The sequence below is a fragment of the Ictidomys tridecemlineatus genome, chromosome 3 (assembly GCF_052094955.1).
Source record: "Ictidomys tridecemlineatus isolate mIctTri1 chromosome 3, mIctTri1.hap1, whole genome shotgun sequence".
NCBI lineage: Eukaryota > Metazoa > Chordata > Mammalia > Rodentia > Sciuridae > Ictidomys > Ictidomys tridecemlineatus.
The window spans coordinates 203,146,405-203,218,493 of NC_135479.1; the positions used below are offsets into that span (position 1 = coordinate 203,146,405).

The 72,089-nt window shown below is 36.8% G+C and overlaps 1 protein-coding gene across 1 annotated transcript; it reads right to left on the bottom strand.

The window, feature by feature from the left end:
* Positions 1 to 26,431: 26,431 nt before the first annotated feature.
* Positions 26,432 to 28,542, bottom strand: Cldn8 (claudin 8). Its single transcript, XM_005323551.5, has one exon. It carries the CDS (start codon positions 28,352 to 28,354, stop codon positions 27,677 to 27,679), a length of 678 nt encoding a protein of 225 aa, XP_005323608.1. The 5' UTR covers positions 28,355 to 28,542; the 3' UTR covers positions 26,432 to 27,676.
* Between the last annotated feature and the right edge of the window lie 43,547 nt (positions 28,543 to 72,089).

Below are 72,089 nucleotides of genomic sequence, written 5' to 3' on the forward strand. Positions count from 1 at the left end.
TTGGGAAATAAGCCTGGCCTCAGGTTAGAGATAACAGAACAAAGTTAAGATTCTCAAGGAACAATGACTTAAGGAGTTAGTTTACACTAGAAAACAGTTACATGTATAAGTCAGACAAAAGAGGAAATATGTTTGTATCAGCCTAGAATTTCAAGGGTAACCTGAGAAATCATGTCTGAGTAGAGATTTGGACCGAGATTAACAACAACTGCATAAAAATCATCCATAAAATTGTAGGCTTGAAATTTTTAGCTAACATAAATCTTGGTTGGAAAATGCTCAAAAAAAGAAAAAAAAATGAAGCTCTTCTTTGGAAAGCTCAGTGAATTCCCGTAGACATATTGTCAGTGACTAGGACTCAATCCAAAACTCTAAAACATACAGGAAGTATCACAATAAGCAATAACTACAGAAAGAATCAGATCTCAAAAAACATGATGTTGAAATTATTGGAACAGAAAATAAAATTGAAATCTATGTAATGAAATGAAAGCTAGACTCAAATAGTCAAGGTTTATTAAAAGTAATTAGACATTTGACAAAAGCAAAGCAAATAAAAATTAAACCAAATCAAAATTTTTTAAAATGAAAAATAGATTTTCTGAGAGATAAAAGGAATTAAGTTCTTTAGAGGTCATACTTGAAGAATTGTTCACATGTAACAAAGAAAAACAGGGGATAAAATAGTTAAAGTGCTAAGGAGGACTGATATTGTTCCACCCAAGTCTAATTGGGGTTATATTTAACTGATAATGGAACAGAATAAGGAAAGCTGTCCCAAATTCTAAGAATTAGGAAGCTCATTTAATTTCAAGCAGATACAAAGATATCTTTCACAAGAGGTGATAAACTGCAGGACAGGAAAGAAAATGTTTATCTAGGAAAAATGTTTATAGAGGAAAAACAGAGAAAGCTTATTTATAAAGGAACAACCATTAGGATGTCAGCTACGTTTTCTACAGGAAAAGTAAAACCAGGAGACAGAATAGTACTAACACTGGGTGAGTACTTTTCTTCTAAGGGAGATGCAGGAGTGCAAGATCAGGAAGGGCAGATAGAAAGGGCTTCTTCTCTAGAAGAGAAATATCTCCTTGCCTTGTTAACTCCTACCTCTTCAAACCACAAATACACACAAGTATAAATTAAAAGGCCATTATTCATCCAGCAGGGTGCTATTTGTTCTTATTTCAAAAGTCAATGAATCATAGCCCCATCCTTCAGGGTAAGATAGGTGAAGCAATGCTCTCCCACTCCAAGGAGGTCTGCATCCTAATTCTCAGAAGCTGTAAAAATGTTAACTTGGGCAGTGAAAGACACTTTGCAGGTGAGACTAGATTAAGGATCTTGAGATGGGACAATTAGTCTGGATTATTTGAATGGGTCTGATGTGATCACAGGGATTCATACAAGCGGTAGGCAAGAAGGTCTGAGTTAGAAGGAGGATGTGACACTGGCGACAGAGGTCGCACTGATAGGACTTGAAGATGGAGGAAGAAACTACATGTGAAGGAACACAGGTATCCTGGAAGAAGTAAGAAAACAGATGTTTTCTTATTGCAGTTTCCAGAAATGCAGCCCTGCAGAAACACCGTACCTTGTTGTGGCCCTACAGTGTTCACTTTGGACTTCTGATATTCAGAAGTATAGTTGAATTTGTTAGTGTTTGCTAAAGCCATGAATTTTTTTGTAACATATTATAGCATCAATAAGAAATAAATTCATAGTCATTAACCTTCTCTTATAAGAAAAGTCTAGTAGGACCATTATGAGTGATAGAAAGTCAGCATTATTATAATATAAATGTACGCACAGGGGATGGCATAGAGAATTCTACCAGATAGTGAAGAGATAGAGATTTTATTTTAGAGAAATGAAACTGGAACCAAATTGGAAACTTGTGTGCTTGCCAGGCAAATAAGCCCACAGGTAGCCTCCTCAATGTACCTTTGTTGCCTCCTGAAGTCTGAGGTTTAAAGAAGTTGCTCCTAATGCAGGCTTTGAGACCATACTGGGATCATCAGACTTAGGGTCACTTATTATCTCTTACAATGCAGATATCCTACAGCCCTGTAGGCTCTTACTTAGGAAAGAAGAAGACTTTACAGTAAACAGTGTTTGCTAAGTGAATCAATAAATTCTAGGAGAAGAGGCAGAGCTATCAACAGCACAAGTTTGTGGGCCCACCATTGTGGCAAAGTTTTCTTAGGACTCAGGATGCAATTCAAAGGGAACCAAGACTAAGAAGCTAGATCTCCATTCTTGCTGGATACTGTTAGCTTGGACCAGCTCTGAACACATGATCCCCATGATGGAAAGACCTTGATGTTACTCTCATAGTTTAGTGATGTAGCTTTGCTTGACATTCTTGGTTCTGGACCTATATTTTGAAACCACCTTTATTTTTTAAATTTTTAATTTAATTGTTTTTTAGTTGTTGATAGAACTTAATTTATTTATATGTAGTGCCGGAAATAAAACCCAGTGCCTCACACATGCTAGGCAAGTGCTGTACCACTGAGCTATAACCCCAGCCTGGAAACCACTTTTTTGATCTCATTTGCTTTACTTTTCTTCATGCAGCCTCACCAAAATTAAAGAACTCACCCCAGTTCTTTTCTGGCAGCGTGTTTTTGTCTAAGCTCTCCTATCATTCAGCTTTACCTGAACATTGCTAATTCTTGCCCATCTGGCTGAATCTCCATTTGTTTATCCTCCAAATTTTATCTCAATTTCCTACTGATTCATGAAATTGTTACTGTTTTCCATTAAAAATATGTGATTTTTTTCCTCTTCGTTATAAACCTATAACATTTAATTTTTCTCATACAATACCTTGCTACTTTTGAGTAAAACTCATGTGCCAGTTTGTATCACCTTTTCCCCCTGGATTTTCATTCCTGAATTTAACTCAAAAGGATTTCTTAATCATCCCATTGATGTTTCTTTCCACGCACTTAACTTGATTCAAAGCACTATATGCTCAATAAGAATATATTGAATTAATTTTATTTTAGAACCAGCATCAATAAGTATGATGACTGGTTTAATAGAAATCCAATGTGTTAATTTAGTTATTCCTCTGCTGTGATATCTAAAGCATATTATATAATGTTTCCAAAAGATGATGCATACATACCAATCATAAGTAATTATATCCATAGATGAAGGTAGGTTTTGTCATTTGTAAGACATGTAAGAGACAGTAGATTCTATTCTTAAGGCATTTTTCATTTTGTTCTTTAAAAAATAAATCTTCCCACAGGAGATTTTGTGTTATGCCCAGAAAATAGCAAAATAAATCAGCTGTTCATTTTCATATAATTATTAGATAAATGTAGAAACAAAGAACTACATAGAAAAATAAAGAATCCCTTAAAGCCTACGATGATCATTGAACATGAGAGTTTATCTTTCTTAGTGTTTTAGATGTGACCCCTAGATAGGATAGGGAGAAGTGGCTTTTATGCTTTAGGTTGTGCTTAAAGTGTCTGATTCATGTCTAAGGAAACAAAATGTCAAAGCTTCATTCACCTCAGTGGAAAAACCTGTGAAATGTGATCAAGTAGTGACCTCTAGAGTATGGCATTGTCTAAAGAGTATCCCAAAGCTTCCAGTCATAAAAACAAAACAACAGCAACAACAAAACAAAACAAAACAATCTACACATGTACCTATCTCTTCCCTGAATTTGGGTTAGGGTTAGGGTTAGGGTTACTAATTACTAATTAGGGTTACTAATTACTAATCAGCAATTTGGGGAGAACATATGTACACATGGGATATGTGCTGACATTAGTCACAACTTGTGACCAAATGAAGAAAAGAGTTCTAAAATAAGCCATGTCAGCTTCCCCAGCACTTGTGAGTTAAGTGTGTTCAGAGTCTTCATTGAACCTTGTTGAACTCTCTGCCCTGGGTCCTTGGCTAGTATTAGTGTGTGTCTGGAAAAAATGATTATTAGTTTGGCCATTGTCCCTATTGTCATGGATTTAGGGTAGTTTTTAATTTTTTTCCTCATAATTAAATGTTAAGCAATTAAAGAACATTCTAAAAACATGCTAACAGTGTTCTATGTAGCATATCCCATATAAATTTAGAAGCCAGATTACAAAATGATATTCGCCTTCAATAAAAGAGTTCAACATTAATAAACAGTATTTGAAAACTCATCTTCTGAGTCATAAAGCATTACCTCTCAAAATTCTGAAACATTATTAGATAAGCTTAAGTACTATCAGCATAATATCTATGGACAATTGATTTCCTCAAATCACATTTTTTTTCAATAATTGCTGTACCATGATAAATATTAGGTAATAAATAAGTAGGAAAAGTGTTCATTTAATTTAAAAAAAAAAACCCTTCCTTAAAGTTAGCTTTGTGAGAGGTTTATAGAAGTCACAACTAAACATAAAGTCACAGATAAACATATGTATGTGATTCTTTGCAGTGATGTTGGAGCTGCCCACAGCAAGATTTGAGTAGACTTGTCTTTTTGGTGTTCTCATAGGCTAGTTCCTAGGACACATCTCTTCAGCTCTACTGTGACCCTGATTCACTGCAAACAGATCTGGGAGGAAAAAAAAAAGATTTAAATGAAAATAAATCCAGTCAAGGTATAGTTGACATTCTGTTAGCTGCCCGAATTCTTCTATCTAATCCTCTGTCATGAGCTTTTTATCTACTTTATATTTATTAGGGATTTTTTTATTATATAAATATGGCAGTTTTAACATTTTCTCTGACCAAAATTGTATTTGCTAGAAATTATACTTGACTTTATGTAATTCGTCTTTAGTGCTGATCATTCTTCTGTCTTTGGAAAAGAGTGTGTCGTTTGGCAGCTCAGGGCTGGAACAGTTGCCCTGTGAAGTCCTGGAGGACACAGTTTCTGCCTAGCATCTTGCTCCTGGCGTTTGCCATTTTGTCCTCAGTGCCTCAGAAAGGATGAGCAGTCTCCACGCAGAGGGAAGTAAATGTGCAAAGAGGCAAAGACCGTGACCCTGAGATTGTCAACAACAGAGGAAACAAAACCTCCTCTAAATCCTGATAGAGGAGATTTCCACTTGGATCTCCCAGGCCAAACAGGGATCATGTGGAAACCCCTAGATCAAAAATTGTTAATCGGTGCATAATTTTAACAAAGTGTGTGTGTGTGTGTATATCTATCTATCTATCTATCTATCTATATATATATATATATATATATTTTTTACTCTGAACAAGATTGGAGTTCTCTTAGAAAATAAGAAGGAATAATAGATACTGGGAATGTAACTATCAGTGTTTATCATAAAAATACATGAATAATACATGCATAAGAGTTTCATCTTAATCATTTGATTAAGTGCCCAAGAAATCTTGGATTTGATTTTGGAACATAGCTTTAGGTTTTTAACCAAAATTATCAACATTGACTAATATCAATGTTGATATTATAGAATATCAACATTATTTTTAAGCAAGAATATTTTATTGTTGTATATTCTTTCAGCTTACTGTGTGTATTTGTAAAATATTTTGGATTAAAAATTCCACAAATATTTTCCCATATGTAATGGAAGAGGTGGGTGGAGAGGTAGTCATCTATTTCTTTCTCATTCCTTTAACAACAACTATGCAAAAACCAGTCCAAAATTCCTTAGGAAAATAATTAATTCAACTGTCCTTGTGGCAAAAAGGACAAAAGCCCAATTTATGGAGATCATGAGAGTTTCCATACCCAACAGCATAAAACATCTGTGATTTCCTTATTGCTTTCCTTGAAAGAGGTCAATTTCAGCAGGCGTGTTATCTCATTCATCTTTATGATATGTATAGTATCTCCCATAACTTCTGGATCATACTGTTCCCAATCAGTTAAGTCACTCTTCCAGTTTCCATCCTGAATGTTCCCTTCACCTTCCTTAGGAGATCCCTAAGCACATGCCATCATCTGCTAAAGCTTAGGTAGGAGAAGGCTGCTTACTGCTCAGACCCTTCTAGTCAACTGATTTCAATCTTGGAACCAAGGATTCTTCTTTATTTCTCATCAATGCAAACTTCAAACAAATGCCTCTCCCATTTACCTAAAACCTCCACATCTGAAATTCTTGCCATCCGATTTTACATACTTCTACATTAGTCTCCATTTATGTCCAGGGGTACATCCAAGACCCCAGATAGTACCATATCTATCCCTCCTCCTTCCCTCCTCCTTCCTTCCATCCTTCCTCTCCTCCTCCTCCTCCTCCTCCTTCTCTTCTTCTTCTTCTTTTCCTTCTCTCTCCCTCTCTCTCTCTCTCTCTCTCTCTCTCTCTCTCTCTCTCTCTCTCTCCTTCTCTAATAAATGAGATGGATATTAAGTGACTAAGGTGCAGTTAGTATAAATAGAAAACAGCATGAATATTCTGGACAAACATATGATTTATGAAATTCCATCATGTTATTCAGAAAAGTGCACTATTTTAAATTTATTGTTTATTTCTGAATTTTTCCATTTAATATTTTTGGACTATTGTTGACCACAGGTAACTGAAACCATCAAAGGTAAATCTGCAGAAGGCAAGGACTACTGCCCTTCCATCCTCCACATACTCACTGTGGTCATGTTTTCAAGATATGTCATGAAATGAAATGCTTCTGACATCCTGGTCTCTCAGGTCCCTAACACTATCTCCAGTGATCCTGTTTCCCACTTGGTATGGTTTGAGTGTATCTTATCCAAAATTAAAATATTGAAAATATTGAAACTTAATGGCCAATGTGATTGTACTAAGGTGTGCAGCCTTTGAGAGGTAACTACACTGTGAGGGTTGCCCCCTTACAAATGAGATTAAGGCCCTACCGAAGAGTTTCCACGGAGCACTTGGCTCACTTGCTCTTCTACCTTTGGTTGTGTGAGAATACAGCATCCCTGCCTTCCAGAGGTTTCAGCAGCAAGGCACCATCCTGAATCAGAGAACCACCCTCATCAGACAATAAAGACTTACACTAGAATTAAGAGAACCATGAGTAATAACTTTCTTTTTTTTATAAGTTCCCCAGTCTCGGGCAATCTGTTATAGTAGCAAGAACAAGCCAAAGCCCTCCTCCAGCTCTGCTGTCTATTTGCAAGAATCTTAAACCTTACTTCCATAGTAGAATTATATAGGAGAAATTTAAGGAAATGCTAATGTCTGTGCTGCGTCCTCAGAGATGTTGATTTAATTCTGTTTCGGTTTCAATTCCCTGACTAGTGCTAACATGCAGCCCCAAAGAACAACTTCCTAGAGAGTTTCATTCCCAAAACCTTCCCCTGCTTGGTACATCATTCCCGAACATCTCATCCTCGGACTTTCACTGTTGCCCTCCACTCTTCCTAGTAACTCCTTTACCCCACGGAAACCCCTCATTCCTTGATTCATCATAATATTCAATGTCCTCAGTTTATGTCACATTTTCAGATCCTCCTCAAACTGCCTAGACTCTCTATCAAATATCCTACTTCTAACCTCACTTTTCTGTTTTACTACTCTGGCAAAACCTCAGTCTTAGTTATTCCAGCTCTCCATACATTCTGAAGTAAACCCAAGGGGCTAAATATAACTGACCAGAAAAAAAAAAAAGTGCAGGTAATTCACTCCACTAATTCACTCCACTCAAGTGGGCCCTTATTTTTGCAAACAATAATATTCCTCTCTCCTTGTCTACTATGTGTCCATATTTCTAAAAGACTATTGTGTATCTTCTCAACATCTCTTCCCCTTCCTTAGTTTTAGCTGGTGGTGTTGAGAGTTCTTCTTCCATGGTATCTATCAGTTGCGTATCTGCTTCTCTGTTCTCTCCTGTTACTGTGAGTAAGATCCCATCATGTCTGCCTCATATCTCAAGGGAGGAGTTGAAATACATCACTCTAGGTTTTGACCCTCTACTGCATTATCACTTTGGGACTAGATCATTCTCAATTGTAAACAGACTTTTATTAGTTTTCTGCTGGTGCTGTAACAAATTATAACAAACCTAGTGACGCAAAAGAACAGCAGTTGGGCTGTAGATGAAGCTCAGTGGCATATGTGAGGCCATAGGTCCCCCCACCCCCCCCCACACACACACGTATACACACACACTCACAAGGTGAACACCACTGTACTATCTGATACCTGTCAAAGGGAGCAGAACAAAACTGGTTCACAGGGAAAAAATCCTTATGGAGGCTTTACAGCTTCTAGTGACTGTCTTTATCCTTGAGTCAGGAATCTTCCATTTTCATATCAATTGCTGCAGCATCCTGAAATCAATTTCTCTTTCTCATTCCTTTTCACTACTTCTGGTAAATCTCCTTTTTTAATCTTTCTGCCTCACTCCCTTAAATGGACTCAGAATTTCATTTAACTCACCTTATAATCTCTCCATTCCAGAACCCTAACTTTATCACATCTGCAAAATCCTTTTTTTTTTTTTTTTTTTTTGCCATGTAAGGCAGTAGAGTCACAAGGCCTGGAGACTGGAACATGTACATCTTATGAAGACCACTATCCCACCAATCCCAAGGATTACACCTATGGAAATATGGTCAGTTTTTCACAACAAACAAACAAAAACATTTTCTCCACCCACAATACCTTCCTACTATTTTTTTTCAGTTCTTTTGTAAAGTAAAAATTGCTATCTTTGATTTATTGCCCCCCACCCCCATTTTCTTTTCAATTGTTTTCAAAAAAGACTTTATTCATTATGAATATGGTAAAAACTCTTTAAAAGTCACTGATGAACTACATGTTGTTAAATTCCATCTTCAATTCTTGGTTTTTATTTTACTTAACCTTCCAGAGAGAAGAATGTGGCCAGTCGACAACTCCCTTTCAGTGCTAAGGGTCAGGAATGCTACTCTTTTGGTTCTTTTCCAACCTCTCAGCTCACTGATTATTTTTTGTGAGCTCTTTCTCATTTTCTCAGCCTCCACATAGAGTATTCCAGTTTGACCATATGGATTGACAGCTCCCAAATATTTATCACTAACCTAGAGCTTTCCCTTAAAATCAACTTCCCTTGAACATCTCAAGATTAGATGGATTAAGTTACCAAAATTTACCACCACCCCATACTCTTTATCCACTTCTCAGTAGCAGACTTCTCAGGTTGAATCTTCCCCTTGAGACCTGAACTCTCCTCCCTCTGTATGCACTTAGTTTTCCTTAGGTCTCCACAAGACTCAATTCCTTACCTCTTTTAGGCCTTTGCTTTGCTTAAAAATTTTTAAAGCAAAAACCTAAATAAAATAATGTCTACATAAAATAAAGTAAAACAAAATAAGTAAAAGAAACCTACTTAAAATAAAATCTCTCCTTCACAGGTACTGTCTTCCTTGATTCTGATATATTTTTCTCAATAGTATTTCATCCAATCTGTTAGGTATATAGAAATAAACACAAGAGAACCAAAAAAAAAAAAAAAAAAAAAGGTGGCCTATTCCCCACTAGCCCCAGCTCGTGATTCAGCTAACTTGCACTTTTACTCAGAGGCAGTCAGAGGAGTGGGAAAGATGTGCAGTGGGAAAGGGAAGGCTCAGGGGGGCCTTGATTGGAGGCTCTTGGAATGGAAAAGATGATAATGGCCAAACTGGAAGCCAAGCACCCAGTGGGATTGGCTATGGATACCTATTTGACTCATGCTTCTTGGTCCTAAATTGGCACTAGGGACAATAATTTTGGAAGCTGTCAGTTATTAATCAGGCACTAGCCATTTGGGGCTGATTTTCACAGACTCTATTGTTCAGCTTACTGGGTTCATCCTAGAGATAGCAATCTGACTTCCTACAGTTCTGACATAAAGCTGGTTGGATTCCTGGCCTGTTTATGGTAGATAAGGATTTGGCTTTCAGAGCAGGTTACTGTAGGCTGTGGGTCAGAGTTCTAATTTTATGCATGATTTCACCATTGGTGTATATTGAGTTTCCCATATATTTGCTATTTAGATATCTATTATCTGTCTCTCCCACTGACAAGTAAACATGTAAGGCTTTGGGACAAAGACAGTGTCGGGTGACTTATTACACTAGGGAACAAGTTTGACTTTATAATTCTTTATTCTGGAGGACTTGCACATAGTTCATGCTAGATAAATATTTGAATAAAAGTGATACTGATGTGATCCTACCTACTTCTATGAGTGATTAACTGAAAGATAAGCCACTGCAAGGAGACTGAATTATTTAAAGTAACTGGAGAAGCTAAGATTCAGGAAATACTTCTATATTTTTGTTTTGGTAAATAAAATGTCTGTTGAACACAAATGACCTATAGATGAACTTTTATACTATTGTATCTATAAAAAATATTTTAAAATTCACATGGTACCCATCATACTCTCCAATGTGGGCTTTAATAAGAAATAGCATTACATTCCCCCCCAAATTATGATTAACTTTTGAAAGTCAAAGTAATAGGGAAAATGAAATTGTAATGGATTCTAAGTATAAATTGCAATGGAAAGTTTTTTCAAGGCCTCTGTGCTATTATATACTGTGTATTGACAAAAGTTTTTTCATATTGTGCATTTACAAGTTACTCAAGGCTCATTTCTTCTACATAGTAAGCTAGAGCGCCTCCTGGTGTTTGGACAACATCATTACTCTCCAGTTGGGGTTTTATATTTTCATGAAGTGTGCCTAGGAGCAAAGCTTCCTAAGTGTAAGCAGGAGAGATGTTTAGAGCTTGTAATCTCTAACATTTAGTGTCGAATGCTAAGCCTATCAGTTGTTTTATTGATTATCTTGATCTTAGGTCAAAATTGATTTACTAACTTCCATCTGAATTCAGAATTACAAATAACTCTCCACAAATCTGACCATCTTTGTACAAAACATCATTGTATTGTCTTTCAGTGGCATACAGTCAATCACTTACTTTTTAAGAAGGTATATTTTTGCAGGAATCCTGATATTGAGTCTGCACAATTTAGGAGAGCCTGTTATTCTTTCAGTTTTTCAAATTTTGAAATTTATACTCTAAGAATATTAATAATTAGTTAAGATTTTTACAATTAATGGGTCACAAAGGTGAGCTTTTCATTTGGGTCTAGGTAACTTTAATGATCCAATTTACCTAGTCTATATGAACTCATTATTATTTGTTCTATTTTTATTTATCCAGATCTTTGTCTTCTTCATAAATATTGCTGCCTTCCTCAACAGCAACATAGCTAGAGATCCCCTGTTTTCTGAGAATCACAGTGTGGTCCTCAAACACGAAGGGGCATATCTATTCCTAATATTAGAAGACAGATGGTTTATGAGGTTCCTATGTCATTCATTGTCTTCTTTCAGCTTTTTCTCATATGCTTCAGGCCTGATGTTCTTATGAGGATCATAGAATTCAAAAATGACCTGTCTTAAAATTAATTAAATAAAAACTTTTATAAGTCCTTTTAAGATAACTTAAGCCTCCTTAAAAGTCAAGATCTAGATTGGTATAGCCAGTAAATGCATATTAATTATTTGTTGAATGAACAAATTATGAAAGAATGCAATCATTTTAGGGTAGTCTGGAAAATCCCAGCAATGATGGATGAGTGTGCATATCTGCGTAGAAGTCCCAACTTCTGATGATTTCACTTCTGATTTTCTTTATTTTATGATAATATACAAGTGATACACATTCAGTAGCAGCCATATTTCAAATTTTGAATTTTGATCTTTTTCCAGATTAGTGTACTAGTGCTCTCTCGTGATTCTGGGCAGTAGCTTCAGTCAGCCTCACAATTTGAGTCTAAACAAATACTAAAAATACTGTGATGCTAAGCTATTGTATTTGGCAGGTTAGGTATATTAAATGCAGTTTTAACTTGAAATATTTCCAACTTATTCCAGGTTTACAGAGATGTACCTCCATTGGATATTCAGGAGCATCTGCTTATACTTAGAATGAAATTTTGAAGCCAAAATTAGACAGGCAGTCAATATAGATAGGCAAATCAAGTCAAGCCAGATGAAGGAGGCCAATTTTGAGTGAGTCTGGTCAGTTGGAGACTGTCCCCTGAGGGATTGAAATGTTAATTCCTTCAGAGCCCTTCCTCCACCCTTATCAAGAACCTGCCCCTGCTCCAACCCGTTGCCAAGATAACTTGTCCCTACTGACAGCTAAAAGGTCTTAATGTGTCCTTGGCTGCTCCATCCTGCCCTTCCCCCTTCAGCCCACCGGTTTCCCGCATCTTGGCCATCCCAGGGAACATTCCTGGGCCTAGTCACTGTACACAGGAAGGAGAAAGATGAGTGGGAAAAGGCAGGAGAACAAAGGAAGCCTAGGACATATAAAAAGGGCAGAACACCTCGCTTCTGGGGATACCAGGAAACCAGCTATGGCTCCCTTCTCTCTCCCAGGAGAAGTCTTTGTTATTCCTTTTTAAATAAACCCTGCTTTCTATGCTTGCCTCGGTGTGCTTCTCTAATGTTCAAACTTCAACATGTGGGGAAGCAGGACTCGGTATCAATTTCATTATTTCCATCAGATTCTAAAATAGCTCTGATACCCCAAAAGATTAAAAACCATTCTTCTCTTTGCCTGAATCCTGGATGACTCAGTTGAGTTCCTTCATCCAGTTTATTCAGAACTTAGATTTTATTATTTCCTAGTTTGTTTGGCAATTGTATGTTAACCTCTAATATTTAGATTTGCGTACTGCCTCACTGAAGACTGTTTCCCAGAGCTGCCCCTTGGAGTGGTGCTGGGGCCTGTATCCAGGCCCAGGAGGGCTGAGAGATCCCTGGTCTGAATTTAGAGCAAAACAACCAGAAATAGTTTCTAAATAAAGAACTAGGTTTTCTGGATTTCCAAGACAGGTACTTTTTGAAGGAAGGGACATTTAGGAGATTGATCTTAAGGTAGAGAGGCCATCAGAACCAGGATTTGAGAAATGGTAGAGAATTGGAAGGATCTCTCAGATTTAAATAAATTGTAGCTGCTTGGAGGGAAGCTTCCAACACTGCTTAGAAAGTGTGTACCTCAGAATTCCATCCTCCTATCTGATACTTTGCTTTCTTTTCAACAGTCGTGTATAGCATTACTCTCCCGTTCCAAATATGGAAAGTCTGTAGAGACCATCTTTCTCATCCCCAATCTAGAATAAACTTGAGACTGGGGGTATTGCTCAGTGGAGGAATGCTTGCTGAGCATTTGTGAGGCTCTGAGTTCAAAAAATAAAAATACAAAGGAAATAAAAATAAAAATAAGATAACTTACAAAACCAATTTTTACTTATTTTAAATTCAAAAAGAGGGATTTAATTTATTTTCTGTGGTCTTTGTATGGGGAAATTCACAAACTTAAATGTTAGACCCTTAAATATAAAAATGAAGCAAACTATTGAATAACAGAATCTGAGTTCTATATGAAATGGATTAAGGAACCCAACCTGAGCTATCCAGAATTTAGGCAAATAGAGATATTTTTAGGCTTTTTGGATTTCAGAGATATTATAAAATCTGATGAAAGTCATGAGAAATGAATATGCACAATATTGGGCTCATTCCTCAGAAATAAAAATGATCTTAGATTGGAAAGGTGCAGAAACACTTTTCACTAGCAAATAACCATCTCTGCTCCATATTTTCCTATTTTGGCATGTAGTAAAATTTGCCTGAAATTCTGAAACACGTTAATGCAGTCAGAGATGCTTTTACAGGGAAAAAGTAATGATTTTCACATTTCTAGTTAAAACCCTTTAATGTGCCTCCTAAGAAGCAGTGTTGGTTGGAAAAAAAAGGCCAACAAAAGCATCCAAAGAGAGGAAGAAAATATTGAGAGGTATTGAGAGCTCCTCTTAAATTAAAAATAAAACAAGTTACATTTTTCCTTCAAGTTAATCAGTGAGTGAATTTGTTTCTATACAGGCCTTAAGTTAACCAAAAGTAAATCAGTCTGTACAGATTCTACTATGTAATAATTCTATGTAATAATTCTACTATATAATATGAGAGGATATTTAAAGTACATTAATTTGAGGTACTTAAAATACCAGTGGGCGCAGGATACCAACCAGCTCTGTCTTCCCTGAAGAGACCCTAAGGGGTGGCTGAGAAGCACAGGATGGTAAGTCATGGGCTTCAGGTTCCCATATACTGCACCTGCATTTGGTGACTGCTCCATTCTTCATTGCTCTTGTGATTCTGCACATGTTCTTTAACCTGTCTGAACGTCATTTTCTTTAGGCAAAGAGCTTCTTTTCAGTGATTATGTGGTGACTGTCATCTTCGTAAACTCCAAGATGAATAGATGCCTCAGAGGAAGGTTAAGCATCCAGATTTTTAAAGTGTTCACATTTCCCTTTCTAAATACTGATTATATTTGGGAAGAGTGATAATTTATAATTAAATACAAAACTGCCACAGTTGTATGCACCTGTAATTCCAGCAACTTGGGAGGCTGAAGCAGCAGGAGGATTGCAAGTGTAAGGCCAGCCTCAGCAACTTGGTGAGACTCTGTCTTGAAGTAAAAGAACTGGTGATGTAGCTGAGTACTATAACACCCCAATCCCCAGTGCCAAATAATAATGATGATGATGGATGATGACAGTAATGATAATCATAATAAATCAAATATAAAATGTGAATATTACTTATATATTTGAGATAGGATTTTATATGACTTTCAGTTTGGGTATATTATCTAATTTTTAGGGTATTTTTCTTTTTTTGAGTGGGGTCTTTTTTTCAGTCTTGTCTTTTTTGGAACTGGGGATTGAACATAGGGCTTTATGCCACTGAGCTAATCCCAGCCCTCTAACTGTTAAACGTATTACATAAATTTTTGTGTTATGTATACATACATAATCAGAAACAGAACAATTAACAAATTGATTTCAACAAAACAAAATAAAATTGGATGGGTAACAGGAGTAGATCAAAGATGCCTTGACCCTGAATTATTTTCCAATACCACTTGGTAGCCCCTAAATCTTCCATCATTAATACATGTGTTATGTCTTCTGTTTTTCCATATTTTTCAAGATGGAATTGATATGCCAATTCCATACCATTCCCAGGAACTCAGACTTGACAGTATTGTCGGGTGTGTTGAAAAACAGCACAAGTTGATGCTTCTTGATAAGTTCATCCGATTCTCAAAAATTTTACTGTTAATAGACTATTGCTTTGTAAAATGCTTTCAATAAATACTGGTTGTTTATTGGGCTTACCACTTAAATGCTTGACCTGTATGAATGAAATCCAGAAATTTCTAATATCATCTGTGAACTTATATAAATATTCTCAACATACCTGAAAGCATTCTCCAAGTACCTGCACAAGAAGAATAATCAGAAAAGTTCCTTACTGGTTGACAGAGGACCACTTGTGTAGTGAGGCTACAGTAGCACTTACCTGGCCGCCAATCTTGGGGAATCTAGAGCAAACTGGTCTTGGGCTACCTCTCCAGATTGTCATTGTGGGGATGCACAAATGAGAGCAAACAACATAGAAAAACTCTGATCTTAAACAGTATTAATGACCTTCTGTTTAGAGCAGTTGGCAAAAATAAAGTGGGATCGTTGCTTTTTATTTCATACCTCTACACTCCATTCATAATTTTCTAGGTTGATTGGGTTCTAATGTATCATCCAGCTCACCTTATGAATCTCCATTTTAGCATTGAGGGAACTGATTCAGGAATTAGTTACATTCATTGCTCATCGTTGCACAGTGAGTTGAGGAAAGTATTGGAATGAGCCTTCCTGAATGGAATTTGCCTTCTTTAATCAAATCTGACCTTGATAGATTTGGAGAGGGAAGGTTTCTGATTAAACCTTGATTTCTAAAAGTTCTCTCCACCTGAATTATGTCTGTGTTCTAAATGCCAAAAGACTGCCTTTGTGTCACAGCTGATTTTGAATTTTCTAGCTGTAGATGGACACAATACTGTTATTTATTTATCTTTATGTGATACTGAGGATAGAATCCAGGGCCTCATACATGCTAGGTGAGCACTCTACCACTAAGTCACAACCCCACTCCTGATTTTGGAAATTTTTAAGAATAGATAGTACTGGAGTGAGTTTGGGCAAATATATTCTATGAAAATATTTTTATTTCAGTCAGTGAAAAACAAATAGGAAGTGTATTCAAGACAAGAACCCAAAGACTTGAGAAAACCACCAGCCTTTACATCAATTAGTGATAATCTTCTTTTAAAAAGATCCAGAAATCAATGAAGCAGAATAAATAGACCAGAACAGACAGTGAGCTATGTGTGCATTTACTATTTGATAAATAATGCATAAGCAAACAACAGGAAATGGATTATTTAACAAATGGAGCTAAAAATTTGTTATTTTAGGAAACAGTCATTTATATCCCATTATTATCATGTTAAAAAAGTGAATACTCTGTATGAAATAAGATGACTTTACACGTTAAATCCAAAAACAAAAAGCAAAATGAAAAACTACATAGTCCATTGTGTCATTGAGGACAGAAATAAAAGTAAAATATACATTTGTTTATTTTATCTGACAGCATTTCCCCCACTTAGATATTTCTCGAATCCTTTAGTTCAACATAAAGAATGAAGTTTTTTTTTAAAAAAAAACCACAATTCTTAGTCTCCTCTTAAATCATTAGTTTTACTCAAAACCAACTGTCTTTCAAACACATATCCTTATTTCTACAGACCTGAATGGTATTCCTTAATTCTTCCTTCTGTTTTCTTAATTCATCTGCCATTTGCTGTCCTTCTGTATCATTTCTTGACACATTTCCCATAGTTTCATTACTTCCATCACAATTTAATGATCTTTCTTCACTGTTTTCCTCTATGGCTCTATTTTGAGTTTCTGCCAAGTCAACAGTCTACTGTTCTCACATACATATATCCTTAAAATACATCCATTTATGCGTTTAGGGATTTTTATCATTATGAAAGTATTTATGCATTAAAAATGACAATACGTACAATTTTTAAAACAAAATGATAATCACACAGATTTTATTTTCTTTCTATTAATTTATCTGAGATGATGTGCATGGATGAGTCAGAACAAGAAAAAGAGAGAGAGGGAGAGAAAGAGAGAGAGAAGGAGAATGCACACAGAGAAGGGGGAATTTTAATCATGATCATGTTGATTTATTCAGTTGTAAACTGTTTGTATTCTACTTTCATAATGTTATATCAGAAACGATTTTAATGTCAATTAAGATATCTCAATAGCAGAATGATATATGAATAAATGGATAGACATGCCATCATTTACTTACTATCTCTCTCTGAGATTTAGGTTGTTTCCAACTTTACATTACTACAAGCAGTGCTCAGGTGAACACTTACACAACATTTACTGAACATGTCAGAGTTTACGAAGATAAGCACAATGTTTAGATAATGGAAATTTTTCTTCCCTTTCCTTATCCATTGGTTTGTGTAGTGCAACTATTACTTAAAACAAAATTTTCTCACAATCCAGACAAACACAAGACAGTAGAAGAAAGCAATTGGAAAGGCAGAACTCTAACCTTTTTGGATCACCAACAGATACAAAAGTATTACATCCGTGTTTTTGAGATAAGCCATTGTTCTCAAGTGAGAGGATGTGACACCACTATTTATAACACAGAGTTGATCTCAAATTTACCTGAGATTTGGAGTGAACATCTGTTGGCTAATTGTCTTTTTCAAAGGAGAAACATGCCCCCCATGTCTTTATAAAGGAGGTTCTTCTGAAACACACAGCAAATGCCCACTGAAGTCTCACTTTTATCCCAGGTCAGAAACTGGGATTTAGGGCTGATATCTCCTTCAGTGTTTACATCAGAAGAGAATGACTTCCAGTTCCTTGAGAAAGACAGTCCTAGCTCAGAATGCTGGCAAAAGACCTCCCTAGATTTTAAAATGACTTATATTCATTTCAAAGAGAAGATGAAGCATTTGTAATTTAAGTTTTCTAAAATACATACTCTAAAAAAAGGACAACAGGAGAGATGTACTCACCTAGCATGTGTGTAGACCAGGGTACCATCCATCCCCAGAAAAGGAAGAGGAAGGAAAAAAAATGAGAGAGAGAAGGAAACCTTTGTATGTTTTATATGTAGAATTAAAACTCTTTTTTAAATTTGCACTTGTCCTTTCACATGCCTTGATTTAATAGAAAATTCATGTCCTCTTTTATTTAATTTTAAATGAAAAACACTCCTCTTAAACTGGATTTTATGAAGCAAGTGTATTCAAGAGAAAAATTTATCTTTGAGTTCTTAAGAATTTACTTTGGGTCTGGGGCGGATTGAAGATGGCTTTGAATTCTTTAGCTGTCTTCCCATTGAGAAGTGGTGTTTATTTTTCTTTTATTTACTCTGTAAATGGGTTTATCTATTTGCATATAGCAAAAGTTAAAGCAGGATTGGTTGTTTTACTTGGGACTTGGAGTCCTAAGCTACCATGCTAGATGTGTAACTTGAAAAAAGGGCAGGATGTGAGCAGTACCCATTAGGGACTACATCTTCAGCACAGTCCAGATCCATACTCTAACAAGCATGTAATAAAATATAGTTCTATCTTAGAAGGTGATCTCCATGTAGTATTTTGTTTTAATCAGCTTTTTTTTTGCTGCATTTGACTAAAAGGACCCACCAGGAAGAGTTTATTTAGAGGCTCACGGTTTCAAAAGTTTCAGTCCATAAGTGGCAGGCTCCATTCCTAGGGCTCAAGGTGAGGCATAGTATCATGGCAGAAGAATGTGGCAGAGGGAAGCAGCTCACATCATGATCTGGGAGCAGAGAGAGACTCCAGTGGCCAGACACAAATACCTATCCAAAGCCACGCCCAAATTCCCTTCTCCTATAGCCTCACCTTCTCACTTCAGTTACCACTCAGCTAATCTTTCTCAGAGGATTAAATCACTGATTGGGTTTGGACTCTCACAACCCAATCATTTCTATTCTGAACCTTCATGCATTATCTCACATGTGAGCTTTTGGTGGACACCCTCACATCCAAACCATAATAGTTTTGAAGAAATATTTACCTGTGCCGCTACTTTGAAAACGTGTTTAAACAGCAGCAGAGGAAAGGAAGCCCAATTCAGAAAAAAAGTTTGGGGCAGAGGTAGAGCTTCATTTGAGGCTTTTACTAGGTGGCAGACAAGAATGAAGAACAAATATACAAAAATGATCTCTCTTCTCTCAACTTTGGATTCCACACCTCAACTGCCAAATGCAGAGTTTGACAAAGGTAGAAACAACTCTAGGCAGCACAACGAATGACCATAGGATCTGTTGGGTAAGGAGAAGGGTGCCTTATGAGGAGAAAAACCACCCAGGATAGGAGATGAGTGTATGGTAGGGATAGATTGTTGCTTGAGAAATATGTCAATAAAGTTTACTCCACCTTTAAAAAAAAAAAAAACAGAACAATTTGAGTTGATGAAAGAATTTACCATAAAGGATGATTTAAAAAACAAAAAAAAAAGTGACCCATAGAACAATTTTATAGTCCTAGTTTCCTTCCAGAATGGAAAGGAGGGGTGATTGGCACATCTGTCTCATAGCAGGGTGGGGCTCAACCTTGGTGTGGTCCAGGGAGGGTGAGTGGCCGTGCTCAGGATGACTGAGGATGAGAGAGGATACAGAGTCAGGGGCTCAACTGCACCTGATAAGGGGAAGGGGGAGGCTTCTGCAGGTGATTAAAGACCCAGAGGAGAGAATTTCTGTATGAAAAAGATGTGACTGAGATCTGACCAGGCTAGAATATGGGCACTGGGAAACCTTTGGCCGATAGAGGATAAGAATTCAAACAAATATTAAAGGCTAGACGATGAGATGTTACGTTTCTTTGTTTTGTTTTGAGATGGAGTCTTGCTGTATTGCACACTGGTCTCAGGTCTCCTGGGCTCACGTGATTGTCCTTTCTCAGCTTCCCAAGTAGCTAGGACTACAGGCCTGCTCCCCCAAGCCCAGCTTGATTTTCTTTAATTTTTCATTATTTGGGAGTTTTATCATGTTCAAGGTGTCAAACTTTTCCATAGGACTGAGAAAGTAGTGGTTCTGAACTTTGACCTCTCTTTAATAGTTTCCTGGAGGTGATGTTCAGATGGGTTTCAGAAGATGGAAGTCTGAACCCTGTAAACATTTCTTCAGGGCAAACTCTGGTCAAGGATTGTTAGGTTAATTGCAAGAGTCATGGATTACCACAGTTTCTCTTCTTCTCCTAATGTGCAGTCTCAATACTGATTCATTCTTTTAGTATTTTCTACTGATGAGATGTGTAAGTGACATGGTTCCTAGAATAGCCACAAAATACCTTTTTCACTAATGGGTTGATGCAGTTTCTCCCTGGGAATAGATTTTGTTGGTCAGGACTTGGCTATTTCATGGACCCTACATATTAATCTGTGACCTAGATTCCAGGTTTCTGATTCAAGTATTTGATGAAAAGTATGAAAATGTGATTTTGTTAGTCTAACTTTATTTTTACATTTTGAATACATATTTATTAAAATCTTTTGTTTGTTTGTTTTTATTTCCTTGAGATACCATGAGCACTTTCACCTGCAAATTTGAGTCTTTTAAAAATAGTTCCGTTTTTAAGTGATTTTTCCCTACTTCATCTGTGGGTTTTCTCTCTCTCAGAATTTGTCTCCCAGACTCTTGGATCTGTACATAAAGTTTTTTATTTTTCTTTACCAATTATATTTTTTAATATTTGTTTGTTTTCTGAGATTTTCTTTTCTTGATATTCCAAACACCCATTTTTTTTTTGTTACCTCTAAAGTAACTTCCCTCAACTCTCAGTCCTCTCAAGACTATTTAAAGGTGAAAATCAATTTATTTTTAGTTTTAATTATTTTTTCCCTTGGAATTCAATCTGCTTTAGACTCGTCTATACATTCTTATTTGATGTTGAAATCTGTTCCACAAGATCCATGCTTTCAAAGTTTGCAGGTTTGGGATATTAGTGGGCTCTTCCTTTCATTGTTGAGAGATTCTAGAATCTAACAGAATTCTAGAATCGTTTTCCTTGTAGAAGTCAAATGTTTGTACGTAGCAATGGCCAACCCTGGAGTAGCAGAGGCTCTTGCTGTTGGTGGTAATTTACTGACCTGAACGTTGCTGTACAGTCTCCTTTGGAGCCCTGGTAAGCACCTTGTGCTTCCATAGCTTTGAGAGTCGCTGGGACAAGGAGAAACCCAGCCTATGCACTAGTCTCCTCTGGTTCTCTAACTCCGTCCGAGATCTTTCCCCTGAACCTGCAGAGGATAAACGGCTCTCCTTCCATAACTATTTGAGAAGCAAGTACCCATTTCTTCCTCTTCTCCTCACTCCCAACAGAACTTATGCCTGGCCTATCCACGTGGAATTCATGGCTTCTCATTGTGCTCACAGTGGAACACAGTGTCTCTTTCCTCCTGGACAATATTTCCTCCTGGACTGTGGCAAAGCCCAAGGCTTCTCAGAAGGCCCCAGGCTCTGCCTGTTGGGCTGCACCCAGAGGCTCCTCTGCTTGCTTCAATAGTTGGGTCAGAGGTGGGAGGAGAGGTTTGGAGGGATACGGTTCAGGCAGCTCTGGGATTTCTGCTCTGGACAAGGAAGGAAGCCTAGCCAATTTGAAATAGAAGATCTATGATAGAGGCCCTAAAATTTAAAATGTTATTCCAACTTAAAAGGTAACGCTGCCATAAATTTAAAGCAGTAAATTATCTAGAGGCTGAGAAAGAAAGAAAGGGATTAAAATGCAGCAAGGGCTGGTGAGGTTACTCTAAGGCTCAGGAGGAAGAGTACATTTGTCACTGGAAAGCTGGGAGAGGAAACTCCAAACTGCCAAACTGCGTTTCTTGTGTTAAAATGAAAGAAAATTAAAGTCAGACACCAAAAGCTATGCAAGAGAACTGTATTGTAAGTGGAAGTAAAGTAAAAGCAAACTGAGGCTTAAGCAGAAAACACTGTCAAGATAGAGTGGGCTGTCTCCAAGGAGAGAACCACAAAGGAAGCAACTTATTAGTGTTTGGTGTTTACCAGAACTGGGGACCACATTCTGCACTCTTTGCCAATCAAGTGTTCAACTCCTTCACATTGGTGGGTGGAGTTTTTGACCTTAGTTGGCCCTCTCTGGAACTGTCATGGTGACTATCCTATTTAGGGGGACTTTATCTACAAGTCAATGCATGTTAATAATGGGCTTGGGATCAGTAGCTGGCCAGAAGTTATCTTAGTGCCACTGCACTACTAAAGGAATCTTCCTTCACAGATGAATGGAGACATCTATAGCCATAATTTCTAGCTTCACACCAACCTCAGTGGACTCTGTCAAGAGTTAGTCCCATTAATCCTTTTCTTTTGATGTATTTTCCCATTAGCCCTTTTGCTTCTGTTTATTTTCTACAAATTTGCTACCGCCCTTTGCTTTCCCATCCACTTTTAAAGTAGTTTAAAGAAGACCCTCAAGTAATTTAAACAACACCTATGACCTTGCCATGCATTTCAGTTCTCATTGCTTGGTACTGCCTAACACTGTGACCAAAAAGTCACCAGGAAGACCTAGAGAAGTGGTGGCATCCACATCCTTTATGGCCATTCATAAAAATGATAGACTGTAAACTAAACGAAAGAGATTCAGAAAGTGAACTCTTGGAGTGTGGTCTCTACAATATTGCATTGGGAGTGACTCAGGGTCTGGAATTAATATGTCCTCTCATTCAAGATAATTAAAGTCAAAAGATAATTTAATCCACATGTATATGTAATATATACTTATATATAATTAATATGTAAAGTATATGTTGTAAAAATATGTGAATATTACCTCTTTGGTCTCCATGATCTCATAATTTGACACCTAATTCATAGGATCTTTAAAGGATATTGATGTAGGAAAGAAACCACCAAGTGCATGGCAGTCATAAGGTAAAAGAAGCATTCTTATGCTTATCTCTTCTGAAGAGGTTTTAAATTCCTTGAGGGAAAATTTGCAATTTATCCACCTCTGTATCCTTAGCACTTACATTAATGTAGCTTAATAATTGCTTTTTTAACACATAAGGGAGGCATTCTCCATACAAAATCAGCAGAAGAGGAGTGATCGTGGAGGTACAAGAGTTACACCATGAAAGAAAAAAAGATGAATATTCGGTTTGGTTTGAAAAAAGTAGATACAATAACTGAGATTGATACATAACTTATTATATGCTAAAGACACAATATATCTTGTCTTAGCACAATATATTAACTTCACATTAACTTGGTTAATCTTGAAAGCAATTCTAGGACTCAGGAGCTATTGTCATCTGATTTTACAGATAAGAACCATGATGTATAAGCAGGGGAAATAACTTGTCTTAGATCCACAGTTCTAAATGGCAGAGTTGGGATTTGAACCCAGCTATGGCTTAATACCTTGGCTCCTGACCACTGCTACATACCCTGATCCTGGCTGGGACACTGTTACGTTTATTAGAGACATGAATGGTTTGACAAGGCTTGAGTATTTCAGAAAGTATAATGGGCACCTCACACTGATTTTGCATGTGAAAATGAATACTTATCAGAAGCTAATAGCTTGAGCGATGACTGCATTTCCTTTAAAGTTTGTTTTAACAGATTCTTCAACATACTGAAGGTTACTACTGTTTTGAATAATCAATGAGGTTAAATATAGAGTACTGTCTAACAGTGTCACTTATTTGAACAAGCTCTTAGAAATTCATTCAGAGGTAAAGCCTCTGGAATAGAACATTTTCAAAATATCTGAAAATGTTGTGTGTTGTGAATAATGTTAGTAATTAAAGATTTGGCAAGTGGATTCAAAAAATCTAAGGAAAATACATTTTAGTGCATTTCCTAAGGCAATTATCTAAATCTTACTAAGAATCATATATATGCATACAAATGTTTTGCCCTAGATATTAATTATAGAATTACAAAACTACATCTATCTTTTCCTTAATTCAATAGAAGACTCATTTACCAGGGTTGTGTAATCATAAGATAACCTGTTGATGAGATACAGAATAAATTCCTAATAAAAATATTGATGCTAATATTTTATTGTACATTTTGCTTAATTCATTAATGTGTGTATTTAAACACAATTCCAAGGGATTTCAAGGAAGCATATTTTAAATAGGAAGTGATCCAGAATTTTTGGATTCTACCATTAGGCTAGTTGCTTTATAATTTATATACTTTCCTCCTATTATCTTCATTTTAACAATGAGAGGATTGAAACTAAGAAAGGCCAAGGAGATTACTGGAAGTTACAATGCTAATCTTTGGTGGGTATGGGATGTTTCTCTCATTTGACACTTTAAAAAGCTGGTTTCTTTGTAGTATACATATTGTATTTATGTAAATATTATGATTTGTGTAAATATTATGATTTGTGTAAATCAGTTGTTTTTGTTGCTGTGACCAAAACACTTGAAACAAACAACTTGGATAAAGAAAGGTCCATTTTGACAGTTTTCAGAGCTTTCAATTCATGGTCAATTATCTCCATGGCTTTGGGCCTGATATGAAACACAGAATCATGGTAGCGGGGAAGTAGAGAGAGAAGTGAGGAAGGGGCCAAGGACAAGACACAGTCCCCAGCGTAATGCCCTTACTGACCTATTTCTCCATCATGCCCCACTTGCCTATGGTTTCCACCTTCTCCCTGTAGTACTTTCAATTATTAATCAATTAAATGGATTAATCCCTTGATACAGGTAAAGCCTTTTTTCAAAAGCCTGACTTCTGAATCTTGCCCCACAGAGGACCAAATTTTCAACACATGGGCATATAGAGACTTTCCAGATCCAAACTATAACAAACATATTTAATGCTCCAAATTCATGGACAAAAAGAAATTGGATTTTTATCCTATTATCCTTATCTGCTAGTTAGAAAATAGGAGATATGGAATTCTATATATAGAATATTGTATTCTATAATATGCCCTAAGTCATAAAAACAAACTAACTATAAGGTGAGGAATAAAACCATGTTCTCCATGTTCTTTCCATCACATGACAATTGTTTTTCCTCAAAGTTGTATTATAGACCCTGTTTTTGCACCCGCTACCAAATAAATCATTTCCTATTTCCCAAAATATCTCCTTTGGAATAGTAAAGAAGGCTTTGGCCTGTGAATTATGCTAGTTTTTGGAAGCCAACCTTATAACTGTTATTGTATTTGTTATATGCTGATGTTATGCTACCTGATAAAATCTCTATTGATGATTACAAGATAATTATTCTTGTGTCATTATCATATTTTACGTCACACAATTTGGACTTTACATTATAGGCAATGCGGCAGCCCTGTAAAGATTACTGGCAGGACATGTTGGTACTGACCTTCATAATAGAAAGCTCTGAGAAAAGAAAGGGGAGGACAGGTGGAGGAAAAGCATTCTGGAGATAATGACACAAGAATGGAGGGCTTTTCAGCTATGTAGGGACGAGATGAGATGACAGCAAAGGAGGAAGGGTAGAGGATGGATTCAGGACATTCAAGAAGTGATGACATAAGGAAAATTAGCAATATTATGTTTCTGTTTTAGGGAAAAGAATGAGAATTTTACAAATTGAGTTTGGGACTTCAAGGGAGCTTTTGATGTAAAAAGAATGACTGATCAGAGACTAGTATTTAGGAGATAGGGTCTCTGGATTTCTTCTTCAAGGCACACAGTTCATCTGGCTTTATTTCTGCTCTTATGAATGTTTTAAGTCTTAAGAGTAAAATTGCCTATAATGCATTATTACTGAGTCCCTCGGAACAGGGAAACCATATAGAAAAGGGAAAAAAAAGTTTTTTCAACAGTAGATAAGCATGTTATTTTTTCATACAAAGATTAGCTTATGAACTAAAATTTGATGAGATTAGTCTTATTAACCCTGAAAAAAGGAGTATGAGCTATGAAACCAACCAGTCCTTATTTTTTATACTGATTTGATTAGGTAACATTAATAACTGTTTTGAGGTCTTGCTACTTATGAACTGTAATAAAGACATTGTCAATCTCATAAGAGATATAAAAATATAATTTCTATAGAGCAATACAGGTCCGAGGGTAGAATGTACACCTCAGAACTCTACCTACTATTATCAATTTGTCTTATTTCTCATAGGTTGAAATACATATGTAAAATGTATGGCTTTAAAAAGTATGGCTATCAACATGTATAATATTTATAATAAATAGGTTTGTAGAAACCTATAGTATTATCTTAATAGAGTATAAAGATAGTATCTGAATCAAATATCAGCATATGAGTCTAATCATTATAAGATATATTGTTATAAATGACATGTTATACATTACATTCTCAAAAATTAATGCTGATTTTATCCTGAAAAATCTCATAATCTCCTGACTGAGTCAGGTGCTTGAATCTGTCTTTAAAATAAGTCCTTCTTAAAATGAGGCATTCTTTTCAAACTGGCAAACCAAAAATATCAGGTTTTTAAAAACTCTTTTACAAATTAATAAAACAGTAAAAAGGAATAATGGAAAAATATTAGGTATAAAATTGTTCAATTTATTTATACAAAAAAAATATAAAGCAAATAAGACCGTCACTTATGATAAACATAGACACAAAACTTCAAATCATATTATCAGTTGCATCAAATTTGGAAGACACACATAATATTTCCAGTTTAGTACAACTTTACAAAACAAAATAAGTAAGGGAATTTGTCTTTGAGAGAACTGAAATTTTGACTTTGATTTTGGTACCCACATAGGGGAAGATGGAATTCTCAAAAGACAACTTTTATTTATTTTTTTTTACTTTTTTATGTCTTGTTTTGTTGTTAAGAAAAATGAAAACTAAAACCTTATTTTCACCCCATCATCTACAGTGATAAAAATTCCAAAGACTACACTCAAATACTTACTGAAACATTCACATACATATATGATTTCTTATCAAATACATCCTCTTATATAACTACAAAAAATTAAGATAAAAAAATTCACTTTCCTGAAGTTGCTCATTTCTCATAGACTACAGTGTTATCTTCTTAGCCCTGGAAAAGCAGTTTGAACACAAAGCCTCTTGACAAAATATCTGCTTTTTCAAAGATGTTAATTTAATATACAAGGAGAGAAAGGCCTCTGGGGAAAGAGGATAAAAGGAGTGAGGATTTCTAACTCCAGGCTCAGAGACCGAAATCAGAAAACCATTTAGTTTCCTTTACACTGCTGATTAAAGCCTTCATTTTAACCTTCATTATAAATGGAGTGCATTAATCCCTAAGCTGTTTTTAAACAATTAATATTAACCTTCTTCAATCCCATCCCTGATTCCCCAGAAAAGCAATAGTTGAATCGTATTTATTCAGTGTAATGGATCCGTATTTCATTTAAAACAGAACCATATAAGCTTGTCTCTATTTATGTGAAACATAAACATCATGCTCATCGACATACATAATGCTACGACACAGAGAAATCACAGTTTGTAAAATAACACAGTCTTTAGCCGCATTGTTTTGAAGTACTGAGAAAGGGAAGAGATGCATGAGCCCTTTTAGAAAACAAATGACTTTGCTCCTAAAACAATCAAAGTAGTGTGTATAATACCTCATTCTGCTAAAATAGTTTGGAGAATCATAAGTAGCTGGTGCATAGTTCCTGTAATTAAGCTTAGGCAGTTAAAAATGTTAAGTCAAGGTTCTCTGGGGTTCCATTTTTAGAAAGTAGTGGACATTCTAGTCATTCGCATGGATTTATAGTTAAATTTAGAAGTCATGAACAACTACACATACTGACTTTTGGAGTATATGCTCGGAGACTTCTTTTCCATGTGAAAGCTCTTCTGAGTGGTGCGGTGAGATGGTATTGAGTATCTGTAGCTACTGCTCTTTTCAGTGCCACAGAAGACACAGCAGAATAGTGCCCCTCCAGCAATCAGCACCAGGGCTGTGGTCCAACCTATGTAGAGGGCTTCTCCCAGCTCACGTTTCTGGGCAGCGTCCACTATGGGGTTGTAGAAGTCTCTGATGATGGAATTGGCAACCCAGCTCACAGGGATGAGCACCACCATGCCTGTGACAATGAAGATGATTCCAGCCGTTAGCAGGATGCGACTCTTCACGTTCTCGTTGTCCCCAGTACACCTGGTACACTTCATGCCAAGGATGGCTGTCATAAAAGCCAGGAAGGACAGTACAGAAGCTGCACACATTAATCCTCTGGAAGCCTGTAGGTCTGGAGAAAGAGCCAGCAGGGAATCATAGACTTTGCATTGCATCCTGATGTTGGCATGCCTCATGCAGTTCATCCACAGTCCTTCCCAGAGGTTTTCAAACACCACAATGTTGCTTCCAATGAAGGCAGACACCCTCCACTGAGGCATGATGGTGACAGCCACTGTGCCCACCATGCCAACTCCACCAAGCACCAGTCCAGCGATTTGCAGAGCGTAGGTTGCCATCGTCCTCTCAAATGAGATTTATCCGACTGGAATCCTGAGCCTGTGAGGCTGCTCTGGAGTAAGGCTCTCTGTGCCTCCGAAGAGAACAGCTTTCCTGTAGAAATGAACTCAGAACCCAGTGGTTTTTCAAATAAGAGCTGCTTTGCTATTTCTAGCTAGACTAAATCCAGTGTTGGCTGGTGAGGTGCCCCCCCTATTGACTCCAACAGGTAAGCTTGCAAATCAGGTGTGGCAACTTTCTTGGCCAATAAGAGGGGGATGGTAACTCAGGTGTGTCTAAACCAAAGAGAGATACTTGGAACAGTTGGACCTGCACATAAACATTCTTTGTACTTCTCAGTTTTCCAAGAAGGCATCAGCATGTTTACCTATAGGCATAATTACAAATGTTTGCACAATCATCAAGAAGTGAGCCAATGTCTTGCAACATGAAAGCTGCACTTTGAACGGGTAATTCTGAAACCCTTGGTAAAAGCTGCTTTGACTAAGGGATAAAATTAAGTATCCGCCAGAGAAATCTGAAAGGACTGTTAAAATGCCAAAGTGAAAGGAGAGTAAGGGATTGATAGATTGTTCATACTTGGGAGACCACATTCTTTGGAACACATGTGATCCAAGGGGTTGATTTAATTTGTCTACAACTTTAAAGCAAGCTGTACTGGAGGGAGATCAGGGAACAAACCATGCCAAAGGACAAATAAGACTAAAGCAAAAATTAAATACAGGAGACTGTCCTCCTCCTTGGCACCAAATGCCTATTGTTTTCTTTTAAGCCAAGAAAAATTACTTGTTGATATTTTTGATGATCCTCTTTATAAGAAAAAAATGCAAACAATAAAAATTAAATAAAGGATCCAGATGCTTTTCTGGTGATGCAAGTACCACAGCACTTGAATGGAGTGGGTTACAGCTTGCTTCCTTGGTGACTTATTTCATGGCTGTCTTTAGACCTTTGTCTTTCTAAGATGAAGGAACTAGAATTCTGCAGATGGTCCAAGGATCTTATCTCTATGCAGATGGCCAGTGTTTCTAAACAAAATATTTACTGGATAAGGCAACTATATTCATTGAACTAAATTATAATCAGTTGCTAGCCAAACTGTCTTTCTTATGTATAACACTAGATTTCAGAAAAACATAGAAGCCTCTAAATGTGAGTTAACTTGAACCACGTCGTTTCAAAGTAATGATTACAGTGGCACTAAAATAAGCACACCCATTGATTTTTCTTCTGTCACCTTGGGCTCTCTGTTCTGTCTTCAAGTTGCACTTCAATTTCTTTCCACCTTAGCATCATAATACAATCTTCCTTTATGACTTTACTTCCTCTCTGATTCCTTGTACTAACTTAAATACAAATATGTGAGAAAATGTTTTCTACGCACTTGTTAAACCTTGACAAAGTTTAATGTTTAACAAAATGTAAGTGGTTTAGGGAGATCATTGAAACAATAACAACAACAGAAATGTTCAGGGTTGGAATGGATAGAGGAAGTTGCCAAAGAAAATTTTCTTTAAAGAAAAATAAAGGGGGTGGGTGAGGAGGTAATATAGCATCCAGGTTATTAATATTTTATTACACTTGATAGTTAAAAAATTAAAACTTGGTATTTATAGTAATTTCCTCATTTATTAATCTGCTTAAGAGCAAAACTTCTTATCTTGGTGTAGACAATAGCATTCTTTTCATTAGGTCTATCATTTACAGATTCGTATAGAGAAGGAAATATGTTCATCTATGAACAGTAATCTGTAAACCACAAAAGGTGGGTTGAAATAGAAAATACAGACAATTTTAATCTTTAATTGTCAATTTGGGAAAGGAGAATGACTAAAATAATTGAAAAATTAAAAAAGGAATCATATAATTAGTTGAGATAGTGAAAAACAAATACGTACATATAAATACATGTTTATGTATGTACATACACACATGAGAGAAAGAATTTATCTTCTAAATTCCTGTTAGTATACTTTGTAGGAGCTGTTGAAATGTTGTAGTAACTCCACATCAACTTGGAAAAACACCGGGCAGATAAAGGTGTCCTGAGTCTGAATACCTGGCCTTGGTTGAAGCTACCTCCCAGGCAGTATCCATTACCTCTCGGCTCTGTGTAAACCTAACCTCTCTTTCCTTAGTATTCAGCTTTACCAGGAAGTCATCTCATGCAAAAATATTTTCCTCATTTCAAAGCTACTAAGAATTTTGCTGATGAAATTCTTCCTAGTCAAAAGATTGAGATCACAATGAAAAATTAAGACTAGGTTCATATTAGAATAATTATAGAGTTAACTGCCCTAGCAGGAAGTAGCCCAAGGCATCCAGGTAAGTGAGACAAAGATCCAGTTAACCCCATGAGATTTTGAAACAGGCATGCCCTAAAGGTCAGAGAAATGAGACAGGAAGAAATGGTAATGGCGAGTTTGCTGGAGTCACTCTGAATTTCAGATTTGTTGTTTACCTACTTTTTTGTCCTACTGAGCTGATTAAGTTGGCCACAAAATTCATGTAGCATTGATGATTAGAAATTTAGCACATGGATAATGTTGTGCAATTCTTTAATTTAGTACTGCAAAGCACCCCATGCAGCTTATATAAATAGTTTTTTCCATTTCTATGGAGAAACAGAATACTACAAAGAACTCAAGAAAGGAGTGAGTGTCCATGTTGACACACTATGCTCTCTCTCCGTTGGGTCTATCTTTAGTCTATATAATCAGAAGATGGCTTGAAGTTTAGTGATTAAATTTACTAGATTGAACCCAGTGCTGATAACTACACAACACATGCAAATTCTTTCCCTTTAAAATGGTGACACACAATATCACTATTGTTCCTGTTTTTGCCACCTTTATTTTTATTTACACTCAATAATCTTTAACCTAATGCAACTCTTCAGTCTCAGGTTCCTATTAACTCTTATCTCTGTTTGAAATAATTATAGCTTCTGTCTATCAAACAATTGCCATTTTTTTCTTGTTTTCCAAGTTGGTTTTTGTACTTCTGTGTTATGTTGACAGTTTTCAAACCATATTTATTTTTAATTATTGTTCACTGTTAATTAACTGTACTTGGCTGACCATTGTGTCCTGAGAAAGCAAGTGAAACATGTCAATAGATCTCTTTGTTTTTTGTTCCTAAAATAATATTGTGTATTGCTACATGGTTTCTTAAACCACCAACCTATTTGCTGTCTCTTTCTTTCTCTGTCTCTCTTTTTCTCAGTGCTGTAGATGGAACCAGGGCCTTGTGCATGTCAGGACATTGTTCTACCACTGTGCTACATTTCTACCCCTACTTTTCCTTCTGAATCGCCAGTTGTCCTTCAGGTACTCTGTTCTCCAAGACGTCTATATCCATTAGCAGTCTTCCAGCTCTCAATAATTCCATTTCAATTGCTTTGTTTAAAAGTAGACTCTTGCTTGTATAGAAATTAGCAAGTTTCTCAGCCAGTTCAGGATACTTTGACAAAGTATAATAGACTGCTGGATTTAAACAGCAGAAATTAATCTCTCAATCTTCTGGAGGCTAGAAGTCCAAGATCAGGGTGCCAGCATGACCAATCTCTGGTGTAGGCCTTCTTACTGACTTATAAAAGGCTTTTTGTTGTCTTCAGATGGCGGAAGAGAAAGTGAGCTCTCTAGTTGCTTTCTCTTCTTATAAGGACTCTAATAATTGTGGGAGCTCTGTCCTCATCAGCTCATTCAAACCTAATTGCCTCCAAAAACCTCACTCCCAAATATCATCACATTGGGTGTTTGGGTTTCAACATCAGAATCTGGGTATGGGGAGCACAAGCATGCAGTCTAGAACGTCCAGCTGCTAACAAATCCAAGCAATTAAATTCACAAAATTCTGAGTCATTTATTTTTATTACCTCAGGAGTTACCTTGCATTAATGAATATATATATATATATATTTTTTTCCTAGCATTAAAAAGTGATAAACATAAAAATTGAGTCATGGAAATAGTGATCATTGAAAGGATTTGTTCTTTCTACATTTTCATTTTTTGAAATTAAAATTTGATCATATGCTAAATCCTGATATGATCTGGGAGACTGTGTGTGTTGAGAGCCACAGCCAAAGGGGCCCCAGCAAACTTCCAGCTGCCAGCAAGCTTCAGACTGCCCCAGCAACATCTAGCTGATTGGCTCCTCTGCGGTGATGTTCATTGGGCTGTTTCCCTGCCCTTCAGACTGCCAGCTGATGATTGGCTCACAGCTGCCCCAGCAACATCTAGCTGATTGGCTCCTCCACGGAGCTGCTCATTGGGTGACTTCTTTGGCTCTGCCCACGCAACCCAGCCAATCGGCCTCAAGAGGAGGAGGATGGTGGGAGGAAAAGGCTGGTGTTGGGGAGAGAGGCTTGTGGAAGCCGGTGGTGGCAGTTGGGCTCTGAGGGTTTTTCCCTGGAGCTGTTTTGTTTGGCGTTTGTAGTTCTAAAAATAAAGTTAGTTTCTTTTTGACAAGTGGCTCCTGATTTGTGCCAAGCCAGACTTCGGCATTTGGTGGCTCGCACGGGGAGCAACTGAGGGTAAGTAAACTGCTCGCCCCTGAGGGCAGGGCGAGAGGATGGGGAGCCATTCTAAGTCTCCTCTTTTGTTTTGCTTCATTTTTGTTTTAACTTGCCTGTCCCTGGAGATGAGTGAGAGGGAAGAAAAACCACTCACATCTGAGGAAAAACTATTTGCGTTTGAGGAACAGATAGGGAGAAAGGACGGATGCATATGTCAGGAGGATAGAAAGGCTGTTATAATGATTTTGTGTGGTTCCCTTTTTATTGGATTCTGTCTCGGTTTTATTTGGCGTCATCTTGTTGGGTTGTATTATAGTAGAAATACGGGATCAGCAATTAGTAAAAAACAAACCGAAAGAGTGTTAAGTAAATTGTTAGAGGAAGGAAGCTTCCCAGTAAAACCAAGAGCAGTCAGGGCATACGTTGATGTAATACAAGAATATAGCCCATGGCTTTTTAAGGAGGAGCTGTTAGATATATCACAATGGAACCATCATGGTGAAGATTTAAAAAGAATAGAAAAGAACAACCCAGGGACTCTGCCAGTTGGCACATTGTCATTGTGGACGTTGGTATCTAGTTTGCTTAGTCCAAAGCCTTCAGTTCAGACAGAGGTAGAGGAAGAAGAAGACATATTGATTCAAGTAGAAGAGGAAGTCTCTCAAGTTAGTCAGACAGAGGAAAAGATTCAAGTAAAAGCTCGAGCTAGTCAGAAAGAGGAAAAGATTCAAGTAAAAGAGAAGGTCTTTCGAGATAGTGAGACAGAGGAAGGAAGTTTAGAGCAGAAAAATCTATCAGGGGAAAAGTTAAAACAGGTGACTGCTAATAAGACCCTTTTGTTAGAGAGCGTAAGTGTCCAACCAACAGCACCGCCTCTACAGGAGACTGCTACTAACAGCATTCTATCACCAGAGGGCGTAAGTGTTCAACCAACAGCGCCACCTCTACAGGAGACTGCTACTAACAGCACTCTATCACCAGAGGGCATAAGTGTCCAATCAACAGCACCACCTCCATATGCTAAGAGACTCCCAACCCCCGCAGTTGATAGTTTGGATCCTGAGACAGGATCTCAAGTATGCCCTGTATTTGAGGTAGGAGGGCAGCGAACTTACCAGGGTTTAAATTTCAAATCAGTGAAGGAGCTAAAAGAGGCTGTAGCAACCTATGGTCCTCAAGCACCCTTCACTGTAAGCTTGGTCGAATCCATTACCAACTTAAGCATGACGCCAGCAGATTGGGCTAGTTTGTGTAAAGCTGTGCTAAATGGAGGACAATACCTGTTATGGAAGGTTGCCAATGAGGAATTTTGCAAGGAGACGGCTAGTCGAAATGCAGCAGCTGGTTATCCTCAGAGAAATCTAGATATGTTGTTAGGAAAGGGACCTTATGAGGATCGGCAGCAACAACTTGCATATGATCCTGGTGTATATTTACAAATTGCTGTAGATGCAGTTAGGGCATGGAAGTCTTTACAAGAACCTGGAGGTTTACAAGGTCAATTATCTAAGATAATACAAGGAGCTAATGAACCTTACGCTGAATTTGTAGATAGGCTTATTCAAACAGCTACCAGAGTTTTGGGGAATACAGAACAAGCAATGCCATTTATAAAACAACTGGCTTATGACCAAGCGAATCGTTGGTGTAGAGATATCATTAGACCATGGAAACATGAAGATTTAAACACATATATTAAATTATGTAGAGACATTAATGAACAAGGGCAAATTGTGGCAGCTGCAGTAAAACAAGCTTTAGATGCCAGAGACATTAATGAACAAGGGCAAATTGTGGCAGCTGCAGTAAAACAGGCTTTAGATGCCAGAGACATTAATGAACAAGGGCAAATTGTGGCAGCTGCAGTAAAACAGGTTTTAGATGCCAGAGACATTAATGAACAAGGGCAAATTGTGGCAGCTGCAGTAAAACAGGCTTTAGATGCCAGGCCAAGAACATGCTACAATTGTCAACAAACAGGACATTTTAAAAGGAATTGCCCCATAGGAGGAGGGTTTAACAAAACTAGGTATCAAACAAGTAGAATACCGGGTATTTGCCCACGATGCCGTAGAGGGAGACATTGGGCTAATGAATGCCGTTCTCAAACCACCATAGAGGGTACTCCATTATATTGGGCTAATGAATACCGTCCTCAAACCACCATAGAGGGTACTCCATTATCAAAAAACGAACAAGGACAAGGTGTTTATCCACAATATCGTGGACAAAGGCATCGGGCTCCGTTGCCAAAAAATGGACAGGGGGCCCCAATGCTCCGGGGCCCCAAACCACAAATATACGGAGCACTGGAGGAACCCAGCAACCCCAGCAACCCCGTCAGGGTAGTGCCCAGCACATCAGATCCCTCATCAGACAAACCAGAGGGAGCGCAGGGTTGGACATCTGCGCCTCCACCAAATCAGTACTAACTCCAGAGATGGGAGTTCAAATCATTCCCACAGGGGTAAAAGGACCTCTTCCCAAAGGAACAGTAGGCTTATTATTGGGACGCAGCTCTTCTACTCTAAAAGGACTTTTGATAAGTCCTGGGGTAATTGATTCCAATTATGAAGGTGAAATAAAAATTATAGCCAGTTCTCCAAAGGGTATATCAGTAATTTCACCAGGAGATAGAATAGCACAGTTACTAATAATACCAAGCCTACATGATAAATTTTCCAGTCATGTTGTAGAAAGAGGTTCCAAGGGATTAGGCTCCACAGGTGTAGATTGGGCTATGCTTTCTTTAAATTTAGATTCTCGCCCCATGCTAAAACTAAATATTCAAGGACATGAATTTAATGGGCTACTGGATACAGGTGCAGACCTTAGCATCATCTCTCGTCAAGAATGGCCAAAACATTGGCCATTACAACAAGCCACTCAATCGCTTCGAGGCCTAGGAGTGGCGACTAATCCCGATAGAAGTGCAATGCTATTAGATTGGAAGGATCCTGAAGGATGTGAAGGAACTATACAGCCATATGTATTGGATCATCTTCCCGTAAATTTATGGGGACGAGATGTCTTAGATCAATTAGGTTTGACATTAACAAATAATATCAATCAAAATGCACCCACTATTATGGCTAGACAAGGTTTTAGGAAAGGAAAAAGATTAGAAAGACAAGAACAATGTATAGCAGCACCAATACAAATAGATCAAGGAACAGACAGACATGGGTTGGATTTTCACAAAGGGCCACTGAGACAATAAAAATTACATGGAAATCAGAAAGGCCAGTATGGGTTCCTCAGTGGCCCTTGACTAAAGAAAAGACACAAGTAGCCCATGATCTGGTCAAACAACAATTAGCGGAAGGACATATACAACCTTCTGTATCTCCCCATAATACTCCCATTTTTGTCATCAAAAAGAAATCTGGTAAATGGAGATTACTGCAAGATTTAAGAGCCATTAACAATGAAATGGTCATTATGGGACCTGCTCAATCGGGGATTCCTCAATTGTCTGCTTTGCCAAAAACCTGGTATGTTTTAGTTATAGATATTAAAGATTGTTTTTTTTCAATTCCAATTCATCCTGAGGATAGTCCACGTTTTGCATTTACTATCCCTGCACTAAATCATGAAGGTCCTGATCAGAGATATGAATGGAAAGTACTCCCTCAAGGGATGGCTAACAGCCCAACTATGTGTCAAATTTATGTTAACAAAGTAATCCAGCCACTTAGAAATCAAAATCCTGAACTACAAATATTTCACTATATGGATGATGTGTTATTGGCACACAAAGCTAAAAACACATTGCTAGAATGTTATGCCACACTTACAAACTTATTAAAAAATTATAATCTAGAGATAGCAATAGATAAAGTACAATTAAATTTTCCAATTAATTATTTAGGAGTTCTATTATCCTCAACCATGGTCCGTCCACCAAAAATTCAAATACGAGTAGATCAACTCAAATCACTTAATGACTTTCAAAAGTTATTAGGAGACATAAATTGGATAAGGCCTTATCTAGGTATTCCAACAGGAGAATTGGGACCTTTATTTGATATCCTAAAAGGTCCATCAGATCCAAATTCACCCCGAATGTTAACGCCTGAAGCAAGAAAGGCATTAAAAATCATTGAAACATATATGGAAACAATATTTTAGTACCCAAACAATCAGCTCAAAAGGTAGAGCTTAATGCAGTATTACAAACTTTTGTGATGTTTAAAGATTCTGTATTTAATTTATTTTCTGATAGCCAGTATATAGTTAATGCTATAGTATCCCTTGAAGATGCTGGTAGAATTTCCCCTTCTTCTACTGTTTTCTCTTTGTTTTCCACTATACAAAGTTTAATCTGGGACAGAAAAGATCCATTCTTTATAGGACATATCAGGGCACATACAGGATTGCCTGGAGCCCTTAGTTTAGGCAATGATTTAGCAGATAAAACTACACGTGACATACATATTTTCTCTGTACTAGAAGAAGCTATAAATTTTCATGAAAGATTCCATGTCAATGCTAATACTTTACAAAAGCGTTTTAAAATAACTAAGGAACAAGCTAGACAAATAATAAAACAATGTCAAAATTGTGTGACCTTTTTACCACAAGTTAATCTTGGAGTCAATCCTAGAGGATTGATGCCTAACCATATTTGGCAGATGGACGTCACACACTTGCCAGAATTTGGAAAATTAAAATATTTGCATGTTACAATTGATACTTCTTCTGGATTTTTGATGGGCTCCCTTCATGCCGGCGAAAAAATTAAAGATGTTATAGCTCATTGCTTACAAAATTTTGCCACTGTGGGCATTCCAAAACAGTTAAAAACAGATAATGCCCCTGGTTATACGTCTACTTCTTTTAAACAATTTTGCTCATCATTTGGCATTACTCATATAACAGGAATCCCATACAATCCACAGGGTCAAGGCATAGTTGAAAGAGCTCATCAAACTATTAAAATGTACTTATTAAAGCAAAAAGATGGAATTGGGAAGGGGTATATATTCCCCAAAGATAAACTTAAAATAACGCTTTTTACTCTAAACTTTTTAAATTTGGATTCATCAGGACTTAGTGCTGCAGAAAGGCATATGTGTCCAAAAAATGTACATAAGCCCAAGGTACTTTGGAAAGATATTCTAACAGGACAATGGAAAGGTCCTGACCCAGTAATTGTCTGGAATCGGGGGTCTGTTTGTGTGTTTCCACAGGAAGAACAGCAGCCGATTTGGATTCCAGAGAGATTAACCAAGGTTCTGACCCAGAACAGCAGCCGATTTGGATTTCAGAGAGATTAACCAAGGTTCTGACCCAGTGATTGTCTGGAGTCGGGGGCCTGTTTGTGTGTTTCCACAGGGAGAACAGCAGCTGATTTGGATTCCGGAGAGATTAACTAAAATCCTGACCCAGTGATTGTCTGGAGTCGGGGGTCTGTTTTTGTGTTTCCACAGAGAGAACAGCAGCCGATTTGGATTCCAGAGAGATTAACTAAAGCGATTTCTACAGACCAAAAAGAAGATGATTTAGCTCAAATCCATAATAGCTGATATCCAAAACTCCAATTTGGCTATCCTTACATCTGCGACAGAACCAGGATGCTTTTTTCAATATCTATTTTATTATTGCCCTTTCCCATATCATGAAGTTCTATTTTATTTTTTTGAGCTCATACAGACCTAGGTTAATGTTTTGCTGATCAGTTCTATTTTTTTTTTTTGACTATAGAGTTTTTAAACATTGCAATAGAGATTTTACCTGTAAAAAGTTATAAGGCCTTTACTATTGTGTTATGTGTTGTATGTATTATATTATGTGTGCACACTTGTGTTTTGTGTTATATGTTTGAATGTACGTATGTCCAATGTACATATTTCTATATATCATATATGATGAGCGCTCATGAAAAGATGGATCCAAATATTTTTTTTTTATTTATTCACGTGATTTAAATGGTTTAATTTAAATTGGGTAAATAACTGTTAAGAATTGTTTTAATATGTAAACAAAAAAGGAGGTTAACAGATCTGTTTGTTTACTCTCACCTTTCGTTTTCATTATATGAAGATAATATAAATTGTTAAGAAAATTGTTTTCTTTTAAGAAAATTGTTTTCTTTTAGTGCCTTCTGGAATGTTACCTAATTTTTTCTTTAGCCATTATTGCCAGAATTTCTATCTTCATCCCAGTGCCGATGAAGATAATATAAATTGTTAAGAAAATTGTTTTCTTTTAGTGTCTTCTGGAATGTTACCTAATTTTTTCTTTAGTCATTATTGCCAGAATTCCTATCTTCATCCCTGTGCCGGTGAAGACAAAGATAAAACTAATCTACAGTTTCTGCAATAGCCATCACTGAACTGCTTACAGAACTTACACTGAACTGCTTACAGAACTATGTGTCACTTGTATGCATTGTGAACTATCTGTTGGTGCAGCGACTTGTGTAGTGTTGGGATATTTTTGCTGATGATATCATCGGTGGTACAATTTTCCCAAAAGGAGCCGTCAATTGACTTGGTATATCTTCCTCCCTTCTGTTTGTCATGATCATTCAGCTAAAATTTGGGGGTCAACAGAGGTGAGGCAAAGAACCTCACCCCCCCCCCCCGCTGAGACCTCTCCACAGGTGTGGCTGTACTGGACCGGTAGTCAATGACGGGTAAGATCCAATTACAATGGTACCAACCTAAGACAGGAGGCTGACGCCCTGAGGTCAGCTCATCCGAAGACGGGTAAGGACCATATGTATTGGACAACCTAAGGCAGGCACGGTCCATAAGCCACATGCTTGTTGTTTAAACAGAGAGGGGGAGATGTTGAGAGCCACAGCCAAAGGGGCCCCAGCAAACTTCCAGCTGCCAGCAAGCTTCAGACTGCCCCAGCAACATCTAGCTGATTGGCTCCTCTGCGGTGATGTTCATTGGGCTGTTTCCCTGCCCTTCAGACTGCCAGCTGATGATTGGCTCACAGCTGCCCCAGCAACATCTAGCTGATTGGCTCCTCCACGGAGCTGCTCATTGGGTGACTTCTTTGGCTCTGCCCACGCAACCCAGCCAATCGGCCTCAAGAGGAGGAGGATGGTGGGAGGAAAAGGCTGGTGTTGGGGAGAGAGGCTTGTGGAAGCCGGTGGTGGCAGTTGGGCTCTGAGGGTTTTTCCCTGGAGCTGTTTTGTTTGGCGTTTGTAGTTCTAAAAATAAAGTTAGTTTCTTTTTGACAAGTGGCTCCTGATTTGTGCCAAGCCAGACTTCGGCATGTGTGCTCTTGTGAGTGCTGTATTTAATATCTCTACTAAGGGACTGGAAATCCAGGGAAATAGTTGATAGAAAAAATATATATATGAAATGTGAAATTTTTTTCCCCTCTAAACTAATGAGTAATTTTCAGTAACAGAATTAATGTGAAGCATCCTAATCCTGTGATTTGGGGAGATTTTTAAAAAGGAAGTAGAGTTACTGTTGATGGCAGCAGCTATGAAGTACTGGATGTCCCCTACACATTGGTCGCATATATACTTCTACCTTATATAATACATCCCTGACTATCAGGACGTATTAGCTCCCTTTTATAATTCAATAAATTAAAATAAGAGAGAACATGGATTTTCAAAGATAGATTTTGCTTGTGAAATCTACAGTTCTTTCCTGAATTAACTACTATCCTCTCTTCCCTGCCTCCAAAGAAATTAAAGAGAATTTGTGTCTGTGTGTGTGGTGGTGGAGAGGTATAAGGGGTGGAATGCAGCGATGTTCTACTACAGGTAGACATCATTAGCTCATTTAATTCTTTTTTTTTTTTTTAATTTTTAAAGAGGGTCTTCAAAAATTGCCCATGCTGACCTCCAAATTGCTATCCTCCTGACAGCCTCCTGAGTCTTTTGGATCGCAGGTGAACATCAACACATCCCCCAGAGAAAGGGAATATTTTAGATTAATATATATAATCAGAATTAATGATGAAATGAAATCTGTTCAACATTTTTCTTTGCACAACACATTGCTATAAACAATTTGTATTTCTAAGCTTCATAACTAAGGTTTGAAATATAATTTTTTTTAGATGCTCTATTCAAAGAAGTTAAAATTGGGAAAATCTTGTAAACCATACTATAGTTATTCCTTATTTAGAGCTTGACAGAGTCCCATGCTGAAGTTAGCATTGGTGCCATTTCTCAATCTTCCATTCTTGTTCCCTCTTGAAAGCTCCTTATTACACTCTAGGTCTTGATACTTCATGAACTGACCTCATGCATTTGGTTAAAGAAGGCAATAAACAAATTCAGTGCAATGAAGTATCAGTGCCCTCAGTACACAGGAATTTTCTCCTTTAAGTTTGTAGGGACTTAGTGACCAACAGTGGCACTCTGACAGTTTCTTCTTCATTAGTCCAGCAGAATTGTTTTTCTCAATGACTCACATTTTTTTCTATTTTGATCAAAGACCAAAATTAAAACATTTTCACATTCAATAAAACTGCATCTCACAGTTATTTGGGGATATGCTTTAAAAGCAAAAAAATGAAAATCTCTTAATCTCAAGTAATATTTCAACTGAAGTGTAAAGGATGGTATTCGGCCTGGAATGAGGAGAACAAATATGACTGAAATTTCGGGCCAGACAGAGACATTCATTAGTGTTAGAAACGGTAATAGCAGGTAAGGAAGAAGGCCCCAAAGAATATTTCTCATAACTTCATTTTGTATCCACAGCAATTCATATCAAGTTTAGGTCATGAAGATTATGACCTGTTGATGCATGCCTGCAATCCCAGCAACTTGGGAGGCTGAGGCAAGAGCATGCAAGTTCCAGGCCAGTGTCTGAAGACCCTACCTCAAAATAAAAAGAACCTAAGTTTTAATTCAGCATTAGTGGCCTCCGGGGTTCAATCCCTAGTACCAATAAATAAAAAAAGAGATGGGAAAGAAAAAATTGTGCAGGACGATATCTTTGATGTAATTACGTGGGCTTAAAATAGTATATTTTATCCTAATCCTAAGGACAACTTACTAATTATTAAGTTATATTTACCCTTCGGGTTATTAAGTTATATCAGGATTAATTATTCATGTGATTTGAGCCTCCTAGCCACCTGATTAACATAGCATTATTATTATGTCAAGTTTACTGAGGAAACTAAGATTGAAAATTTAGATAACAGGCTAATGGCCTCACAAGGAGCACACTGAAAGACCAATGTCAGAACTGTCCCCAAGGCCAAGCCCTTGACCCACTATTTGCTACAGGTCATTACAGAAGAGACTTCTAACCGTATCCAGTTGCTTGTATCACTGTACAGCTGTATCTCTCGTAGCACATCAGCTTTGGTAGAGCACAAGGGGTAGTCTGAAATAATGGTGTGCCTACTGTCAACTTTCAGCGACATTTAGAGTAGGATGAAGAGAAGTAAGGCATCTTCCTCACCTGTAGCAGAAGCCATTGTTCTACATGAGAACTCATAAGAGCTATTTCTGAGAGAGAAGACCACCCGTGAAACACACACACCCATATATGCACAAGTCCTTAGGAGCAAACAATGACACAGGCGCATAGGAAATGACTTTCCCTTGTAAAGTTGGAGTTAACAGGACAGGGAAAAGTAATTAACCGGGCAAATAGAGCTAAGCCATGTTACTGATTAATTTACAAAACAATTAACTTTCCACTTAAAATTCAAATTAAGATTCTGCCTGCCCAAGGCAACCAATGTTTGCAAATTTTAATGGGGTTGGACATTAAGTGCCTTACTTAAAACCAACTTCGGACGACACTGGGTAAGAATATTATTGGAAGAAGCAGTACTTGGCATTCTTGCTTTTCAGTTATCTTTAAAAAGACAAATTATTACAATATATTACCGCCTATTGGACTGATTAATACATTTTCAATAAGAATGTGAAGAAAATGAGAAGCTATTGAAATTTTCATCTCAAATATTTATAGAGATTTTGTACTTTTAAAATATTCAAGAGAATGTCCCATAAAACATCCGAACACTTCCAATCATTTAATAACTACACTATATCCCAAGTCCTGTGATAGACTCTTAGGACCAGGGAATGTAAGCCATGGTCCCTGTTCTTTATAATTTTACACATACAGAGAAGTGAGGAGACAATGGGAGAAAGAACTTCTGGGTCAGTTGACTGTGTCGTATTAAATGAAGTCATTAAAAGTAATAATAATAATCTCAGCCAATGATTGGACAACTTTAAAGATACTAGATTTATCTGTTCATCCACGATAACAATAGCTGATTCTCTAGTCCTTTGTGCATGTGTCTATTGGAAGGAGTCCCAAGACATTAAGAGATATTGCTTTTGTGATGATCTTTTGATGCAGCACCTGTGTGTTTCATATTCTTCCAGTGTTATTATGCCTCTCCTGATTACAGCCTCCTCAAGGACACAAGCCTTGCCTGCCTTCAGCTTCCTATGACCCACATTGGGTCAGAGAAGACAGTGTTCCCACTGGGTGCTAAAACAAGACAGGGTCTTGAGTTTGGTGCTGGTCTGGTCAGTAGGTTTTGCTTTGCTCATGGGAAAATACTGCATCAATAAGCCATGGTACTATTTCACCTGGAGAAAGCACAGCATTAAATCCCCATTAGGTGAGAACAATGTACTTGTATCCCATGAAAAAGCAGCTCCAAGGAGTTCAAGTCCCTCCCACCCCCCACCCTTTTTTGAATTAAAACAACCCATGGGTAGCATAACTTGGAGACGCCAAATCAATGAGAAGGGAGAAGTCAGTCAGCTGTCTCTGTTCTTCATTCAAATTCCTGGTTCATTCAACCAATATCTGTTTCTTTTCTTCTCTCTTCTCTGACCTATGTTCTAGATACTTTCTTTAGGACTCCTGCTTTGGGGACCTGTGTTGATTATGTGACTGGCTTCTGAAACTCTCTTACAGTTTCAACTGGATTTCTGGTCTCTCACCAGCCAAGAACATCTTATCTCATTCCTGTGTTACCAAACTGGTCAGTCCTGCCTCGTCCAACCTCTTGGCAAGTCAAAAGCATTGAACAGAGAAAGGTGCATGCATTGCTTTTGCTCATGGCAGCAGGATAGAATATTAGACCCAGAACATGATCTGAGTAATCATGGAGTTCACATTTCATTCTACAGTTAAAGGGATGTGACTCTCCCGGAGGGCAGCAGGTGCTATTTCTGTTCTATCTGGCCTTGCATCAAAGAACTTGCTAGTTAGTGCGGGGCACATAGACAGCTCTCAATATTTATCTAAGATAGATAAATTCCACACAGATTCCGAGCCTTGCCTGCCTTCCACACAGTTCTGGAATCTCTGTGCCCCAATTCTTGATATTTCCTTGAGAACTGTTGGTCACTATGACACTATAACCAAGGAAACTATCTATTGCTTATTTGTGTATTTGTCTTTTATAATTATTATTATTAATAATTATTATTTGTTTAGAGTATAAGTGTTATAAAAAATGATTGTCCTTCTCACTAGTATATCTTCAACTCTTAGCACATTATCTGGTTTCTGATTTGTGGCAAGAGCGCAGTAAATATTTGACAAATAAAGGAATAAATAAATGAGTAATGTAATTTAAGAAAAATTCCCTTACTACACAGAAATTTTTAAAACCTACCTTACATGTAAATTATACAACATTTTTAGACATTTTAAAGTCGATGCCTAAACAGAGAAGAACTTAAAAGCTATGGGTCAGCCAGCCCCAGCACTATGCATTTAGTTACACCTTCTCAAGAAGCAGAAATAATGTCACAGGGGGGCCTATGGATTTTGATTCGGTGTTCTTCAAGTTTCCTAAGTCTGTACTGCAAACCATTTTTTTTGTTTTCTGATTTATTCTACTTCCCCTCTCTCTTTTCAGTATTCAAGTCCCCATTTCTCAAATGCTTACTATTTTTAGGCTAAGAGCCCTTTAAATAATCATGTCAAATATCAGTGGACGATAAGTGAAAACTACCTATTTTTTAATAAATGTTTGTTTAATATAACAGAAATATTGATTATAATTAATATTTTTAAATGTCTTAACAAAAATTTAGAATAATAAGCAATGAACAAATTTGCCTTTTTAGGGACTGAGGCTATAGGTAATTGTAGAGTGTTTGCCTAGCATGTATAAGGCCCTGGGTTTGATCCCTGATAGTAGAGGATAGGAAAGGTAGCAGAATACAACAGTCACTAATATGGCAGTATGTAAAAATGTGAATGTGTAACCGATGTGATTCTGCAATCTGTATTTGGGGTAAAAATGGGAGTTCATAACCCATTTGATTCTAATGTATGAAATATGATATGTCAAGAGCTTTGCAATGTTGTGAACAACCAATAAAAAAAAAAACCAAACAAAAACAAAGACACCATTTTAATATATGCTTTTTTAATTTTGGAAAGAACTTGGGTATGTATTTTATGCATTTTGTGATTTAAGAAAGATTGGATTCTCTGCTAAATTTTAGTAATTGTTTAATGTCTTAGAGAGACTTAATTTTCATTGGCCATCTTTAGTGTGAAATATTGTGAATGGTGTTGCCTGTAGTGAGGGTTCACTTAGAGGCATTAAACTACTGACGTAGGAGTCTCAACTGCACCAACCAAGCCTCCTCAGTTTGCCTTGTTGTGATTTTCTGAACCCATAAAGAAAAAGGAGAGAACTTTCACTGCAATGAATGAATCATAAGTACATGAATCAGCTGTCATTCATGGTTTATTTGATTTCCAATGAACAGCTTAAGTTAAGGGTAAAATTTGATACAGTGATTTTACTTAAAAATAATTAGAAATTTGCATTGGGCTTCCATTTGTGCCTGTGTTTCCCTTAAATCAAATTTTCTTTCAAATTTCATGCTGTCTTGAACAACCACTTATGGAATTAGCAAAACAGCAAAAGCTTATGTAGGTATATTTTTGTCATATCAAATTTCAATGAGGACTGGGATGGTAACTCAGATGTGCATGCGAGTGTATGAGAAAATGTCTATAGGGTATGGTGTCATGAGGAAATGACTTTCAGATTTTGCTTCTTATATTCCTATGTTGTTTGAATTCTGTCCGCAAAAATATTTCCATATAAACAAAATAGTGTACAGTTTTGCACATAATGTCAATTAAATTCAAATATACTTTTTACTGTTGAGATCCAAATCCCATTTAAATAACATTTATTAATCTTCTTATCACATGCGGGAAACATTACATACACTATTATAGTTGAATTAGCCTAGCCCTTAATCTGGAGATGGAAAAAAATCCCCACTGGCACAGATTCTGCCATTTAATAAAATGCTCATGGTGTGAGTTTCAAAAAGGAGAGGACATTCTTATTATGGGGCAATTCACAGCTGATTGTGAGGTTTTGATGAGGAACATCCAGAACATAGTAGATAAGAAGGACAAGGCAGCAGGACATGTGGACTTTGACACCACCAAGCTCTGTTCTTATAGGTTACTGACTAACTTTATATTGAGCCATAATTCTCTCCTCTATATATCTCTGTTCTATGTCCACACTTTGCCATTCCTGACTCTGGGGTTGTATTCCGATTACAATGAGCCCTTTGTCTCAGACACTGGACATTACAGCAAACATAAAGTCAACCAATCAGTTCAATTTTGGAAAACCCCTCAGGTATATTTTCCATCTAAAGAGGGTATCTTGTTGTAAATAGTTCCAATAACTAACAGCTTCACTCAAATGTTATTTTAAGCTATCCTTTTATGCATTCCTTTATTTTTGCATTAATTCATCAAAATTGATTACCCAGTGACTACGTGACAGGCAGTATTCAAATCACTGGAGACTAAACCGTGAAGAAGGCATAGTCCCTGCCCCCAGGAGCTTGCAGGCTCATTAGTGGAGAACATTTGCCATGGGCATGACTCCCATTTAGTTCTACCCTTTCATTTGATTATAAAATCATGAGATCTGTTCTAAGATGTCCCAAACGAGCCTGCCTCCTGGGACCAAAGAGGGAGGTGAAAAGAATAACAGGGAACAGGTGGAAATGCTTCTGTTCCTCTTAGGGAGCAAAATCCTCACAGACCACTCTGATCTGCGTCCCTTGGAAGAGTGCTCCAGGGTTATTACATCCTTCCTTTCTCAAGAAAAAGTTGTATTTTAAAATGAAACTCCACGGTTGTTAATGTTGCCAACAGTGTGATTGTTGAACAAAACACATGGAATGGATATGGTTCAGGGCTGGCCAGTTTCTAAATACATGTCAAGATCCAGTGACCTCCAGGTTGATAAACTTCCATACACAAACCTCTTACTGGAGTGGTCATTGACCCCACCCATGCTTCACGTTTCTCCACCAACACCAGGAGAGCAGAACCTGCTCATTGCCTCCATGGAATGTTTTTTTTTTTTAAATAGAAATTAATGACCCTGGGAAGGATTTAGATCTCCCTGGATAAAGGAACTATGCAAGTAAACATTGTGATTGCTAATGCTGTTCTTCATGCTGAAGAATTACACAAGGTGTGCCAAACTATCGCCATTCACTTCTGTATGTTACACAAACAGAGAGGAGGAGAAAGTTGTTAGATCTAGTTTGTGTCAGTTTCTAGAATTTTTCATTAAGTAACACACCTGCAATTTATTTATTCGTGAATTCATATGTCTTTTCTAAAACAGAATTTAAAAAAATAGCCTTAATTATTTACCAACTCCTCATGTTATTTTTGCAGAGACTTGAGGTGCTATTAAGAATGATAAAAGGAGGTTGGTTGATAGGAGTCCAAGTCCTCTAATGGAACACAGCATACCAGAGTTCAGTTGGTGGAGAGATGGCAGATAGTGAGTACCCCTCTCTTTGGTTGTTTCACTGCTTAATGACCCCAAGAGCAAGGAAGTAGATAGAGCAAAACTGGAATTTCCCCTAACAGAAATTCTGTTTTGATTATATTGTTGGTGAGACAAAACCCATATTTACCTGTGTTGAGGCACTACTTGCTTTTACTTGTTTCCCTGGTTCTACCTGTACTTGGCAAACAGGCCAATATCTCATGTGTCTCATGTTGGTCAGCTTCGCAGCTCTGCTACCAGCCTCCCCTTCACTGTGTTCCTTTGGGGATCGTGTTACTTCCCGTTCAGAGAAATATACCAGAGAGATCCAACCTGAAAAATCTCTCTCCAGTTTTGAATGAGGAAGACTAGTATATATATGAATAAATAATCCTATAGAATATAATGCTCTTCCTTTGTCTGAGGGAAGTAACTTAATGACAATGACCTTTCTCCTAAGAAAGGTCCATAAATAACTGTCAGGCTAACTGCATATCTAGCTCCATTGGACGGCTGGGACCTCTGCCCCAATGGGCAAAATGTTGTTCATGTCCCAAATTATACTATAAGTGTAAATAAAAGATGTGGGTTCTTGGGTCGAACATACACAGAATCCTTAAGCATTTCTTAAGAGCACTGGGCAGCATTACTCCTTTACATATATGAACTTCAGTGATAAATACTCTGCCCCAAGTACAAGCAATGTCAAATTCCAGGGAGAAATTGGTCTGATAAGAAGACATACACTTCAAAATTAATTTATTCTTATGAAAATATGACTTTGGTATTCACTATCAATTAAAAATAAATAAGTAACCTTTGCTACAGATAAAAAAATCATAAGCTTTTCTAGTGAGGTTTGTCATGTAAAGCAAGATTTAAAGTACACAATCTTGGAAATAATTTAAAAACTATTTCTATCAATATAACATATTAAAATAACTCAAAATTTTCATACCAGTTTGAAGCTTAGCTGATAGAAGGAATCTTTTCTGTTTTCTCCATCAATAAAACTATGAAATGTAATCAGTTTGCTCTGTACAATATCTAGTCTTAGACTCTTTTAAAAATAGAATTAGTCTCAATAGATTGATTTATTCACAGTGTTATACAATCATGATGGTCATCAAAGGGACCATTTAGATACACAAGGAGTACACTGGGATGAAATAGGCTGCATTTCACATCCTCATTCTGACTTTCTTAGTAGTAAGGAAAAGTGAGGTAGGGTTAATCCCTTATTTCTAAAACACAGACCTCTGTCATGCTTGAGGTATTTGATTATAAATTCATTAAAGTCAAGTGCAGTGGCACATACCTATAATTCCAGTGGCTCAGGAGTCTGAGACAGGAGGATTGCAGGTTGGAAGCCAGCCTCAGCAACTTAGTGAGGCCCTAAGCAACTTAGTGACACTCTGTCTCTAAATATTAAAAAGGGCTGGGAGAGGCTCAGGAGGGTGGAGAATACAAACCAGTCTCAGCAGCTTAGCAAGGCCCTCAGCAACTTAGCCAAACCCTGTCTCTAAATAAAAACACCAAAAAAAAGGGCTGGGGAGGTGGCTCAGGGGTTTAGTCCCCCTGGATTATCCTGGTACCAAAATAAATACATAAATAAGTAAATAAATAAATTCATTAAAATACCAGGCATGCTCTCATTGTCCTGAAAGCAAGCGCACGCGCGCGCGCGCACACACACACACACACACACACACACACACATACACACAAGGATTCCTGAAGACCGAAAGTCAACTGATATGAGACCTTATGTCTTCTTGTAAAAGTTTGCCTTGATTTGTATCCAATAATGTGTGTATGTATGTGTGTGTTTTTTATTAGTTCTAGCTCTAGAGAAGAGGCTGACACCATCATCAATAATACAAACAATAATAAATGCTGGAGAGGATGTAGAAAGAAAGGAAAATGATTGGGATTGTAAACTAGCATAACCACTATGGAAATCAGTATGGTGGTTCCTCAAAAGACTAGGAATGGAACCACCATATGACCCAGCTAAACCACTCTTCAGTATTTATCCTAAAAAAATTAAAGTCATCATACTTTAGTGATTAATGCAAATTAATGTTTATAACAATGCAGTTCACAATAGGAATTAGTATAGGTGTCCATCAACAGACCAATGAATCCTGAATATGTGGCATATATACACATTTTGTTCAACTTTAAAGAGAGATGAAATTATGCCATATTCAGGAAAATAGATGGAACTTGAGAACATTATGTGAAATACGCCAAACTCAGAAGGTTAAGGTCCAGTGGAACATTTTCTCTCAAATAAAGAGGGGGAAATCTCATGAAAATTGAAGGGGGATCAGTAGAGTAAAGGAGAGGGACCAGGCAGAGTGGGGGAAGGGTATGTACTGGAGACTGATATTGGATAAATTATAGTGCTATATTGCATACATGTATGAATATGGAACGACAAATCTCACCATTGTGTACAACTATAATACACCAATAAAACTACAAAAGAAAAACCGAGGCAGCCACCTGCTGACAGATGGAATTGTCTTCTTGGAGTCCAAGTGCATTTCCTTAAGAAACTATTGCAATTGTTGCCATTATTGTATCCACGTGATACAAAATAAAAAGCAAGGAGCCATTATCTTCCCTCTGGCACTTAACAAATGAACAGGCAGAAGGATGTGTGTAAGTGGGGCTGAGAGCAAAAGTGTTTTGTGCATGGAGGGAGCATCCTAGAAGGAGGGCGAGGGTGAGCAATCAGTCAATAACACCACTTAAGACTGATGAGACCTACAATTTCCCAGGTGCTTTAAAAGGATTAAAGCCTTAATCCTTGTGACATCCCTCTAAGATAGATATCATTTCTGCCAGGCAGGTGAGGAACCGAGGCTCACAGAGATTAAGAACGATACCTAGCCCAGCTGAACACCAATCCAGTTCTTTCTTTCTCCAAAGTTCACGCTCTTTTCTCTGGTGCACTTGCTCTTCAATCCAGTTTATTATAAGAAATTTTCCAGCTTGAACTTTGACTCCCTGACATGGAAGGACATGTCCCACATTTCAGCTTTTATATTGTAGCAGAGGGAGCAGCTCCCTCGATGGTCCAGTTTTACTTTATGGTTTGGGGGATCATTTCTGAAAGATTCAGGCTATTTTTTTTTCTATTCTTTTTTTCTACTTTATAAAATACTGCTTATTTTATTTTATCTATTTACTTATTTATTTATTGAGATTAATAGACAAAACTGTTTATGCCCTTAATTTATAAATCAACAAGAGATATATTAAAATCTTGATCAAATAATGGGCAAAGGATGTAAGCAATCTACACATAGATGAAGAAGTATAAATGATAAATACATATGCAAATGCTTAGTATTACTTAAATGTGAATTGAAATTATAAGTGTTGGTGAGGATGTGGTTAAAAAGATACATTCATACACTGCTGCAAATTTGTGGAGCCAATATGGAAAGCAGTATGGAGATTTATTGGTAAATTAGGAATGGAACCACCATTTGACCCAGCTATCCCTCTCCTATGTCTATATCCAAAGGACATAAAAACAGCAAACTACAGGGACACAGCCACATCAATGTGTATAGCAGCATAATTCACAGTAGCTAAACTGTGGAACTAACCTATATGTCCTTCAATAGATGAATGGATAAAGAAAATGTGGCATATATACACAATGGAATATTACTGAGCAATAAAAGAGAATAAAATCATGGTATTTGCAGGTAAATGGATGGTGTTAGAGAAGATAATGCTAAGTGAAGTTAGCCAATCCCCAAAAAACATGCTGAATGTTTTCTCTGATATAAGAAGGCTGATTCATAGTGGGGTTGAGAGAGGGAGCATGGGAGGAAGAGATGAATTCTAGATAGGGCAGAGAGGTCGGAGGAGAAAGAAAGTGGCAGGGGGTTATAAATTATGGTGGAATGTGATGGACATCATTATCCAAAGTACATATATATGAAGACACAAATTGGTGTAAACATACCTGTATACAACCAGAGATATGAAAAATTGTGCTCTATATGTGTAATAAGAATTGTAATGCATTCTGTTGTCATATATAAATTGAAAAAAATTTTAAAAAAAGAAAGAAATCAGTTTACTTTTTCTAGCCAGAGTCTGTCTATCCATCCACCCACCATCTATCTATTTTCCATTACTAAAACAAATACTTGAGATAATCAGCTAATAAGAGCAAAATATTTACTTTGGCCCACAGTTCAGAGGCTTCTGGCCATGGAGGGTTAGACCTGTTGCTGGAAGCCCGTGATGAGTCTGAGCATCGTGGTAGGAATGCTGGTACAACAAAACCTCCCACCTCATTGCTGGAAAGCCAAAACAATGAGGAGGGACCAGTGCTGTACAGTCCCCTCCAAGGGCATAGCCCAGTGCCCGATCTTCCATTAGGCCACACTTCCTAAAGGTTCCTTACTTCCCAGTAGTTTTACGTGGGCTACCAAGCCTTTTTTTTTTCTTTTTTTAAAATTTTTTATTGGTTGTTCAAAATATTACAAAGCTGTTGACATATTATATTTCATATATTAGATTCAAGTGGGTTATGAACTCCCATTTTTACCCCAAATACAGATTGCAGAGTCACATTGGTTACACATCCACATTTTTACATAATGCCATATTAGTAACAGTTGTATTCTGCTACCTTTCCTATCCTCTACTATCCCCCCTCCCCTCCCCTCCCATCTTCTCTCTCTACCCCATCTACTGTAATCCATTTCTCTCCTTGTTTATTTTCCCATTCCCCTCACAACCTCTTATATGTAATTTTGTATAACAATGAGTGACTCCCTCCATTTCCATGCAATTTCCCTTTTGTCTCCCTTTCCCTCCCACCTCATGTCTCTGTTTAATGTTAATCTTTTTCTCCTGCTCTTCCTCCCTGCTCTATTTTTAGTTGCTCTCATTATATCAAAGAAGACATTTGGCATTTGTTTTTTAGGGATTGGCTAGCTTCACTTAGCATAATCTGCTCTAGTGCCATCCATTTCCCTGCAAATTCCACGATTTTATCATTTTTTAGTGCTGCGTAATACTCCATGGTGTATAAATGCCACATTTTTTTTTTATCCATTCATCTATTGAAGGGCATCTGGGTTGGTTCCACAGTCTAGCTATTGTGAATTGTGCTGCTATGAACATCAATGTGGCAGTATCCCTGTAGTACGCTCTTTTAAGGTCTTCAGGGAATAGTCCGAGAAGGGCAATAGCTGGGTCAAATGGTGGTTCCATTCCCAGCTTTCCCAGGAATCTCCATACTGCTTTCCAAATTGGCCGCACCAATTTGCAGTCCCACCAGCAATGTAGAAGAGTACCCTTTTCCCCACATCCTCACCAGCACTTGTTGTTTTTTGACTTAAGAATGGCTGCCAATCTTACTGGAGTGAGATGGTATCTTAAGGTGGTTTTGATTTGCATTCACATGGATATTGGGGGGAGGCACTTAACATCAAAACTAAAGCAAAATATACATGTGTGTATAGCCATACATACATGGATGTGGACCCACTTTGAACATGAAGATATGCATATCCTATTAATGAACAAATTCGTTAGGATCCCTCAACAGGAGTCAAAGTTTAGTCACATGAGATTCTTGATGAAATCAAGTCAGCATATCAAACCTTCTTGATTCCTGATGGAACACTTTAACATTCTTAACAGCTTTTGCTGTGCTTTGTCTTGTTTATAAAGATCATTCCACTAACAACTGGATGTTTTTACTGGGCATAGAGTACAAAAAAAAGGGTATCCCTGAGAATTTGAATGCATAAACTATTACAGTGGTTAAAGAGAAGCAAAATGTAGTCAGAGGTGAAAACCCAGAGTTATGCAGGTCACAGGAGGCGATGATAAGAACAGTAATTTTTATCAATGTGCCAGGAAACAGAAAAAGACATGAGGAAATAGGCCCATTTATTAATGACTTAACGAAACGAATGAAGCTTAGACTATATATCTTAAGGTTAACAGAGTAATTGCTATAGATCCCTGAGAAGAAAAATTAGACAAGAAAAATGAGAAATTCACTAAGCAGAGCCAGTCTCTCTCAGTAAGAAATGAGAGTTCTAAGCAAATGCTTATAAGAAATTTAAGTACCTGAAGTTAAAGTCATCATGTTCTTCTCTAAAGCGCTGGGCTGTTAGGGAAACAAAAGGAATTGCCCTATCAAAACAATCAAAAGAGATCTAAAGTGGAAAAATCAATAAGGAGCTAAAGCTACCCATGTCCCTTCCATTCTATATCTGCAATATCAATGTCTTATGTGGGAGAAGACTTAACTCTTAGATCATAAACAATAAGAAGTAGGAAAATAGCAAAAGCCACCTTGAACCAATACAAAGACTTCCAGTACAAGTTAATAGTCCTTGAAAGGAGGCTAATAAGCTATAGGATACAGCTTTATGGCTTTTATGGTGTGTTGATACCTTTAGTTGAAGAGAGATTGCATGTGATGGGACAGTGAGGAATGGGTAAAGGACATGATTTTTGCAAAAAAAGAAAAAAAAAAGGCATACTTCTTAGCCTCGAATCCTTGATCACTACAAGGCATGGCTTTTTCACAGCTATTTTCTTAGATATGATATAAAATATTGATGTTGCCTGTATGTAAGCCAGTCAATATTACACATGACATGATTTAACACTAAAATCAACTCCCATCTCCCAAGAAGTTAGCTGATGGTGGGATGTTTAAATTGTTATCACTCCGTGCAAATGGGAACACGATGTTATTCTCACTTCCAAGGAGGAGGAAAACTTTCCTGAGAAGGGATGTTAGTCATCTCACGTCCTTACTCCCTTATGGGGAGCGGATGAATATTGATTCCTGTGGAGAGGGTGGAAACCTTAGGTCCAGTCACGGATGCCAAATAGCTGCAGCAATTCGAGGGCAAAGGGAGAGTTTTCAGAAAGATTAGAGAAGAGAGTCATTTCTCATCCTCTATTTCCCAATTAATAGAGATTTGGGCAAATGCCTAAGACAAGATCAAAATTTAGAAAGGAGGACCCTAAGGATAGTAGCCAAAAGCCATAAGTGGTGAAGTGAAACAGGAACAGACTAGGATTTAGCATAGGGAAGGTTTGCTTAATTGTATCCATTATGAATTCCTGACAATAGCTACAGGAGGAAGAACTGAAGGAAGATTCCATGTTTTTCTAGGCTGTTATAGAGCTATATTTTTTTATAAATTTATAAACTATATATGACTTACTCCATTGCTATTTCTAGTAAAATTATATTTCTAGGTTTTACTAGAAGTAGCAATGGAGTAACTCACTATTTTATTGGGGTGATCAGCAGAGTCAAGGATCCATGCCATCATTGCCTTGAACTTTGCTCCAGTCTTTGGGTGACTACAGTCTTTGTGCACTGGTATGTGTACTTGTTTTCTAGATCAACAACAACAACAGAATGTTTGCCTCTAAAATACTGCAGATATAGGATAAAAGTATACCCTTTTTTTACCTCCCTTACTCTACTCTGAACACTGTGTTTCTATACCTTACTCATGGTAATGACTCAGTTCTTTCCCAGATCCTTACTCTTGTGGAATTATGTAAGCAACATTCAATTACCTTTATGAAGAAGAGTAATGTTTTAATCTGGTTTTGGAAAGAAAAAACTTCTTTGTTATTCAAAGACATATCCTCTATTTTACTATCACTGTTATTGCTACTACTATGTCAACTGTTTATTTAACTTTTTCTATGCCAACTACTATGAGCCATTGGGGCACATTATCCGAATAGACTAAAAGACCTCCAGGTGGTAAATATGATTATAGTAAATTTCATTTACATATAAGGAAGGTAAAATCTAATGAATTTTTAAAAGCTGGCTTAAGACTCCACTGTTTGTAAATGGTGCATATGGATTTGAACCCCATCAGTCATATCTTTTACTGATGAATTTGTTCTTCCAGAGGAAGCAGTAACAATTAATTTAGAAGCTTATTGTTTAATCAATGACTACTATCCTGAACTTCACTTTCACTCCCAACAAATAGATAATAGATGTCATTTTACATCATTATATTTGTGCTTGGAAAGAAATATAAATATGTCTTTTCCTCCTCATGATATATTTTGAAGTGAATATGATAGGTTTTCTCATCTACAGTTTATGAATAGGGGTACTGAAACTCAAAGACATTACATAATTTATCTAAAATCACACAGCTAATCACTGGTAAAACTCAAGTCTTCTAATTTGAGACTTATTTTTTCCATCCCAGGAGGTTCCCTGAAGTTATAGCCAGACACTTGCCTCAATCCTAAAATGTTAACTTCCTAGGATATTTTTAAATCATGAAATACTTTTAAACAGATTAACTAGTTTATATGAACTAAAACTAGTATGTGTGAACACAAAACACTTGAAGGAAGGATTTTTGAGCCTTTGTCTTAAACACAGAAATGATCGGGTCATTTGCCATCATTGTGGCCCTTATGATGACAGGGGTATTTAGAAAACAGAATATTTTAAATGCTTATCCAAATCATTGAGAATGTCAGTCTACCTATCTTCCATCCCGTTTGTCAAAAGAGATTATGATCTGAACTTTGTGACTCAAGGTCATTTATGAGATGGAGGAAGAAATCAATATGAAAGTAATCTTCCTGTTTATGCCATCGAACATCAAAAGCCTCTGATTTTAGTCCTCGAAATGAGTTTATGCACATTGTGGGAAATGTACAAGGGTGTGGTATGTTGGTATGCAAGGGTAGGTGATGAGCAGAGAATTCCATTTTCTGCAACAGCAGTTTCAGAAGGATCAAGATACTCTCAAGCAGCTACCTCAAGTGAAAATGTTGTCACGATGATTTTGCATTCCATTTGAATATCTCAAAAAGTCTAGGGATGTTTTGTATTCTCATTGGTCAAAATTTGCCTTCTACATTTTTTTTGTGGGGGGGGCGTTAGAAATACATATATGCTTGAGAGGTTTAGAAAAACACCTTATTGGGAGAAATAAAATTAAGTGACTAGAGTGGTGCTTCAAATTATTAGATAATATATTTAAACAAATACATGGCAGCTTAAAATTATAAAAATCACATTGATTGAAACAAAGGAAGACATGAGATTTCTAAGAGATTGCACACCTGAAACTGAGGGTCTGCCTAAGGAGTTGCTGTCTGTCTTCCAGAAATATGCTTTGTTTGGGGATACTATCACTGCAGAAGCTGAGAAGCACTGATTTAGCGGGGGGACAATGAAAAAAAATTGTGGTGTAGAGCTTATTTCTAAATGAAGCCAATAGACCAGGACATGGAAATTTCTGGAGAGATTTATTAAGCCTTTCTCTCCAAGCAGGAATGTTTTGATATTGCAGTGTTCTCTAAGATTCATATTTGGAGGGCTCCCAAGGGCCCTAAATCATTTAACCTTTTTAGATAATATTATAAGAGTTTAAAGACACAGCATTAAAGCCAAAAATAAAGAAAGAAAAAAAGAATACTTACTTTTGGCTTATTTATGAAGTTCATATTTTCAGAACGTGACTAGATGCAGCAGATGGAGAAGGAAAGTTTCACTCACTCTGGGGTAATAGAAGTTGAGGGGAGTCCTGGCTTTTAAAAAAAATTGCTCAATTACTTTGTGGACCCCAGATTTCAGCTTTGAAGGTTCATGGTATTTTATTTTTTTAGTTTTTAAAAGACTCTTAGTCTTGAATGCATACACAGCAAAAACCATGTTGGGATTATGAGGCACTGTGAGACTGTATTTCTAAAAAAAAAAAAAAAAAAAATCAAAAACTCTGGAAGGCAAATTTTGACCAATGAGAATACAAAACATCCCTAGACTTTTTGAGATATTCAAGTGGAATACAAACTCATCATGACACTTAAGGCAACATTTTCACTTGAGGTAGCTGTGTGACAGTATCTTGATTCTTTTGAAACTGCTGGTGCAGAAAATGGAATTCTCTGCCCATTGCATATCTCTCCAGGGAGCTGACCTGGGCCCAGGCTGAACACACCCAAGTTGCTCTGGAATGACTCTATTAATTAAAAGTAATATCTCTGTATTGATCAGCAATAAACAGTGACTTCAAGAGGCCTCTGTGTTATCCTAGCCTCTGTGTTACTACAGTTTTTAATTTTTATAAAAGCTGTACTTGGCTAAGTAATGCCATAGTCAAGGGACCTACTCAAATAAGGCTTTCTGATCTTTGTGACTCATGTCTTCCTTAACATAGCTACTTTTTGTTCTATACCAGGATTCTGTCTCTGCCAAGAAGAGGATTAAATTAGGAGGCCCTTATTATATGCCAAATACTTTGCAAAACACTTTCATATCACCAATTATCACACCTATGTGAAGATCAAAATAGTATAATTACCATTTAAAGGTGAGAAAAATGAAGGTTAAGTAGTCTACCCCAAGTACCACAGCTAGAAACAGGTGCTTTAAAATGGGGCCTTTGGACTCCTAGAGTCAGCTTTTTTTTCTGAAACAGAAATAAACATCAAATCTATGGTAGTTAAAAGCATGAGCTCCACACAGTTCTCTATTTATTATTTACAGTCCCCCAGAATCATTTTGCTTACTCAAAACCATATCTGCTAGTTGTATTTAATGTATATTTTGTATAAGATCCAGTATGTGAGCACTTAATAAATTCACCTATTTATGAAAGTTTATCATAAGAAAGTATAAAATACATAGTTAATGCATATCTTCATGTAGATTGTAGAGGTTGAATCTCCCCATATACAGATACTTAGATACCTGTTGGTGCTTAGTACTCTCTAAAATGAGGAACAGGAAGATATTGCTATGAGAAATGTTAATAGCCGCTAACATTTGTAATACTTTTTAAAAAATTTTATGGGCTTCCCATTAAGCTGAATTTATCAATATTCCCTTAACAACAAAAATAAATACTGAAACTAATTTTCTTAATAATAACTAATTCTAACCTTTTAAAGGCTATATGTTTATCTTTATGTCTTTATTTAATATAAACAAAATTTATACCAATGAATAAATCTTTACCTAATGCAAACAATAACAATAATAATAAAAATAATTGTATACAGGCAGGCAGGATACATCTTAGTTGTAAATGAATAGTTTTCAAGATCACATACTAAATGAACATGTTCAGAAAATAGGTTCAAAGAAATCACAGTATTTATATTACTCTCTGCCTGTCTACTATAATACCTTCTGCTTTTCCTATGATTAAGTAGGGATTCCTGCCCAGTTTGATTATGAGCAAAGCTTTTTCTTAAGGAAAGCACTTAATTCTTTTTATCTACATTAAGAATTATTTTTATTGTGTGTTATGTAACAAAACATCAAAAATATATTTTATTCCTCACCCTGGATTTTGTTCAGACAGGCGATTCAGTTTTCAAACTATAACACATAATGATGATTTTGGAGGAAAGAAAACCTAAAGAAAAATTTAGAATTCAAGATTATAATAAAAGTTAATAGGTAAATTTTGTTTAATTTTGTAGAATCATCACGTTTACTAGAGATAGCTAAGATATCAGAGTCTAAATTCCTGGTAGGCATCCTTTCAAATCTGAGGAAAAAAATATTTTATATACATATTAAACAAATATTTCTTGTATTTATTTATTTTGGTATCCAGAAATGAACCATGGGGAACTTAACCACTGAGACACATCTTTAGCTGTTTCATTTTTTATTTTGAAACAGTGTCTCACTAACTTCCTTAAGGCTGAGGCTGGCCTCAAACTTGTGATCCTCCTATCTCAGTCTTCAGAATTGGGATTTCAGGCATGCACCACTGCGCCTGGCCTAGATATACATAATTTTATATAAATAATTTTAACCTGAAACAAGTAAACCCTAATTGATTGCTTACTATTTTCACTTTGCTAAAATTCTTCTCAATAATTACTCTATTGAATTAAATAAAATTATAATGGACTTTACTTTTGGATCTTTTTGGTAGCATGAAAAGTAAGTAAATAAATAAATAGGCATTGAAATTATACTACATATGTGAACTGTTCAAAAATTTGCTGTTTGCTAGCCCATTAAATAATCCTGAGCAGTCATGCATATCTTGCCAACAGGGACACATTCTGAAAAATGTATTGTTAGGCTATGTCATTATTGTGTGAACACCATAAAGCGTATTTACATAGTCCTTGACAGTATATGCCATTTACTTGATGTAGACTTTTGATGTAGTTAAGAGACTCAGTAAAAAGAAGACATATGAGGTTGCTACCAGCATGACAGGCATACGGTTTTACAGTAAAAATTTCATGAGTAGGAGTATACTCTAAACTATTGATAAGAAATTGAAAACAATTGCATAATAAATACATAAACCAGTAACAAAATATCTCATTATGTTAGGCAATGTCCATAATTGTATGGGCTACACTTACATAATTATCAGCACTGTAGCTTTATTTACACTAGCAGCACAACAAACCTGAGAAATGCTTTGAACCACATTGTAAGAGCTATGATGTCATAAGACAATAGATTTGTTTTGGCTCCATTAGGATCTTATGGAATCACAATTGCACTTGCAGACTGTCATTGATCAAACTATAGTCATGCAGCACACATCTGTGTTTCCTTGAGCATCCCTAAATCTTTGCTTGTAAATCATCTTACAGATTTGGGATGGAAAATATGTGTCAGTGGTGGTTTCACTACCCAATCTTACACCCAGATAATTCACTGTTAATTGATTTGGTTTTCTTCTCAAAACAATTGGTTGCTTAATGTTTTACAAATCTATTTGTCATCACAGTTTGGTTCGAAACTCTTAAGAGCATGATAATCACATCTATATCAAGATGTAAAGATAGTTCAACCACAGGATCAGTAGGAGCAAGTGCTCAATAGTCGTGGTCCATGCTGAGAAACACTTGTTAGCTGTGCCATGGGAGTGGGTGGATATCAAAAGGAGAACTTTGTGAGAATGGTTTCAGAATTTATCCCTGAATAAAAAGTTTGAGTTATATCACATGAAGAAATCAATTGTTTTTAAAATATAAATATTGCCCTCAGGTAAACCAGTCTGTAAGTTTTGATATTACCAGTGCTTATTGTCTTATCTTGATGTATATTCATATCTCACTGTGTAGCAGGTACTGTGTTAATCTCTGCTATACAACTATAACCTCTCATACTGAGAAAGCTGCAGGACAGCATGTTCACTATGCCACTTTTATTGATGAAGGAGTGTTGTTATCTTTCTCTTCTCTTGTTATACCAATCATTTTGCTTTGGTGAATTATCAAAATATTTTAAAAATGAATGTCAGTCACCTCTATATATTTGGATGACTGTTATTACTATTTTTTTCCTGATGTTGGGAATTGAACCCAAGGGTGCTTACCCATTGAGCTACATCTCTAACCTTTTTTGGTTTTGATTTTGATATAGGCTCTCACCAACTTGCTGAGGTTGTCCTCAAACTTGCAATCCACATGCCTTAGCTTCCCAAGTTACTGGAGACTTTCCACACATTCAAAGCACCTGCTAGTCTTAACTAATGTCTAGTTCAGTCTCTTTTGCATTGTTGAAGATATCACTTAATGGACAGAGAATTGCGACTCTTGCCCCCTTAAATGATCTATGGACTCATAGGATCTGGCCTTTGTAGCACAGGGCAAGAACTGACCCAACAAGACCCAACAAAACCCAACTGATCCTTTTAAGGAACAGAGTTCTCTCACGGTTATTCACCTGGCCCTGCTTGATTTGCTGCATTTAAAAATATTAAAACCAAACAGTTGTACATATTAATCTACTTTTAAGTAATAATTGCTAAAAATCAAGTTAGCCAAGTTATGCTACTATCGGCTTATTTCCAGAGCCCATTATGTTAAATCACATCTTTAAAATGATAAATTATACTGTGAAGTTGTGTAAGAAACATAGAAAAACAGGGCAGATGAATTTTTAGATGAGTATAATTTATAATCTATGGCTATTTTATTTAATTTCTCATTCTCTTGTCCACTTACAAAAATTTGGTGTTCCCCATTTTGAAAAACATAGCACACTGGAAGACCCTGGGGCTGTATCCACATAAGTTCACTAGTGAAGGCAGAGGACTTTTCAGTGAAGTCCCCCATAGGAGTCTCACTTTTTCCCTTTTTTTAAGCCAATTATCTAATTATGTCTTTGTAATTACTTATCCTTGTAAATTCACATCAAAATGACAGAGCTACGGGGATTTTTCCTTGATTATAGAGTTTATTTAACATTCTCCATTCACAAACTACAGACCCTGTTGACTGGTCTTCTCCTGATGTATAATTTATGTCAAACAAGTTTTTTGGCCTGGAATGTGGGTTTTGGTATATTGGATTAATCAACTTTGCTTATGGAAAGAGATTAACAATTTAGGTCACTAAAGAGCAACTTAGCCATTAGGTCTTTTGAATTATTGTTTTTGAGTACCTTCATTTGGCAGTAAAGTGATCAAGGTTAACAGTTAAGTACTGTGGAAAGAGAACATATCTACAAAATTAGTCTTAGCTCTTGTATGGGTTATTTTACATATTAGTTGTTTAGGAGCAGCATTAAGATATTTCCAGTGTCTGTGTTAAGAGTGTGTGTGTGTGTGTGTGTGTGTGTGTGTTTTGTACTGTGAGTCTGCTTCAGTCTGAAGAAAGTTGGCTCAAGACTGGAGTTCTCCTCCAGAAAAGCTGAATTCCATTCTGAAACTAGACAGGGTGCAGTAGGATCCAGGGTTTAGACTGGAATTTAAAACTTCCCATCTAACAAGACTCAAATCATTGAAATTTAGGTTTGAAACAGATGTCTGATTTTTTTAAGCATAGTGAAAGATTATCAATGTAGACTCTGAAGATTAGAGGGAAGAAAGTATCTAATAAGTGACTCAAATAATAGTGTTATTTCAATTATGAGTTGTTAATTTTGATTCACATTAAGATGCATTAATGTTCAACTATAGAATGATCCCTCCACCAAGAAAAATCTGATTAAGAAAAAAAAAATCTGTTTAAAGGCAGCTGAGAGCCACCGGTTAGCACAGCAACCAGGATTTAAGTGGCCAATGTCCTTCAGAAAAGAGGTGCTCATTCCAGTGACCAGACCTTCTATGCCATATTTCCACCTATACATTGGGTAGTTCATAAGAGGGGCAGACAGAAAGGCTGAGAAGTCAAGGCAAAGATGTCACCAAAATCCAAAATTGGAGTCAGAAATTTGTCAACCTTTTGGTGTTGGAGGTTCCAAGTGATATTCAGCTTACCAAAGTGGCCAGTAACTGGGAGCCCAAGATCCGGGAGAGAAAGTGCCACAAAGATGTGAGTTCAGCTGTTAAACCACTCTTCCTCTGAAGGCATTCATCCATTCAAAAGCCAAGAGGTTCAGAACCTGGTGGAATACCTGTTGTCAAGAGGCCGAAAAATTATGCCATTGTGTTGGTCGTTCTCAGTGCTAGAGTTAAAAAAAAAAAAAAAAAAAATTCAGTGTGGAAAGTCTTCCCTAGCAAGCAAGGCCTTCAGATGGCACCTCTAGGAATACATTCTAAAAGTTAAGACAGAACATAAGTGTATCAGTCCTTATGAATATGGAAACTCACCTTTAAATCAGTTCAAACATTAGGAAAATTAATGTAATCTTTATTTATCTACTAAAAGGTAAAAGAATCATTAATGCTATGTTTCAGAAATCTCAGTAAGTCTTGTTTTCAATCCCAAACCAGTGAACTAAGAAATGTGACACAGAAAAGCGAACAAGAGAGACACCATGGAACACAACCACAGGTGGTCTAGAGAGCCATGTGGATGACAATGTAGAACTCTGGCCCTTCTCTCCCAGGAATTTGGAAGTAACTGCTTTAAACCAAATGTTAGCAAACTAAATCTTTCAGGGTTTAAAAAGAAAAAACACAGACAAATTGAAATTGTCCTAGGAATACATTATTTCCCAGGATTTAAAAATAATCAATTATATTCTGCACAGTAATAAATAAAAAGGAAGTAGCCCAGAATATTTAAAGTGGGTTGAATAAAAATATTTACCAAACTTAATCTTCATGTATGAAAGAAAAGCAAGCAAAATAAGCATATTAGTAAATAAAAAGCTGTATTTTGATAGAAGATTTCTATAAGACATTCATAGCAAATATTTTGTTCAATGATAATGAGAAAATAAATCAGTCTCTTTCAAGTCTGAGAATGGGTCAAGGAGGTAAAGAAGCAGCCCTACATCTGATATTGTTTTGTTGAGCCCATCCAATATAATTATTCAAGGAGAAAGAAATCATAAGGACTGATCACAAATAAATAAAACAAACATTCAAACTAATATAACTACATATGCAGGTAAGTACTCCAAAAGAGTATGCAAATAAACAATTCAGATAAATAAGTGGACTCAGCAAAGTCACTGAATATAATAAATATAAAATCAATGCATTTATTTATACTAGCAATAAAGCTGAAGAAAATGAATTATAAAAATACTCTTTCTAATTGTATTTAAGTAAATCTCTTGCTATAAATTTAATTTGAATATAGTCATATAAGTGGAGGTTTTTATCACAAGTATTGATTGGAAGATGCCATACTCTTTGAGTGCCAATTCTTCACAATTGATCTATAGATTCTTATCATGTTTGGAAGTTCAAAGGGAGCAGGAAACCCTGGGGAAAGAAGCCAAGCCAGATGATTTAAGATACAAAATATCAATAAATTTGTGTATAGTGACAGTAATTAGAGAAATTAATGTATGAGAACCTGAGCAAGAGTAGATAAATCGACCAATAGAAAACACAGGGAATCAGGAAAGAGGCTCACAAGAATGGACATTTGATTTATGGCAAAGATTTCACTGCAAAAGGATAGGAAAAAAAAAGATCTTTCTTTAAATGCTGTTGGTTTTCTTGAGCATGCAGAGAAACAAGGTGGAACTTGTATCCCTGTGTCACATGAAGCATGGGAAATAAATTCCAAGCATACTCTAGATTAAAGTGAAAAGGATATAGTATTAAAACCTACATAATACAAAAAAGATTGATAACTTCATGACTTGAAAGGTAACAATTTCTTAAACAGATCACAATAAGCACTAATATAAAGTAAAAAATGAGAAAAAGTACTACAATTAAGAACTTAAGAGGGCAGGGGGTTAGCAATGATCATGGAATATGATGGATATCATTATCCAAAGTACATGTATGAAGACATTAATTGGTGTGTACATGTTTTATATACAAAGATATGAAAAATTGTGTTCTATATATGTAATAAGAATTGTGATGCATTCTGCCATCATGCATTTAAAAAATAAAAGCAATTTAAAAAAAGGACTTAAAATTATCAATTTATAGACACCTGAGAGAGAAAGAAAGAATGTATATATACCAACACCAACAAGAGCGAGAGCAAGTATTGGTGAGCATGCTATATGGACAACTGGAAGTCCCCTATAGTGCTGTGTATGGGCAAATTTGCAAGTTCTGCAAATTAAATGGCAGTGTTTACTAAAGTGGAACATTAGCATGTGGTGTGCCTCAGATTTTACTCTTAAGAAGACCAAGTTGTTAATGTATATGTACTTAAAAATATACATTATATATATATATATATATATATATATATATAGTTTATAACACTATTTGCCATAGTCAAAAATTGCAACAATCTAAATGCTCATAGTACAATACATAAATAAAACCATTATATATACAATAGTATACTACTAGCAATGAAAATAATCAAACTATATGCATGAAGCTTACAAACATGATTTGGAAAATTTTGACCTCAAAGAGTTCATACTCTCTATAAAATATAAAAATAGGTAAAACTAATTTCTGATAAGAGTCATGCTATGGTTGTCTTTAAGGAGGAAAGTGAGTGGAAATCAATTCCATGTTCTAGGATTCTGAGTCAGGTGTTGTTTAGACATGTGTGTTCACTTTTTTATGATATATCAATGTGCATTGTTAGGATTTTTCACTTTTCATATAATTCTTGAATGCATACATTTACAGAAAGAAAGGAAGAAAGAAAGAAATGCCAATGCAGGGCCTGCTGTAATGGTTTCCAAGAAGGGGCAGGTCAATACCTTCTTGTCAAATGATAGCCTTCCACAAGGTACTGAAGACACTAAGCAATGGGGTTAACTCTACAGGAAGGTATTTGGTGGGCACTCAGATAATGCCTTAGATAGGACTGAAGGGATAAATAGACGTTTTCTGGACATAAAGAGTCTACTGGACATGGTCTACTTTGTAGACTAAAGGAAAAACATAATAAGCCAAGAAACTTTCCAAGATTGAAAATTATGGCATTGCAGCAATCTCGAATTGCTTAATTAATTGCTAATGTTTTGCTACTTGAAGCCATTTATCAATCTATGGAACAAAAATGCAGTAAAAGATAATCCACTCTTCATGGGGCTGATTATACACTCCTCCCTCCTGCCGCCTACCTACCAGAAGTGTGGCTACTCCTTATCCCCAGAGGAGGGTTGGGGAAAGGAAAAGGGGAAAAGTCAAATTAGTTAATTAAACAGCCCTGTCCCAAGATTTGATAGTGGGAGGAGGTGAAACTAATGGCTAAAATGAGTCTGTTAGATTTAATGAAACTCTTAAGTTTGGCTTCCCCATGACTTACATTTCGACGCAATGAGAATTAGGCTTTAATTTGCTTTTTAATAGTGTCCTGTTTGATACAAGCTTTTGAACACATAATTCAACCATTAAAGGTTTTAATGTATAGAAGATACTAAGGAAAAGAGCACCCATTTAAACTTTAGGCAATTATTCCCTAAACAAATGCAAAATATGAAAATAGAAACTACATTGACAAATCTTTGTAGCTATAAAGCCAATAAAATGTGCAAGGGAAAACTGAAGCTTGTTTTTGGAGGTGCATGTTGCAAATGCCATTATAATTATTTCAAACCAAATGTCACCAATGTCACCAATTTTTATCTTCAGAGTATGGGACAGATATCAGTTTTTGTCAACTTTATCATTAGAACAGTCCCCTAGATCATTTGACTTGAAGCAGCGCCTTCTGGAAAGGAGAACACACAATGTCTCCATTTACACCTTTATTTAAGTTTGGCAACCCCATGAAAATCATCACACCAGATCTATTGACTTCTTTCTCTATTATTGGTCTCTCTCTGCTCCTTTTAAATTTCTGTACCTGCTACTGAAGTCATATTTCCAAAAGTAGTTTGAGTATATCATGTTCTGCTTCAAAATTGTTTCAGTTTCCCATCACCTACCAGAGGAAACCTACATTGTGAACATGGCTTATGCATTAGTGAAGACTCTTCTTAGAAACAACCAAAGTGATGTAACTGTGTGTCACTTAACAATGAGGATTCATTCTGAGAATCATGTTATAAAGTAATTTCATCTTTATATAACATAGAGTGAATGTGTGCAAACCTAGACAGTGTAGGTCAATTACAGGATGTAGTGTCTCCGGGCAGTCAGAGAATACAGGTGACTACTCAATACCCACACTGTTCTACAGTATCTGTTTTTCTTTTAAGTAGTAGAAGTATTCTAAAGTAGTGACAAAATTTAGTAGAGTAAATGCATGAACCAGTAAATCTCTCATTTATTTTCATTTTCAAATATTTTGCTTTGCATATAACTGTGTATGTTATACTCTGGAACTGTTGACAATCAAGGAGGTTTGATTACACCAACATCACCACCAACAGGTGAGGAATGAGTTGTAATATGTGACAAAATAACTAAGAGGCAGGGATTTGCCAGCTCCATTATAATCTTAAAGGACCACCATTGTATGCATCCCATCATAGACTGAGAGATTGTTGCCTTCATGAGTGTATGTGTGTGTGTGTGTGTGTGTGTGTGTGTGTGTGTGTGTGTGTACATGTTACAAGGCATAAATTGAACGATGCTTTTTTTGGAAGCTGGAAAGACACATGTCTGTTAAATGCAAGCTGAAGGGCTGAGAAAACCAGTGATGTATGGCTCAAATTCAAAGGCCTCAGAGCAAAGTAGCCAATGGTTACTTCCAAGTCCGAGTCCCAAACCCTGAGGACCAAGAACTTCCATATGTGAGGGCAGAAGATTGAAGTCCCAGCTCAACAGAGAACAAATATGTTATTTTTCTGCCTTTTGCTTCAATTCAGCCTTCATCAATTAAATGACAACCATCTATGCCAGGGAGGGTTATCTTTTTCACTTAAGTCTGTGAAGTCATATGCTAATGTGCCTCTCACAGACCCATGTTTTACACCATCCATATGAGCATCTTTTCAACCTGTCAAGTTTACACACAAAATTAACTACGACGGCTGACGTAGCCTCTCACCCAACACACACACAGCTTAAGTGCCAAGCTCTTTCAGGTTCACTCCCGCACCATGGAAATCCTTCTCTGTAGTTCTCTGTCATGTCTATTATGATTGGGATGTGAGGTGTCTCCCAAAAGCTCCTGTACTAATGTGCAGGAATGGTTGAAAGTCAAATGATTAGATCATGAGAACTGTAACCTAGCAGCCCATCCTAGTTTGAAGTAACTGACTGGGTGGGATCTGCAGGCAGTGGGTATATGGCTGCAGGAGGTGGGTAAGTGGGGCTGTGCTCTGGAAGGATGCATCTTCCTTGAGTTCCCTTCCCCCATCTCTGCTTTCTGGCCATCATGAACAGAGCAAGTGCTCCCTCTTCCACCATGTCCTGCCTCACCTTAGGTGCAGAGTAATGGACATGACCCACCATGGACTGTACCTCTGAAACCATGAAACAAAATAACCTTTCTGTTGTCTAAGTTGTTCTTGTCAGGTATATTGGTCTCACCTGTGGAAAACTGACCTACACAATGTTCCAGTCCCAACTGCCACAATGTAAGAGTCCTTGAGAACATTCCTGAGAGTTGCTCTAACTTTCGACTCGTTAGATTCTCACCTTGTCCTTCTCCTCTTCTTCTTCTTCCTCTTCCTCCTTCCTTCTTCCTGCCTGTCCTTCTCTCACTTTCTTCTCCACCTTCCCTTCTTTCTCTTTTTTGTTCTCTCTTCCTTTCCTCCCTCTCTCCCTTTCTTGCTTCCTTTTTCTCTCCATTCACATTTGCTTATTTTACAGCAAGGGTCCTTTAATCTATCTTTAATTCTAAAACTATGTAAGTTTCCTCTAGCAGGACATTTTGTAATACAATTTTTTTTTAATTCAGAGGATAGTATTTAATTTCATGACAGAAGCAAATAACTACATACATCCTTTTGTCTTTCCAAAGTGAATTTAACACATGGAATCAGAACTAGATCTAATAAAGCGACGGGGGCGTCACCAGGTTTTCCTTCAGATCTCTGCCTCCTCCAAGGGCAGTCCAGGCCTAGATCTTCATATTCTGGACATTCAAAGATGTTCTCCCTTTTCAGTCTTTAACTTTTCCACCCCCAGTGCTAGATCTTCATGCTAGCTCTGACCAAACAACATGTTTTCTCTGCCCTTGGTATTCAGGGCCTGGCTCTTGGAAACAGAAACACGTTTCTAAATTATTTTCAGGGCTGTCCTCCTCACACTCAGAAGGTTAATAACTGCCCCCTGGTGGTAAGATGTGCACACTTTCAGAAAAGCAAAAGCGTGGTAACCCTAGTATGTGTGTGTGTGGAGGGGGGAGGCAAGGGGGATATAATTTTTCCTTCTTAAAGAGACTCTGATCCCACAACAAAAATGTGATCCAGTTTCTCAGTAGACACCGCAGTACTCAACTTTTTAGCTACTTTCCTTGTTAATAGGTTTCAACCTTAAAATTCTGTTTCAGGAATTGTGGTTACTTGTAGGTTTGCTTAAAGGTCTGAGACATAAGTCTTGGACATAGAAATTATAGAGACTCTACCATAAACACATACCGCCTGGGTTAGTCTAACTACCTAAAGCTATTTTCATATAAAAATACTAAATTTTGTATGGTTTCTCTGTTATAACATCTTAAATTTAAAAAAGGGTTCAGAGGCATGTCATCTTATGCTTTGGCATCCAGTGATGGGATGTCCTCTGTATCCTCAAGAGAGAATATTTATCCAATGCTTTTTAATCACTCTGGGAGCAGATACGTGTGGTCAGATATTCCATTTATCCACCTTCTACCTTGTACCTGTTGGAGGGCTTCTAATTTCTATGTGGTTCTTTTCCAGATCTAAGAGAAAAAATATAGATACCTCAGTTCTCTTGCCAGTGATGGGGTCAGGCATGGGCATGCAGCCCGGCTCTAGAGAGCAAGACCTAAGCAGAGGTGGAGAATCTCCCATAGGGTCAGATTTTTGGTTTGCATTTGACACTTGATGTGCCCCAGCTATCTGGAATTCACTGGAGAAGAGTCAAAGGGACTAAAGACTGTGAAGTTCAGTAAAAGCCAAAGCCTTGATCCTTAATGACAGCACAGTGCCCTTGATTTAATCTTGAAAGATTCCTCCCACTCCACTCTCTTGCGGTAAAATAATAAATCCCTTTGGTTCATGCCACCTTTCCTTAGAAGTTCTAATGTTTGCAGCCATGAATGCCTTAGCTGATATATTTTCTAATTTTAAGGATTCTCTTTTCTTTTAAGATAGCATCTTGAGGACATTTTTACTGGTAGATGGGCATGTTGTTGTTGCTTAGTTATTTATAGGGGCTGTGATGCCCTCTAACCTCTACACACTGGCTCTAGGGAAGTCTACAAAGGTCACAGAGCACAATTCCCACAAGCACACCACTGGTCAAGTTTTATATGGAAGGATATAAACATGTGCAAGATATACTAAGTGTCTGATTTAAACTAAGAGAGGAAGTACACACCAGTAAGGTGAATGTGAGATCAGCCACTGTAGATTAAAAAACAAACTGAGAATTTACAATATTTTAAGATTATTTTTAGCTTAGCTAAAATATTTAATAAATGAAAATATTTAATATATGAAAATATATAAATATATATTTAATATATGATATTAAAGGCATGAAAAGTGATACAAGGTACCCAACATTATAGGTAGAGAGAACAGGTTGTATTAGACCACATAAAAACAAAAGAAAAGCTTTATTGTTGATTCAAAAAATAATAATTCACTAAATTTTTAGGTAACTGAACTAGGATTCTATAGTTTGATGGCCCTATGAGTAGTTTGGAATGATAATACAAATTCTAACAATGGGGAGAGCCATAGTTTTAAAGTAGAAGGGAATAGACTTATTATATTTTTCTATCTACATATATAAACCACACATACAAAGACACCACTATTTCTACTCTTCATTAATTAACTAATACTCAGCAACAATTTGAGCCTCATTATTTAAATTACCTCAGCTACATTTACTGCTTCTCTGGTTTAGATTTGGAGCATGAGACTCAAAAAACGGAGCTGTGAGAATAAGGAAATAATTGGTAACACTTTATTGGGTGACATACTTGGGAAATAGTTCTTGGTTCTTAAATATTCACCTGGCTACAAATAAATAGTAATGTAAGTTAGTGGTTTAAAAACATCTTTTTAAGCCAAGTATAGTCCTTGTTTGCCTGAAGTAAAAGGAAAAATTATATGTTTATATCACTTGAATAAAGTGCATTTTTGATGCATAACAATAAGCATTATTCAGAAGATGGCCCAAACATGCTTTTGAATCATTTGTTGGAGCATAAGATGTTTACTTACAAAGTGTTAAAAATCAAATGTAGACATGTATTACATTTTAGCATAAAGACCTTATAAAGACACTATTATTTTTATAAAGAGATAGAAAAATATGTGATGTTATTCATTTGCATGTAGTGTTCAAAAGTAAACTCAGGAAAGCCATACAGGAGTAGCCAGAACACCCATTTTCTTGACTCTACTGTGGACGTGGGCAAAAAATATTAGGTTTTTGAAGTTACTGAGATCATTCCATGCTTCAGTAGTCTTCAGGATGGCAACGAATGTCTTTGGTATTTTACCCTGATCACATCTCTACACGTGGTGGAATCTCTAATAGAAGTCAATGGGACAAGTATCAGTTTCTAAACCACTATCTTCTCAATTACCCTTGGTTTCCTACGGAGGCACTACAGATAGAAAATAATAATAATATGAAGTTTAACCCCAAGCCCATTGTTCACCCGAGGAAGTTGGCTGGAGCCCATGTTTCTGTAGGGACCATTGCAGCCTGGATCAGCCTGGCCTTGAAAGCCATGTTCACCCCATGGCTTCCTTGGCCCATGTTTCTCTTCATCTGCAAGAATTCAATATGAAACTGCTAGAAAAATGTTACCTTACAAAATTCATTTCAATTTTCTCATTTATGAAGTAGAGATTGTGGATCTACTTCGTAGGGTTATTGTGTAGAATGAGATAACAAATAAAAATATGTTGGAACAAAGTTCATGCTCAAATTATGGTGGTTCCCATGTTTGGCATAAGTATTTAGTAAATATTTGGTTTTGTTTAAAAGCAGTTATAAATTCCTTAACTTGGAAATTTTTTCTTC

Excerpts from the sequence above, each read along its gene's own strand:
- Cldn8 (XM_005323551.5), bottom strand. The coding sequence starts at position 28,354 with ATGGCAACCTACGCTCTGCAAATCGCTGGACTGGTGCTTGGTGGAGTT.